The sequence below is a fragment of the Lotus japonicus genome, chromosome 6, assembly GCF_012489685.1.
Source record: "Lotus japonicus ecotype B-129 chromosome 6, LjGifu_v1.2".
Classification (NCBI taxonomy): Eukaryota; Viridiplantae; Streptophyta; class Magnoliopsida; order Fabales; family Fabaceae; genus Lotus; species Lotus japonicus.
Window position 1 is genome coordinate 17,394,142 of NC_080046.1, and position 72,089 is coordinate 17,466,230.

General features: G+C 40.9%; 4 protein-coding genes and 1 pseudogene across 4 annotated transcripts; 3 read left to right on the forward strand and 2 right to left on the reverse strand.

Annotated features, from left to right (window-relative positions):
* Positions 1–35,725: 35,725 nt before the first annotated feature.
* On the forward strand, positions 35,726–37,472 carry LOC130725027 (uncharacterized). Its single transcript, XM_057576291.1, has 5 exons — positions 35,726–35,901; positions 35,976–36,075; positions 37,026–37,336; positions 37,410–37,428; positions 37,461–37,472. Exons 1-5 carry the CDS (start codon positions 35,726–35,728, stop codon positions 37,470–37,472), a joined length of 618 nt encoding a protein of 205 aa, XP_057432274.1.
* LOC130724594 (uncharacterized) lies at positions 37,460–38,855 on the forward strand. The gene is made up of 4 exons (XM_057575864.1): positions 37,460–37,536; positions 37,621–37,908; positions 37,991–38,092; positions 38,419–38,855. The coding sequence occupies exons 1-4, from the start codon at positions 37,516–37,518 to the stop codon at positions 38,782–38,784; spliced, it is 777 nt and encodes a 258-aa protein (XP_057431847.1). The 5' UTR covers positions 37,460–37,515; the 3' UTR covers positions 38,785–38,855.
* Positions 38,856–45,017: 6,162 nt separating this feature from the next.
* LOC130724558 (PLAT domain-containing protein 3-like) lies at positions 45,018–46,108 on the forward strand. Its single transcript, XM_057575823.1, has 2 exons — positions 45,018–45,273; positions 45,373–46,108. The coding sequence occupies exons 1-2, from the start codon at positions 45,202–45,204 to the stop codon at positions 45,901–45,903; spliced, it is 603 nt and encodes a 200-aa protein (XP_057431806.1). The 5' UTR covers positions 45,018–45,201; the 3' UTR covers positions 45,904–46,108.
* A 14,694-nt stretch (positions 46,109–60,802) lies between these two features.
* Positions 60,803–64,503, reverse strand: LOC130726471 (inactive TPR repeat-containing thioredoxin TTL3). The gene is made up of 5 exons (XM_057577752.1): positions 63,081–64,503; positions 62,764–62,959; positions 62,444–62,616; positions 61,720–62,053; positions 60,803–61,457 (listed from the first exon to the last, which is right to left on the reverse strand). Exons 1-5 carry the CDS (start codon positions 64,034–64,036, stop codon positions 61,335–61,337), a joined length of 1,782 nt encoding a protein of 593 aa, XP_057433735.1. The 5' UTR covers positions 64,037–64,503; the 3' UTR covers positions 60,803–61,334.
* Positions 64,504–66,419: 1,916 nt separating this feature from the next.
* LOC130725029 (uncharacterized) lies at positions 66,420–67,686 on the reverse strand (annotated as a pseudogene).
* Between the last annotated feature and the right edge of the window lie 4,403 nt (positions 67,687–72,089).

The window sequence follows — 72,089 nt, forward strand, 5'->3', positions numbered from 1 at the left end:
AAACCCAAGACGAAGGATGAGACCAACAAGGCCCTGTACACCAATTACAAACCGGGCAAGACTAATTACAAAGTGATGGACCTTCATCCCAAGCTCAGGATCTGGCACAAGATTTTGCTCCACTGCATAAACCAGAGACCAAAGGGCAGTTCCCCAGACTACATCAACTTCAACCAGAAGGCGATGTTGTTCTTCATCCAAGACAAGAAGAAGATCTGCCTTCCCTACTTCCTGTTCTCCTACTTGAAGGAGTGTATCCGGAAGTCTCGTACCACTGCCTCCATCAAGTCAGCAATCAAGTATATTCCCTTTGGGAGACTGTTGTCTGATCTCTTCATTGAGAGTGGCCTCATTCAAGATCTGGTAAATGCTGGATGCACAGAGGATCTGACCACCATTGTCAGTGATGTCTTCACTGCAAATTCTCTAAAGAAAATGGGCCTAGTCAAGAAGAAGATTGCTCCTGCCCATGAAGACACATCTTCTGAAATCGGAAGTAGAAGGGTGCCTCTGAATGACTACCCTCTGTGGACACAGGCAGACAATCCTGAAGCCATTAGGTGCTATGTTGAAGACCTAAGGGCTCAAGGCTTTGAAATTGATCTCGATGAATTTTTCAGCAGACTGCCGCCAGCTCCAGAGTTTCCTTCTCCTATCAAGAAGAAAGTTCAGAGGAAGATGATCCTAGAAGAATCTTCTGAGGAATCAGATGTCCCTCTGACCAAAAAGAAGAAGACTGGTCAATCTAAGAGAAAACATGATGAAACCAGCACGCCCGATGATGGTGATGATGGTGATAATGAGGATGGTCCTCCTTCTCCTAAGAAGAAGAAGAAGCAGGTCAGAATTGTGGTGAAGCCTACTCGGGTGGAACCAGCTGCTGAAGTGATAAGAAGGATTGAAACTCCTGCCAGAGTGACAAGATCATCAGCACATTCAAGTAAGTCTGCAGTTGCTTCTGATGATGATTTGAATTTATTTGATGCACTCCCCATATCAGTCATGCTCAAACAATCTTCAAATCCCCTCACTCCTATTCCTGAGTCCCAACCAGCTGCACAAACCACCTCTCCACCACATTCCCCAAGGTCTTCATTTTTTCAACCTTCTCCTACTGAAGCACCTCTCTGGAATTTGCTCCAGAACCAACCCTCTTGGCCAGATGAACCAACCTCTCCCATTACCATCCCGTACAACCCATTAACTTCTGAACTCATCATTCATGAGCAACCAGAGCCTACCCAAACAGAACCTGGACCCAGAACCTCTGATCACTCTGTTCCAAGAGCATCAGAACGTCTGGCTCCCAGAACCACGGATACAGACTCTTCCACAGCCCTTACACCCGTATCCTTCCCAACAAATGTTGCTGATTCTTCTCCTTCCAACAACTCTGAATCCCTTCAAAAATTCATGGAAGTTAGAAAAGAAAAGGTGTCTACCTTAGAAGAATATTATCTCACTTGTCCAAGCCCTAGGAGATATCCTGGCCCTAGACCTGAACGTCTAGTTGACCCAGATGAACCTATCTTGGCCAATCCTTTACATGAGGCAGACCATTTGGCTCAACAAGCTCACCCTGCCCCTGACCAACAAGAGCCTATTCAACCAGAACCTGAACCAGAACAATCTGTGTCTAACCAATCCTCAGTTAGATCACCCCATCCTCTGGTTGAAACTTCAGAACCTCACCTTGGAACCTCTGAACCAAATGCTCAAATGTTTAACATTGGCTCTCCACAAGGTGCCTCTGAAGCTCACAGCAGCAATCACCCAGCCTCTCCTGAAACCAATCTCTCTATAATTCCTTACATTCACCTCCGACCCACATCTCTCTCTGAGTGCATCAATATTTTCTATCATGAAGCCTCTTTGATGCTACGCAATGTGCAAGGTCAGACTGACCTAAGCGAGAATGCTGAACATGTGGCTGAAGAGTGGAACAATCTGAGCACTTGGCTAGTGGCTCAAGTTCCAGTTATGATGCAGCTCCTGCATGCAGAGGGAAGTCAGAGGATCGAGGCTGCAAAGCAAAGTTTGCTAGAAGGGTGGCTCTTCATGAACAAGAACAGAGACATAAGCTACTTGAAGCTATTGAAGAAGCCAAAAGAAAGAAAGAACAAGCAGAAGAAGCTGCACGTCAAGCAGCAGCTCAAGCTGAACAAGCCAGATTAGAGACAGAACGACTTGAAGCTGAGGCTGAAGCTCTTAGATGCCAAGCACTTGCACCCGTAGTTTTTACTCCTGCTGCTTCTGCTTCCACTCCAGATCCTCACGCTGCTCAGAATGTTCCTTCTAGTTCTGCTCAGCTAAACTCGTCCAGACTCGACATTGTGGAACAACGTCTTGACACTCATGAGTCTCTGCTGATTGAAATGAAGTAAATGATGATGGAACTTCTGCGTCGATCTGATAAACCCTAGCTTTAGGATCTCTTCGCTTTGATTTCTTTTCCTTTATCTATGTTTTATTTCGTTAACCTCTAGCTCTTTCTTATTAATCTTTACTTTGTTCGTTTGTGATCATCTATGCATATATATATATATTTCTGACATTTTGTTTGCAAATTAATTTTTTATTAGTATTCATCATAAACGCTTTTACATCATACATTCTCTTTCTTTTTCCTAAAATCCTAGAATGGAGGATCCCTCCTCATTCTTCTGCACTCCTGGCGCTGCTCTGACCTCTCCTTCTCCAGACGCTCCAGTGCATACTGGATGTTGTTGAGCCTGTCTTTTAGCTCATCCCTCTCCAGAATCTCTTCTGCAGTCTTGAGCCTCTCTTCAAAAATCTCTTTTTCTTCCAGCAGCTTGAGTTCAAGCTGGCTGAGTTCTTTGTAACACCCCGATTTCGGTAGCGTCACTTTAGTAACCAAAAGTAAACTTAATGCGGAAAACGTGAATGTTTTTTTTTTCGATAATAACTAAGACAAGACTGAAATAAATAAAACCCAAAAGCGAAAAGCAATAGAACTAATATACAATATATATAAACAGCCCCCGCTGTAAGTAATAACCTCGTCACGAGTAAACCTCCAGTGACGGAAAGAAAAGTGTAACGCCCGAAGGCAATATATACAAACCAAAAGAAAAGGGTGAAGTGCCCGCAACACCATCCCTCAAAACTGAGAATCAGCTGACCCAATGGCCTGAAAATAAGACCTCCTAAGTCCAACCAACTCTCTGTGATTCCCGTAAGGAAACCACACAAAAAGCTATAGGCGGATCTACCCTGTCCCCTAAGTAACAAATGAAGCAAGACTGTCAGAGCTAAAACTCTACTCCTACACTAATTCTAACTCGAGGAGCTCATACCAACACTCAAAACTATGTGCTAGCATGATCGTCGTCTGAATCAGAATCCAGAACGACCAAGTCTATCAACCCTATCCGTCCTCCCCTCGCTCCTGCAACACTCTCCGATGCTGGACTCACGGGCTTAGGGCCCGAACCCTGATCATCAATGATCGCAATGGAGGGTGCACTAGACCCTGCCGAGGGCACTCCCACTGGAATCTCCTCTGAGGGATCCTCCTCCTCTGAAGATGACGGTGGCGGCGGTGCTCCTCCAAGACCTGGTCCACAGTGAACGCCCGGTGGCAAGTTGAAGCTGATAGAGCATCGCCTCAACACTCCTGACCTCAAGAGTCCTCCACTGTCCACGTGATCCTCCATGATACGCCCCGAATACGTCGCTCGGTGGCTCGCGGGGTCAACCACCCACGACCCGGGGTCGTCCTGATCGATCATCTCATACCTAATCCCCCCCGAAGGGTGGACCATGGTGTACCAGTCCGCAATATTCATCTGACAAAAGGCGTTGTCCGCCAAAACACACACAGAAGACGCGAGGGTCAACTCTAAAGAACTATGTAGATAATAAACCCAATAGGTACAAATAATAGATAGCCACTTAGGCTTATAACTAGAGATATCATTCCTAGGGTTGCATGTTCCACAGAATCATAATGACAATAATAACAATTAGCATGTTCCAAGTAAGTTTATCAAATAGCAACCACACTCATCAACTAAGTCAGTATGCATGTTGCGTGATATGTATGCAGGTTAACCCAGTCAACCAATATGCAATCCGGAAACGGATGGACATCATCGGATCAGCCCTTCACCAGCCACGGTGGTGCCATTTCGGCCCGTGATGTCTCTTACTCCCACTGGGTAGTCAGATCAGCAGTAAACCCGTAGGTCTGCCATTTCGGTCTGCTACAAGAGACGTCTACAAACGCTCTTTCACGGCATTCCGGGTCTTATGACCATTTTGGAAACCGACGAGGTCCAGAGTACGTCCTGTGTTAATACCTCATTAATGTTGCATGTATGCAAAATGATTAGTCAAACAACGTCTCCGACCTCACTCGACACGTCGCCACGTGTTCTAGGGAAGTTAAAGTCTCTAAAAGCTTACCCTAAGGTAAAGTCGATTCTGCGACCAAAAGACACACTTCATAACGACACATAGCTGCTCCAACAGCACCACCACACACGCTGCTCCAACAGCACAATAACACACGCTGCTCCAACAGCACAACAATAAACGCTGCTCCAACAGCACAACATCAAACGCTGCTCCAACAGCACAACGACAACATACTCAACACTTGGATCCGACGACGCTCCTCGTTTTCCAAAATTAAGATTTTACTTCCCATGCCTTCCTTCGAGGTTGTTATCATTACTTAAAGATTTAGAGGTTATTTAAGGTCTTATGAGTTTTCTTTATAAAATAGATTCCATTTTGCCTTATCGCAAGTCTTATACATTTGCAGGATCTCCCAATCCCAAGTCGCTTCCAGAGGAGGTCTCGATCCACTAAACAAAATTAAGGCTCGAACCTCGTTCGTCCTATCAAACTTTCTCAAAACTCTCAAAATAAAATCGGCATGACCTGCCCGCTATTCTCACCATTCAGAAACTCAGTTTTCCAGTGTAAAGCATATTTAAGTCATCACAATCAACAACATGTCATATATCAATAAATCGCATCATAAACACTTAGCACTTAGCATATAAAGCATGCACCACACATCCTAGATTACCCACATAGCACATAGCATGTAAGACAATCTCAAAAACATTCAGTAGATGAATCATCTACATTGTCAGCCGAAGCCTCAGAAAACATTTTCAATCACACACAATCTCAGTGCATAAACAGTAAACAATGTCGAAACATCGACCCTAAGCATTAACTAGAAATTCAGTGAGAAGCCCTCACCTGAAGGTTCTCCAGTATGATCGTCAAGCGCTTCCTCGTACTCAAAGTGTTGTTCCGCAGGAAATTCCTCGAAAGTTCCTTTAAAACAAAATCACAGAAATACTATCAGAATCTATCGGAAACTAAGCTATCGATACATACTAAGGTTACTCGAAGTAATCTATACTCTAAGGTACGATAAACTAGCGCGAAAGGACAAGTTTTCGGAAAAGGAAATTTCCTCCTCCCCCCTTATAGCTCTCGGCCACTATAGGTAATTGTAGGGTTCGATTTTTCTTCGATCAAACTTGGTTCCTATGCTTTCATAAGCCGTAACTAAGGGTATTCTGAACTCGGAAAAATTATCGGATCAAAAACTGTCGCAGGGGTATTTTGGTCATGATTTTTAACTTAGGATTTTCAAAACTGAAATCCCAAAAATAAAATTTTGCAGGGACGTCACCAACGACGTTTATGACAACTAATCCTACTAGCACTAAGCTAAGGCGATAGTTTACAGCCTAAAGATTGGAACTTTACTCAAAAACTACATAAATGGGTATTTTAGGCTCAAATTGATTCCGGCGGAATTCCGGCGACATAACGGAAAATCTAATCCGGCAAAAGTGATCTTGGGCATACATAGAAGAGGTTTAGAATCAGAAATGAAAGATTCAGGATAGTTTTGCAAAAACCCATAAACTATCCGCTCAGAAAACTCTACAGAAAAGCTATGGAAAAAGCGATCAGAGGTAAGGATTAGCGACTATACCTCGAAGCCTTGAAGTAGCAACTAACGGATCAACGATCAAGCAAACGATGAAGAAAAACTCTTCTTCCTTCTTCCTTGTTCTTGGCCGCGGTTTAGAGGAGAGAAAATGGAGGAAAATTGTGTTTTTTCTTCCTTTATTTGCTATATATAGAAGATGGAATTTCGCGGGAAAATGAAAGTTTCGCGAATCTGATTTTTCCGGCGTCATTCTCCATGAATTCTAAGATAGGTTTTGGCAAAGGAATTCCTAAGCTAAGAAGATGTCTCCTTGTATTTTTGGCAACTAATGCAAAGTCGGTGCAAAGTCGGTGTAAAACTATTTTACCCGATAAGTTGCTCTTTGCCTCGAATGTCGGAATAGAAAACTTCCTTCGGAAGAAAGATTGAAATCATCAAGAGAAATGGGTGTACGCGTGTGGAATATTCATTTGAAGCTCTGAATAGATAAAGTCCTCAAAGTCGGGAAATTCTAGGGTTTTGAAATACCAGGGTTTCGATTTCGGCAAACTTCCGATGATTGGAATCGGACGTTCGTAGATCCTAGAGTTTCGCCTCGAAAAGATTGTGATATATGGAAAAAGAGAAGTTCTAACATTTCTCTGAAGATTTTTGGAATTAACTGCCATCGTGCCTAAAAGTGAAAAATAGCTATATACTAGGGTTTCTGACCTAGGTTTAAGCGTAAAACGTTCGTGCTATAACTTTTATCGATCATAATGAAATCCTTGAACTTTTCCTGAACTTTCTCCTTCATAAATATATTTCATTTAATAAACTTTCGTTCAGGTTTCCCTTCACATTACATCGACCCTAATTGTGAATAAAAAGTTTATTCACTTAACATAAGCCTAAAAACTCGGGCCTTACATTACTACCCTCCAAAAAGAAAGTTTCGACCTCGAAACTTAAGGGTTAGTAAATAGTTCTGGATATTGTTCTTGAATCTTTTCCTTCAGCTCCCATGTCGCATCACCAGTGTCTTTGTTCCAAATGACCTTCACTAACTCGATCTTTTTCCCTCTCAGCTGTTTTATCCTGGTGTCACCAATGCTAATTGGCGGTGTCTCGAAAGACAGATCATCCTTCAACTCAATGTCATCCAGCTCGATAACATGTGTCGGATCCGCAATATATTTCCTCAGTTGTGACACGTGGAATACATCATGAATATTTGATAGAAATGGAGGTAGTGCAATCTGATATGCGACTGGTCCAATTCGACGAGTGATCTGGTACGGTCCAATGAACTTGGGCGTAAGCTTCTTTGACTTGATTGCTCGACCAACACCCGTCGTCTGAGTAACTCTCAGAAATACATGATCTCCTTCTTCGAACTCCAGAGTCCTGCGCCTCTGATCTGCATAACTCTTCTGTCTACTCTGAGAAGTCCTCATCTTCTCTCTGATCTGCTTGATCTTCTCAGTGGTCTGTTGCAGAAGTTCCGGTCCTACCAACAGATTTTCTCCGTTTTGGTACCAACACAAAGGTGTTCTACACTTGCGGCCATACAAAGCCTCATACGGTGCCATACCAATGCTCGTATGAAAACTGTTGTTGTATGTGAACTCAATCAATGGCAATAAGGTATCCCAACTGCCCTTGTTGTCTAATACGCAAGCGCGTAGCAAATCCTCCAACGACTGGATTGTCCTCTCAGTCTGTCCATCAGTCTGCGGATGATAAGCAGAACTTAGTCTCAGCCTCGTTCCCAAAGCTTCTTGAAGAGCTCCCCAAAAATGTGATGTAAACTTCGGGTCTCGATCGGATACAATACTTGTCGGTACTCCGTGAAGTCGTACAATCTCCGCTATATATAACTCTGATAGTTTCTCCACGTTGTACGTAGTCCTCACCGGTACGAAATGAGCCGACTTAGTCAGTCGATCCACGATTACCCAAATAGAATCGTATCCCTTCTGAGTTCTTGGCAAAGCCACGACGAAATCCATCGATATGCTATCCCATTTCCATTCTGGCACATCCAAGCTTTGTAGCATACCTGAAGACTTCTGATGCTCCACCTTCGCCTTCTGACATGTCAGACATGCAGCTACATACTCAGCCACTTGTCTTTTCATTCCTGGCCACCAAAAATTCACCTTCAAGTCCTGGTACATCTTCTTCATTCCAGGATGAATGCTTAATTTGCTCTTGTGACCTTCATCCATAATCAATCTTCTCAAGTCAGGGTTGTTAGGTACACAAACCCTATCCTTGCACCGTAGGATATTGTCACTTCCTACCTTGAATTCTGGGTCTTTACCTTGACTTACCAAATTCCTTTTCCCGAGCAGAAACTCATCTTGTAACTGTTGGTCTCGGATTTCTTCCATCAATCCATTGGTAATTCTGATCATCCCAAACTTCAGTTCTCCCTCGGACAATTTCACATCCAAGCTCATATCTCGAAATTGTTCCAGCAGTTGCAGCTCCTTCACCATCATCGACGAGATGTGCATCTTCCTGCTCGAGGCATCAGCAACAACATTCGCCTTTCCAGGATGATATTGCAGAGTGAACTCGTAATCTTTGAGAAATTCCATCCACCGACGCTGTCTCATGTTCAGCTCCTTCTGCTCAAACAAGTACTTCAAGCTCTTATGATCACTGAATATGGTGGAATTGCATCCATATAAGTGATGTCTCCAAATCTTCAGCGCAAATACGATTGCAGCTAGTTCCAAGTCATGAGTCGGATAATTCTTCTCATGCACCTTCAGTTGTCTTGAAGCATAAGCAACCACCTTCCGATGTTGCATCAGCACACATCCCAAACCTTGATGCGAAGCATCACAGTATACCTCATAAGGTTCCTCCGGTTGCGGTAAGACGAGTACAGGTGACGTCGTCAACCGTTCCTTCATCGTCTGAAAGCTAGTCTCGCACGCTTCAGTCCATGCAAAGGGTTGGTCCTTCCTCATCAATTGAGTCAACGGTCCAACAATCTTCGCGAAATTCTCGATGAAACGACGATAGTATCCCGCCAAACCGACAAAACTTCTGATCTCAGTCACTGTCTTTGGCCGTTCCCATGACAATACGGTCTCTACCTTTGCTGGGTCCACAGCTATACCCTCCTTAGAGATCACATGGCCTAAGAATTTTACCTCTTCGAGCCAAAATTCGCACTTGGCAGGATTGGCATACAACTCCTTCTCCCTCAGCACTTGTAAAACCTGTCGCAAGTGCTCCTCATGTTCCTCAGCATTCTTTGAATAGATCAGAATGTCGTCGATAAACACCACAACGAATCGATCCAGGAATGTATGGAAAGTCATATTCATGTAAGCCATGAATATTGCCGGCGCATTTGTCACCCCAAATGGCATCACTAAGTACTCATAGTGTCCATAACGGGTTCTGAATGCCGTCTTCTGGATATCCTCGGTCTTGACCCTGATTTGATGATAACCCGACTTCAGGTCGATCTTCGAGAATATTGTAGCTCCTCGTAGTTGATCCATCAAATCATCAATCCTAGGTAACGGATACCTATTCTTGACGGTTACCTTGTTCAATTGTCGGTAGTCGACACATAATCTCGACTTCCCGTCCTTCTTCTTCACCAATAAGACTGGCGCTCCCCAAGGTGAAACGCTTGGTCGTATGAATCCCTTCGACAGAAGATCTTCGAGTTGGGACTTCAATTCCACTAGCTCCGCAGGTGCCATACGATATGGTGCAATCGAAATCGGCCCTGTTCCCGGTACGATGTCTATAGCAAACTCAATGTCGCGCACAGGCGGCAATCCAGGTACATCGCCAGGAAAAACATCCGCGAATTCATTCACCACTGGAATACTGCCAACTTCTGGGTTCCCTTTGCTCTCCAAGCTTAGCAAAACAGAATACTCCTGAGATCCCTCGTTCAAAGCGACGCTGATGTGATTGGCAGATAGATACTCGGAAAGATCCGAATCAGGGAATACCACTCTCTTTCGGTTGCAGTCCAAAAGACAATGATAGCGGGACAACCAATCCATTCCTAGGATAACATCTAGGTTCTTAAGAGTTAGGCATACTAGGTTAGCATGGTAAATCCTATTGTTGTAGATTATCGGACAATACATGCATGCTGAATTAGCAAGTAGAGTCTTGGCAGGAGTAGCAACTATCAGATCGAAGCTCAAAGCAGTAATAGGAAGTCTTAATCTGATTGCACAATCTCTAGAGATAAAAGAATGCGTTGCTCCGGAATCAAAAAGTACGGATAGAAGATTACCGTCGATCCCGCAGTCGCCTCTAATCAGTCCATCTACCCCCTCAGCATCTTCACCATCCATGGTGTAGACTCTCGCCTTTGCAGCAGGACGCTTTCCTTGAGCAGTGTTGACGGTTGGCTCCGCCTTTGGTAGCCTGCACTGTGCAGCAGTGTGCCCCAACTTGTTGCAATTGAAGCATTGAGGCCTCGTGTCGGAACAAGCACGAGCAAAGTGCCCCGGCTTCCCACACTTGAAGCACGTCAGTTCCCTGTTCTGAGTCTGACCTCCAGAACCTCCAGCAGCACCCACCATGGGCCGGTAAGATCCTGATGCAAACCCTCTACCAGCAGGACGCTGATACGGCCTCCTGTTCTGAAACCTTCCCCTGTTTTGATTATTCTGAGAGCCCGACCTCATCGGCCCTCCAGTTCCAGCCCGGTTCAACCTCCGGTTCTTCATCAGCTCCACTTCAGTGGCTTTCTCCACCACTGATTGGAATCGCATGATTCCCAGTGGCCTCACTGAGTCCTCAATATCCGGCCTCAGTCCATTCACGAAGCGCTTGCACATGTAGCGCTCGTCAACATGATCATTAAAGAATTGGAAATGCTTCGCCAAAGACTCCAGCTTCGAAGCAAATTCCGGTACAGACATACCTCCCTGACGGAGTGTCAAAAACTGCGCCTCCCTCTCATCCCGGGCACTTGTCGGAAAATACTTTTCCAAGAATGCGGTCCGGAACGAGTTCCAGTGGATCTCTTCATGGTTGGCTTCCATGATTCCCCTGGTGCCCTTCCACCAGTATTCAGCATCTCCTAGCAAAAGATAAGTCGCCATGCCCACCTTGGCACCCTCAACAGTTTGCAGAACGCCGAATATCTTCTCTATCTCTTGAATCCAGAGATCTGCTTTGTCTGGATTAGTACCACCAGAGAACTTAGGTGGGTTTTGCCTCCTGAAGTCATTGAGGCCCTTGTTCTGGTCCAGAGTTATCTCTCTCTGACGTTGATGCTGTTCACGTGCTTCTTCAGTAGCACGCCTCATGGCATTATCATTTGCCTGTGCTGTTACCGCTTGGGCCTGCGCTGTTACCGCTTGGGCCATAGTGGCCATCATCTCAGCTAGCTGGTTAGTATTCACCATATTCTGTTAAAGGAAGCAAACAGTCAGTACTTATCATAAGATAGCATCTAGCATCACTATACAATATGAGTAAGCAATAACTTCAATCAATTTTTAAGCGAAAAATCGCTTGCAGACAATCAATTTTCACTCTTTGCAGAGTCACACAACCTAGCACAGAAGACCTATTCCCCAACAACTCCCGAAAGACTCGACCGTGCTCTGATACCACAATGTAACACCCCGATTTCGGTAGCGTCACTTTAGTAACCAAAAGTAAACTTAATGCGGAAAACGTGAATGTTTTTTTTTTCGATAATAACTAAGACAAGACTGAAATAAATAAAACACAAAAGCGAAAAGCAATAGAACTAATATACAATATATATAAACAGCCCCCGCTGTAAGTAATAACCTCGTCACGAGTAAACCTCCAGTGACGGAAAGAAAAGTGTAACGCCCGAAGGCAATATATACAAACCAAAAGAAAAGGGTGAAGTGCCCGCAACACCATCCCTCAAAACTGAGAATCAGCTGACCCAATGGCCTGAAAATAAGACCTCCTAAGTCCAACCAACTCTCTGTGATTCCCGTAAGGAAACCACACAAAAAGCTATAGGCGGATCTACCCTGTCCCCTAAGTAACAAATGAAGCAAGACTGTCAGAGCTAAAACTCTACTCCTACACTAATTCTAACTCGAGGAGCTCATACCAACACTCAAAACTATGTGCTAGCATGATCGTCGTCTGAATCAGAATCCAGAACGACCAAGTCTATCAACCCTATCCGTCCTCCCCTCGCTCCTGCAACACTCTCCGATGCTGGACTCACGGGCTTAGGGCCCGAACCCTGATCATCAATGATCGCAATGGAGGGTGCACTAGACCCTGCCGAGGGCACTCCCACTGGAATCTCCTCTGAGGGATCCTCCTCCTCTGAAGATGACGGTGGCGGCGGTGCTCCTCCAAGACCTGGTCCACAGTGAACGCCCGGTGGCAAGTTGAAGCTGATAGAGCATCGCCTCAACACTCCTGACCTCAAGAGTCCTCCACTGTCCACGTGATCCTCCATGATACGCCCCGAATACGTCGCTCGGTGGCTCGCGGGGTCAACCACCCACGACCCGGGGTCGTCCTGATCGATCATCTCATACCTAATCCCCCCCGAAGGGTGGACCATGGTGTACCAGTCCGCAATATTCATCTGACAAAAGGCGTTGTCCGCCAAAACACACACAGAAGACGCGAGGGTCAACTCTAAAGAACTATGTAGATAATAAACCCAATAGGTACAAATAATAGATAGCCACTTAGGCTTATAACTAGAGATATCATTCCTAGGGTTGCATGTTCCACAGAATCATAATGACAATAATAACAATTAGCATGTTCCAAGTAAGTTTATCAAATAGCAACCACACTCATCAACTAAGTCAGTATGCATGTTGCGTGATATGTATGCAGGTTAACCCAGTCAACCAATATGCAATCTGGAAACGGATGGACATCATCGGATCAGCCCTTCACCAGCCACGGTGGTGCCATTTCGGCCCGTGATGTCTCTTACTCCCACTGGGTAGTCAGATCAGCAGTAAACCCGTAGGTCTGCCATTTCGGTCTGCTACAAGAGACGTCTACAAACGCTCTTTCACGGCATTCCGGGTCTTATGACCATTTTGGAAACCGACGAGGTCCAGAGTATGTCCTGTGTTAATACCTCATTAATGTTGCATGTATGCAAAATGATTAGTCAAACAACGTCTCCGACCTCACTCGACACGTCGCCACGTGTTCTAGGGAAGTTAAAGTCTCTAAAAGCTTACCCTAAGGTAAAGTCGATTCTGCGACCAAAAGACACACTTCATAACGACACATAGCTGCTCCAACAGCACCACCACACACGCTGCTCCAACAGCACAATAACACACGCTGCTCCAACAGCACAACAATAAACGCTGCTCCAACAGCACAACATCAAACGCTGCTCCAACAGCACAACGACAACATACTCAACACTTGGATCCGACGACGCTCCTCGTTTTCCAAAATTAAGATTTTACTTCCCATGCCTTCCTTCGAGGTTGTTATCATTACTTAAAGATTTAGAGGTTATTTAAGGTCTTATGAGTTTTCTTTATAAAATAGATTCCATTTTGCCTTATCGCAAGTCTTATACATTTGCAGGATCTCCCAATCCCAAGTCGCTTCCAGAGGAGGTCTCGATCCACTAAACAAAATTAAGGCTCGAACCTCGTTCGTCCTATCAAACTTTCTCAAAACTCTCAAAATAAAATCGGCATGACCTGCCCGCTATTCTCACCATTCAGAAACTCAGTTTTCCAGTGTAAAGCATATTTAAGTCATCACAATCAACAACATGTCATATATCAATAAATCGCATCATAAACACTTAGCACTTAGCATATAAAGCATGCACCACACATCCTAGATTACCCACATAGCACATAGCATGTAAGACAATCTCAAAAACATTCAGTAGATGAATCATCTACATTGTCAGCCGAAGCCTCAGAAAACATTTTCAATCACACACAATCTCAGTGCATAAACAGTAAACAATGTCGAAACATCGACCCTAAGCATTAACTAGAGATTCAGTGAGAAGCCCTCACCTGAAGGTTCTCCAGTATGATCGTCAAGCGCTTCCTCGTACTCAAAGTGTTGTTCCTCAGGAAATTCCTCGAAAGTTCCTTTAAAACAAAATCACAGAAATACTATCAGAATCTATCGGAAACTAAGCTATCGATACATACTAAGGTTACTCGAAGTAATCTATACTCTAAGGTACGATAAACTAGCGCGAAAGGACAAGTTTTCGGAAAAGGAAATTTCCTCCTCCCCCCTTATAGCTCTCGGCCACTATAGGTAATTGTAGGGTTCGATTTTTCTTCGATCAAACTTGGTTCCTCTGCTTTCATAAGCCGTAACTAAGGGTATTCTGAACTCGGAAAAATTATCGGATCAAAAACTGTCGCAGGGGTATTTTGGTCATGATTTTTAACTTAGGATTTTCAAAACTGAAATCCCAAAAATAAAATTTTGCAGGGACGTCACCAACGACGTTTATGACAACTAATCCTACTAGCACTAAGCTAAGGCGATAGTTTACAGCCTAAAGATTGGAACTTTACTCAAAAACTACATAAATGGGTATTTTAGGCTCAAATTGATTCCGGCGGAATTCCGGCGACATAACGGAAAATCTAATCCGGCAAAAGTGATCTTGGGCATACATAGAAGAGGTTTAGAATCAGAAATGAAAGATTCAGGATAGTTTTGCAAAAACCCATAAACTATCCGCTCAGAAAACTCTACAGAAAAGCTATGGAAAAAGCGATCAGAGGTAAGGATTAGCGACTATACCTCGAAGCCTTGAAGTAGCAACTAACGGATCAACGATCAAGCAAACGATGAAGAAAAACTCTTCTTCCTTCTTCCTTGTTCTTGGCCGCGGTTTAGAGGAGAGAAAATGGAGGAAAATTGTGTTTTTTCTTCCTTTATTTGCTATATATAGAAGATGGAATTTCGCGGGAAAATGAAAGTTTCGCGAATCTGATTTTTCCGGCGTCATTCTCTATGAATTCTAAGATAGGTTTTGGCAAAGGAATTCCTAAGCTAAGAAGATGTCTCCTTGTATTTTTGGCAACTAATGCAAAGTCGGTGCAAAGTCGGTGTAAAACTATTTTACCCGATAAGTTGCTTTTTGCCTCGAATGTCGGAATAGAAAACTTCCTTCGGAAGAAAGATTGAAATCATCAAGAGAAATGGGTGCACGCGTGTGGAATATTCATTTGAAGCTCTGAATAGATAAAGTCCTCAAAGTCGGGAAATTCTAGGGTTTTGAAATACCAGGGTTTCGGTTTCGGCAAACTTCCGATGATTGGAATCGGACGTTCGTAGATCCTAGAGTTTCGCCTCGAAACGATTGTGATATATGGAAAAAGAGAAGTTCTAACATTTCTCTGAAGATTTTTTGAATTAACTGCCATCGTGCCTAAAAGTGAAAAATAGCTATATACTAGGGTTTCTGACCTAGGTTTAAGCGTAAAACGTTCGTGCTATAACTTTTATCGATCATAATGAAATCCTTGAACTTTTCCTGAACTTTCTCCTTCATAAATATATTTCATTTAATAAACTTTCGTTCAGGTTTCCCTTCACATTACATCGACCCTAATTGTGAATAAAAAGTTTATTCACTTAACATAAGCCTAAAAACTCGGGCCTTACATTCTTGCACCTCCTCCACGAAGGCAAGAAAGTCCCTCTAGTCTCTCTTCAACTCTGGACGTAGGTCCTCCTCCAGCAGTGTCCGTGTTAGCTCTGAGATGGTCTGTGTACCCTCTGGATGCCTAATGTTCAGGAACAAGTCCTCCTCAAAGGCCTTCTTTCTCAGCTCTGGATGCCTAATGTTCAGGAACAAGTCCTCCTCAAAGACTCTGATACCTTGTCCGTGACTCTGATTACTTATGCGCTCTGATTACTCTATTTTCATCTATGTCATAAGTTTTTCACTCTGAACTCTTATATCATTTAGCTCAGAATCTAGACTTTACTAATGTTTTCATCAAGTATTAGATTCAGGGGGAGCTAAGCTCAGAATCAAGCAGTGATTTGAATTCAGAATGAGCAAGATAAACTATTCACATCAGGATAAGTCTTATTCTATATCTCTAAACACTGAGTGAATTTAGTTTAATGTTTAAGAATTGTTCATCAAAAATCTTAGTTTTGTCATCATCAAAAAGGGGGAGATTGTAAGATCAAGTTTTGATCTAGTAGTACAACTCTATGTTTTGATGATTACAAGTTAACCTTTTGATATGAACAATTGTGGTACTCTAAGGTGTTTTTCTGAGTGTGCTATTTACAGGCTCTGACCTCAACTCAATCTCACACAAATCAGAAGCACTGTGTTAAAGAGCGACCCAAGCAACGCTTTCGCATTCACCATGTTCAATATGAACAGTGGAAAAGCTTCAGAAGTTCTGAAGTTATACAAACTCTGATGTGGACTCAGTCACTAGAAGTTCTGAAGATCCAGAAAGTCTGATAACCAAGAAACACTAAAGGCTCAGATATTCTGATGGTGTAGAAGACTCTGAAGATCCAGAAGCTGATTAGTGAAATTCTGATGTCGAGAAGCAAGATACTCTGAAGACCATGTACTTCCCTCTGAGTTCAGAATCAGAAGAAACAATGGTCAGAGGATCTGGGCTTTCTCTCTGACTCTGATCAACCGGCTTCACAAGTTCCAATATGAAGCATTCCCCTGATCAGAAGTCTCCTAGGTTTAAAGGTCAAGTCGCTATCCAAGTACAAAAGCAACTGTACCTCCCTGACGACCTACCTAACAGTCTCAGACATAGCAGAAGCTGGATTTTCCAGAACTGCCCTCCAACGGTAGCATTTTCCATGCAACGCTCAACCCTAATCCTTGGAGTATATAAAGAGGCTGAAGACTGAAAGAAGCGGCTAGAAGCATTCACATACGCGCAAGACAAATTCAAATTCTTCTAAGCTTTCTTTCATCTGAAATTCATTGAGTTTACTATTAACTTTTTAGAAGCAAATCTCTTGTAAACAATTCTTTGATAAACAGTTTGTTTAGTTCCTTTAGGAGATCAAGGTTGATCGGATCCTAGAGAAGACTAAGAGAGTGAATCTTAGTGTGAGCTAAGTCAGTGTAATTGTTAGTCACTTGTAGGTTTCAAGTGCAGTTGTAACTCTTACCTGATTAGTGGATTGCCTTCATTCTAGGAAGGAAAAAATCACCTTAACGGGTGGATTGGAGTAGCTTGAGTGATTTATCAAGTGAACCAAGATAAAATCCTTGTGTGTTTTTCTATCTCTTATCTTTAGCACTTAAGTTCTCGAAAGATTTGTCAAAATCTTTAAGGTGGAAACTTTATACTGAAAACGTTATTCAAACCCCCCCTTTCTACCGTTTTTCATACCTTCAGAGGCTATTGATCAAGCGTCAGAACTTACCACCAACGATTTAGTCGCCGACCTTGCCCGCAGGGTCGGAGGGTTTTGTTATGCGAAACCCCTAGAAGACCTTCGTCGTACCTCCGGTTGCAAAGGCCAGGATCGCTCGTGGCAGCATCGTGTAGTTAATGATTTCAAACTTTCACATTTTTTCTTTGCGTACGACTACTTGTTTTTGGTGCTTGGGATAAAGTTTCCACCATCGCCATTCTTCTGCCGGGTGCTGAGTGAAATCAGCGTCGCCCCTTTCCAATTGCATCCCAACGCTTGGACCTTTATGAGGTGTTTCGAGATCCTCTGTGACGCCATTAGGGTCGAGCCCTCGGCTTCCTTTTTCTTCTTCTTTTACGAAGTGGACCCCAAATCCTTGCAGACCCATGGTTGGGTTTCCCTGAAGTCTCGCCCGGGGCGCAAACGGCTTCACCCCTACTGGAGCGACTCCGAACTCGGTTTTGCTCGCCGGTATTTCCAGGTAGTCGTCCATCCGGCCTACCCCGAGACGTTCACTCAGAGAGACGGGACCGCCCTCTTTCCGTGTTACTGGACTGAGAGCCCTTGTTACGTAGTTGACCCTCCTAAGTCATCTTTGACCGCCAAAGAGAAATATTCTCTCAACTTCCTCGCCCAATTTCCTGTCCTTGACTGCACCACATTACTTAACGCCAACAAAGACTCCATGGTTTCCCAGCATCTAGGTTATCACTGGCTTTCATTTCTTATTCTCACGACATTTCTCGTTTCTAACTCCTCTTGTGTTTTGATTTTCAAGAAACCTGAAATTTTCCTCTGCCGAACTCCTGAACGCCTTTACCTCCGGGAACATTGAAGGAGGCAAAAGGAAACGTTCCTCGGCGAGCGCCACTCGCGAGAGCCGCTTAAGAAAAAGACCTCTCCAAATGCTTCAAGCACCGTGGTCGCTCCCAAACCAGTTTTGGGGGGCGAGACTGTCGCATCCGCGGTTGGTGTCGCCTATCAGCCCTCCCACGAGAGCTTGGGCCTTCTTCTCAACAAGGTGAGGCGAGCGCCCCGCCAACTTCCGCTGCTCATTCTGCTGGACCCCGTTGAGGGGGAAAACCCGTCGGTTCCCCCCAGTCACTCACCGCTTCTTACTCAGTCCAACAATCAAACTTCCGGCGATCCTTCAGCCTCCAACCTTCTCGGAGCCGGCGGCGAAAAAGAAGGTTCCTCAGCGGACCGTCCCAAGAGCACCTCCGCTGGCTCCCCCAGCGACCCCTTCGCCTTCCCCCTGTCTCATCCCTTCTTTGAGAGACTAACGGAAACTTAGAACAAGGAATACAGCTGTGTGGCCCAGGAGGCCGTATCGAGTCTGCTTCACGCTGGATGTCTGTTCGCCCAGGTCGTCCAACGTACTTATCACATTGCGAGGGTCGAGGAGCTTTGTCGAGAAGTAGAAAAGCTCTGCTCCGACATTCACACTGCTAATAAAATTTGTGCCAATCTGACCACTCAAGCAGCGGCCCAAGAAGTCAAGATGAAGAAGATAAAGGAAGAGGCTCGCAAGGTGAAGGCGGATTTGAGCGCGGCTAGTGAGAGGGAGAAAAAACTTGAGGATCGACAGCAAGAGATGCAGCGGGATCTTGATGCTAAAGCGGAAATTCTCGCCTCCAAGGATGAGGCCCTTGCTGCTAAAGATAAAGAACTTGCGTCCCTACGCAACGAGCTGGCGGAGAAGGACAAAACTCTCGCCCAGGCGAGATCCGACTTGGCGGCCAAGGGCAAGGTCGTTGATGTAAGACCCAGGTAAATTAAGTGTTTAATTGACTAGTTATTTATCGGCTTAAAGGAGATAAGCGCTATTAAGTTTAAGTTGATGTGTTTATTATGCCTTGTATATTTATATAATTCTATTAGGATTATTATTTTCTTACTTGAATGAAAAGAAAAGAAAATTAAAAAGAAAAGTAGAAAAGATAAGAAAAAAAAGAGTCACGTAAACCAAATCTGTTTTTGTGAGAAGAATAGAAAATGATATGCTAGAAGGAAGTTTCAGAACATATATATATAGTTTGTTAATACTTTTGTTAATACTTCTACACTTAATCACTTAAACTTGCTCATAGTGATCTTAAATTATACTATAGAGTCCCTAATAATTTTTAGGATAATGATTCATCTTCCTAATATTTTTTCTACAACTTTATGAGTTAAATCCTACACTATTCAAATTAATTTGTACCAACTTTCACCTCCTTGAGTAATGTGGCAGACCCACATTTGCCAAGTATCCTACGTGCCTATCTCTCATTCTTCTAAGGATGAGTAATCACTTCATCGACTCTTTTTCTCATTCTTCTTTATCCTTGAATTTTTCCACGTTATGGTAACTTGCTGCATGATCTACACCTCCTACATGATTGCATGCTTCAATTCCTCATCATATTCCAGCTCCTCCTTGATGCATGGTGTACGTGTCACTTGCTGCCTACCTTCCTTCACAATTAAGCTTTGAAATGGAGAATATAAATATGGTGCTACGTGAATGGCAGTAACATTGCAACACACAAAGTTATATACTCAAATAATGCCCACAATAGCATTAGTTATTTGAGTTAGTGGTTTTTTGTGAAAATTCTTGAGTTTTTGCATTAAGTATGAAGAGATTCTTGTGCTTGGGAGCGGAAGCTAGAATCTTGAAGCTTAGCATTTTCGAAAGTGATTAGTTTTCTAAGGTAAGGGCACTCGGTCTAGACTTGTCTCCATGTGATTGTGCTATATGATTCTTGTTTATATGATGTTTGTTGGTTAAAACTTGATGATGCAAGTATTGCTATATGATCTGTTGAACTTGAAATCATGTATTATGCTTTGACGAATTGATAATTGTGATTTATGATAAGTTTGAGATGCGAGCGTTGGCAAAAGATGCCTTTGCTAGTGGGCAATCAGATACTCAATAATGAGTTATTTTCTTTAGATCGGACTGTGAGGAGACAGTTCCGATGTTGTGTTGACTAACCGCATGGCATTATGCATGTTTTGTTGTGGTTCGGAACCGGTTAGGTTGAACCATGATATGAAATTCTGTCAGGGCATAACGACATATCCGAAGTAGTGGCAAAATGAAAGTGACAATGCGTTATTAAGATTAACCCCAATTGTGGAGTCGTGCGAGGGATTCGACGACGGTGCGTTAGTCTAGACTAACCCCAATTGTGGAGTCGTATTTTGTCTCGCCTTCCTATAAGTCGTTGCTGGCGTTAAAATTAGCATATGCATGAGCATGTAGTCTAACTGGACTCTAGGTGGACTTGTTTATGTTTTTGGGTATATTGCTCTATATTTGTTTACCTATATAACATGAGCCTGGGATTGCAAATGATGTATTAGAATTGATGCCCTTATTACTGTGATGCTATGTCAATCTTGTTACATGTTATATGTGTTGTTTGGGAGTTGACCCTTACTTATTTGACTGTGTGCTGCATGGGCGCCTAACGCCAGAGAATGATAGACCGCGTCAAGAAAATACTATATGATTGAGGATGTGTTCAAGGGTCAGGCGGATGTCAGGCGTAGAACTATGTATGTGTCTTAGTGGTATTATGGCTTTTGGTTAGTACTTGAGGGTGAGCCGAGTTTTCTTGTAGGGTTCGAACCTAACCTAGAGACCTTCTTTTGGTGTTGGCTCAGGAGCGGTTGAGCATTAGTTTACCCTTATGTTTTTCAAATTGAAGGAAATATTTGTAATCAAAATTTTATTAATAGAATGGCATTATTCAGTCCATTTACTCCTTCAGTTGTCAAGTTTTTTTTTAATTTCAAAAAATTCACCCACATTTTTAGGAAAGGTTACTAAAGTGACCCTCGTGAAAATCAGGGCGTTACAGTTGATGATCTGGAGTCCCAGGCTAAGTCTGCCCCCGAGGCCCTTGAGAAAAGATTGAGGGCTAAACCTATTGCGGCCGCGGCCAAGGAGCGTGTGCGCAACTTCTTCCTTGCGAAGGCTCAAGTGAAGTTCCTTCACCCCACCGCCGACTTGGGACCCACGGGGGATTTTAAGGCAATCACCCCTGCTGGTCTTGCTGGTCCGGAGGATCCACCAGGGCTCGCGGAAGGGGAAGAAAGAGAAGAAGAAGAGAATGTCAATTAGTTATAAACAATTGTAACCCCAATTGTAACTTTCTGTATTGTTTTTTCCCGCCGAGCATGAATTCAAGTTTTCCGAGTTTAAATTTTACCTCAACAATTTTTGATGTTATTTTCTTAATTCTACTTTATGTTCGAATGTTGCCGCGCTATTTTTATACGCTTTCCACTTAGATATGAATTACGTTTGGCGATTCTGGTTGTGTGTGGGAATAACTAGGACTTTTGCTCTTTTTCCTTTCATCGAGGCTTCTAATCATACGTTTTTCCCGTAAGAAAAGGCATGGCCTCGCCAACTCTACTCAACGAGGACTTACGGGGGCTCGAGTCCCAATGACTATGTGGGTTGCCCAAGGCTTTGCCTAGTTAAAAAATGCTCACCTATGTTTCGGGGAGATTTTGCGGATAAGAAGCTTATCCCACACATCGCCAACGGATGACGGTGACTTGCGTCGGTTTTTCCGGAGCAACCCTCAAACATGAAGGTCGTGTTGAGATCACCACCATCAGGGAATTTTTCCCACTTAGCACTTGCCGCAATTCATTTTTGATTGAAATTGTTCAATACGAATTTTGTATATTTTCAATCAGACGTTTAGTCAACAAACTCCCGAGATGGAGAGCAAGAACGTGTCTTTGTTTTTACAATTGGACGTTTTAGTCAACAAACTCCCGAGATGGAGAACAAGAACATGTCTTTGTTTTTAATCCTAGGGTCACCATGACTCCTGCTCACCGAACCGCCAACTCCAGAAGCCGCTCTTCCCTTCGATTTCCTAATTGTAGTAGTATCGCAGGTTCGATGCGTTCCAAGACCGTGGCACTCGCCTTCCTTCCAAACTTTCAAGGTGGTAAGCCCCTTTTCCCAATACCTTTAAAATTCTGCACGGACCTTCCCAGCTTGGGCTCAGTTTATTCCCTGTATTTCCAGTCTGTCTTTAGAGGACTAAGTCACCCTCTTGCATTGCCCCGGGACGGACCTTGGTATCATACTTTGTCGCAGCCCGGGACGGACCTCGGGACGCGAGCCTCTTCATGAGTTTCAGACAACAGATCCAACCCCACCGCCATGTTGGAAGAATGCTCGCCCTCAAATTGTGGCTATGTTCGCCATGAACCGTTTTCTATTTCTACCGGTAACATGGCATCAGCCCCATAAGTCACCCTAAATGGAGTTTCCTTCGTGGACGAGTGTGGCGTTGTGTTGTAGGACCAGATCACAACTGGGAGCTCATCCAGCCAGGCCCCTTTCGCGTCATCAAGCCGGCGCTTCAGCCCGCGCAGGATCACCTTGTTTGCTGACTCTGCTTGTCCATTGGTTTGAGGATGCTCAACTAAAGAGAACCTCATATGAATACCCATTTCCCTGCAGAATTTCTGCGTCTATTTACTCGTGAATTGCGTCCCGTTGTCCGAAACGATCCCTCTAGGGACCCTAAACCTACACATGATTCTCTTCCAATAGAAATTCACGATCTTTGCTGTAGTTATACTGGCGAGGGGTTCCACTTCGTGAAGTAGTCTACTGCTACGAGAATAAACTTCATTTGTGATCTGGCGGTTGGAAAAGGTCTAACCAAATCGACCCCCCACATGGCGAAGGGCCAAGGTGCACTGATCGTGGCTAGCTGCTCCGACGGCGCTCTTGGTAAATCCGCGAAAACTTGGCATTTCTCACACCTTTTTACAAATTCTGAACAATCCTTCCTCATTGTGGGCCAGTAGAAACCCTCCCTAGGAACCTTACACGCCAAAGACCTTCCTCCGATGTGAGTAGTGCATACTCCCTCATGGACCTCCGACATGACTGCCTCGTATTTTTCTGGCGGTAGACACTTTTAGAGGGGCGAGCTGAATCCTCGGAGAAACAACGCTCCATCAAGCAGAGTGAAATGTCCGGCCTCTCGCCTCTGTTCCTTTGTGTATTTCGCCACCTCACTTGGTTCCCCTGCTAAGATGTCCACAATAGGGCCCATCCAAGTTTCCTGCCGGTTGACGCAGGCCACTAGTTCTCCTTCGATGCTCGAGCTCTCTTGAATCACACTTCGATTGTTCCCAGGCTTCCGGGTGCTCGCCAGCTTAGCCAGTGCGTCCGCCCTCTAATTCTTCGTTATCAGAACAAACTCGATTGTTACATCTTGCAGCTGGCTCATCAAGAGACGTACGCGCTCTAAATACTTGACCAGAATAGGTTCCTTTATATGAAAAACTTCATTTACCTGATTCACCACGAGAAGAGAGTTTGTCCTGACGAGCAAACTGTCAATCTGGACTTCAATCGCCAACTTCAAACCTATAATCAGCGCCTCGTACTCTGCCTGATTATTACTTGCTTTAAATTGAAATCTCAAAGACTGCTCCAACATCCATTCTCCTGGCCCTTGCAACGTCACCACAGCTCCGCTTCTGTTTTCGTTTGATGATCAGTGTCCACGAAAATTGTCCACTGTGAAGGTATGAAAAACGATATAAAGGGGGGGTTTGAATAGCGTTTTTAAATCTAAAACTCGACCCACTAGAGTTTTAAACAAATCTCTTCAAACACCAAAGATAAAAGTCCTAAGATAAGAGTCAAGGAAAGGACACAAATGATTTTATCCTGGTTCACTTGATAAATCCCTCAAGTTAATCCAGTCCACCCGTTAAGGTGATTTCTTCCTTCTTAGAATGAAGGCAATTCACTAATCAGAGTTTGTTACAACTGCACTTGCTACCTGCAAATGACTAACAATAAACTAACTTAGCTATCACTAAGATTCACTCTCTTAGTCTTCTCAAGGATCCGACCAACCTTGGTCTCCTTAAGGAGAATCAAACAAATGTTTGAAGGTTTGGGTTTGCACATAAATGCTTCTTAGAAAGCTAATAGTAAACACAATTAGTACAATGTGAAGAAAGATTGCTTTTAGAGAATATTTGATTTTCGCGTGAGCTTTTACAAAGTTTCTTCAAACGGCATCTTTCATCTTCAGCCTCTTTATATACTCCAAGGAATTATGTTTGGAAGTTTGCATGGAATGTACAGTTGGAAGGCAGATCTGGGTTTTCCAGGTTCTGCTGTGGCTGAATAAGTTAGGTAAGGTCGTCAGGAATGGTACAATTGCTTTTGTACTTTGGATAGTGACATGACATTTATCCTAGTTGACTTCTTATCAGAGTGATGCTTCATATTGGAACTTGTGAAGCTTGGTGATCAGAGTCAGAAGGAAGCTTGGATCCAGCTTACTCTTGGGCTTCAGAATCTTCACTACTCAGCTTCTGGACCTTCAGAGCTTCTGGACCTTCGGAGCTTCTGATCCTTCAGAGCTTTTAGTGAGCTGAATCCATATCAGAGCTTTATAATCTTCAGATCCTCTGAAGCTTAATCTACTGTTTAGATTGAACATAGTAAGTGCGAAAGCGTTGCGGAGGTTACTCTTTGAGCATTGTGCTTCTGAATTATGTAAAATAAGACCAGAGTCATGGCCTGTCATTAGAACACTCAGAAAACAACGTTAGAGTACCATAATTGTTCATACATAATTGTTAACATGTAATCATCAAAACATAGAGTTGTACTAATTGATCAAAACTTGATCTTACACACTGTGTATTCATCCTTTCGCCAAATTCTGCTGTCAACTCTACCATAAAATTTGCCAAGGCTTGCGCTCCAACCTTCCCCCTTTTGTCATACTGCGAACCATACTCCGACAGTTCTACCGACCATGCAACTAGTCTCCCTGATAGATCCGGCTTCTGTAACACCTGTCTCAAGGACAGATCAGTCCTTACTTTTACCTGGAAACTTTGGAAATACGGCCTCAGGCGTCTGACGGTCGTGAGGACGGCTAGAGTCGCCTTATCTATCTTCTAATACCTAGTCTCTGCCCCTTGCAACGTGTGACTCACAAATTAGACAAGTTTCTGCTCGCCGTATACTTCTTGAAGGATTACCGAGCTAATCGCATGGTCGCCTACTGAGAAGTACAATTGCAGAGGATGACCTTGAGCGGGTTTTAATAAGAAGGGTGGTGCAGATAAGAGCTCCTTCAGGCGATTGAAAGCCTCTTCACATTCTGAAGTCCACTAGTCGCCCAGGTGAGGAAGGAATCTTGAAAGGGTTGCGATCATTCCCGTCAAGCGTTGGACTTATTTTGCGTTGCTAGGGCTCTTCATTTGTTGTATCGCACTACACTTGTCCGAGTTGATCTCGATCCCTCTTGATGTAATCATGAAACCTAAAAATTTTCCTTCTTGTATTCCGAAGGAACACTTCTCCGGGTTAAACCGCATGTTGTGTTTCCGGAGCTTGCCAAAAGCTTCTGACAGGTCTTTATAATGGCTCACCCCTCGGAACGACTTCACAGTCATATCGTCCACATAGACCTCCATGTTTCTCCCCACCTGGTTGGTGAAAACTCTATCCATTAATCTTTGATATGTTGCCCCCGCATTTTTCAATCCAAACGGCATCGTCTGGAAGCAGTAATTCATCTTGGCGGTTTTGTCTTCATCAGAAGGGTGCATTCTGATTTGATGGTAAACTGAGTAAGCGTCTGTTAAGCTTAACAACTCGTTGTCGGATGCTCCATCCACAAATTTGTCTATACTCGGCAACAGGTAAGAATCCTTTGGGCATGTCTTGTTTAGGCCTGTGTAATCTACGCACATGCGCCACTTCTCGTTGGCCTTCTTTACCATCACCACATTTGCCAACCACGTGGGATACTTAATCTCTCGGATAAACTCTGTCGCCAGCAGTTTATTCACTTCTTGTTGTATGGCCTTTTCCTTTTCATCACCCATCCGCCGACGCATTTGAGATATTGGCTTGATGCCTGGGTTCAAGGCCAGCCTGTGGCAGATGAAGTTCGGATCTATCCCCGGCATGTCCTTATGGCTCCAAGCGAAGAGATCCAGATTATACCCTAACAATCTTCCCAGTCGTTTCTCCTGCTCCTCAGTGAGCCTCGTTCCAATTCTTAGAATTCTATCGCCAAACTTTAACTCTTTAGTTTCCTCAATTGGCGTAGGTCTGTTGAGACGCCGCTCGCCCCTTGGGTCGAGGTTCTCCTTCGGTACGTATCTCGTGGCACCTATGCCCTGTTGGGGCGTTCTTCCTTCCATACTGGTTCACTGAGCTGTTGTAGCACTCCCTTGCGCTCTTTTGGTCCACTCTGGTCCTCCCGCACGTACGCCAGGCAATGGGTATTTGATCGCCAAATGAGCAGTCGAAATCACAGCACATAATTGATTTAAGGTGTTTTGCCTGATAATCATGTTGTAAGATCCCACCACCTGCAGAACGAAGTACCTTACTTTTAGCACTTTGGCGTTCTCTCGCTCGCCAAAGGTCGTGTCGAGATCAAGAAATCCTCGCACCCAGACCTGCTCTCTCGTGAACCCTACGAGAGTCCCCGTGTAGGGGGTTAAGTCACTGTCGTTTAGGCTAAGTTGGTCAAACGCATTGCGGTAAATGATTTCTGCTGAGCTTCCCTAATCCAAAAGCACGCATTGAATGTTGAAACCATGGATACGGAGCAAAACTAAGATTGGATCATCGAGGTGAGGTCTGACCCCGGCAAATTCGGCTGTCGAAATTATAATGTATGGGTTCTTGAAACCGAAAGGGACCTCTAGAACTGTGTTCACCGCTCTGGCATGTCGCTTCCTCGCCGCGTTAGTCTCGCCGCCTCTGCCGAACCCTCCAGCTATCGTGTTGATTAGTTCGGCCGGCGGCCTTCTGTTCACGACAGATGCACCCTCAGCCCCTCGCCATCGAACCAAGAAGCCTTCGGGCCTCAACCGCCTCGCCGCCATCAACTTCTCAATTTCTCTTTGTAGCGCATGGCAGTCGCTAGTATCTTGACATGTTGCGCGGTGGTACTCGCACTGTTTATCTGCGCCACCATCCTGTGGTGGGCGCTTAGGTGACTTGGGCCCGCCAATCATACGTGTATCCTTCATCACCTGGAAAATCTGTTTGGCTCGGGCTTTGCACCAACGCCGCCTCTGTTCGCCAACTGGGGCCTCGCTGCCCCAGACAGGCATTGCTGATCGAAACTCCCTTGCCACCAAAACGGCACCTGTTGCTCCTTTGTAGGCTTGGTTACAGGCTTTCTTCTCACCCTGTGTCTGCTACTCCCGCCTTTCTCTTGTGTCGCACGCTTGTGCTTAAGTGCATCGTCTTCTTCGTCCAAGATATACGAGCTCGCCAGGGCGCGCACCAGCGCAATTGAGCGAACATGTTTCCTACTTTGCTTACAGTTCAGCTTCCCAGGCAACAGTCCATTCTTGAAGGCTCTCGCGCAAGCGTGCGGATCTAATTCCTCGATCTTGACAGACACTGCGCTGTATCTCGCCAAATACTGCTTCAAAGTTTCTCCGTCTAACTAGCGAACGTTGTACAGGTCATCAATTGTGATTTTCTTAAGTTTGCTTGCGGAAAACGGAACAAGAAACTTTGAGGAGAAATCACGAAAATTCGTGATGGATCCACGAGGCAAAGTCGTAAACCACGCTATCAATGTGCCTTTGAACGTCGACAGGAACATTCTGCACTTCACTGCATCCGAAGTTGCGCTTATCACCATCTTCGTGTTGAAATATAGAAGTTGATCCGTCTTTCCGTTGTAAGATTCCAGGACGAGGTTCTTCATGTGGTCCGGAATTGCAACCTCCCTCACCATCGCTGAGAAAGGCCCGAACTCTGCCACAGCCTCCGCCTCTCGCACTCCTTCGTCCTGTCGCTCATGGCGGAAGTAGTCAAGCTGCTCTTGCAAATAGTCATTCTGTTGTCGAATGTTGTTGACGTTGCGCATCAAACACCGCCAATCACTGTGAGTAATTGGCCTCTGACGCTGCGAGGATTGGAGAGTTCTCCGGAGTTCCTTGCTGCGAAGGTGAGGATGGCGGAGTAGGCAACGAAGGCGTTGGAGAAGGAGGTGGAGGAGGTGGTGGAGGTGGAGGAGGAGTCAGTTGCTCAGATTGTCCACGACGAATCTCCTGACGACGTGGTCTCGCCCTCACATGACGCGGTGGTGAACCGCGCCTCTGTTCCTGCATCTCGCTGCGTCGACGACGATGAGTTTCCTTCGTAAATCAGCCGTAAACTAGAAAATCAAACCGAAAGCAACTAGAAACCAAGAAATTCCACTGAATTCTGAACTTCTCTCGATCGTACAAGCAACCCACGTAGTCCGAGAATCGAAATTCACCGATCCCCACAGACGGCGCCAAATGTTTCATTTAAGAACATAGAGATAGGGTATAGTACCTAGAGTGAAGGGATTGCACAAGAGAGAGAATATAGAGAGATGAATGTGTAACTGCCCAGAGAGAGAATGTAACTGCTTAGATAGAGAAAGTAACTTAATTGAGAGTTTGTTATTAAGCAAATGAGCTCAGAGTCCCTTATATGTGGTAATCGCTCCATATTTATAGGCTAGGGGTTGGGCCTCGCTAGTCTAACAACTCCTATTGGGTCGGTTGGGCCTCGCTAGGGAGGCGCAACTCTGAGCTTGAGTGACCGCCACAAGGCGGGCAGCCTCGCCCAGTCCATATACGATTATAGACCATTAATTAATTTTTTATAAACTACTAGGATTAATCCAAATTAAAATTAACTTACCACTCAAATCAAATTACACACAATTAAAAATAACACAAAATTTATGTAAAGAATGGATATTTCAAGAATCAAATATAAAAATTGTAGTGATTTGCTAATTAGCTGCAAATACAGGAGAGAATATGAATTAGTTACACAAGAGGATAAAATGATCTTACTTAGCTACTTTAGCTTAAGCCAGTTTGAATATGACACACCGACTGAAAAGTGAGTTTAAGAATTATAAAATATTAAGTTATTTATTTGTCAATAATACAAATAACACTTAAAATATATGGTCCCTAAATTTTAAATATCTTTTTTTGAAGTGCTTGTGTCCATTGCTTCTCCTAATTACGTGTTTTGAGTAGCTACTATGAGTCCTTGCTTCTCATAATTATAATTTTGTATCAAAAAAACATCATATTCCTTTTTACTTGATGGCATGCCACATTGAAGTTGGGTATCGATCCACGTATATGATGGGCCTATGATGTACTAGTCTGCCTACTCGATCTACTTATGTTATGGGCCTGAAAATTACTTATATGAAAAAGCAAAATATGTATTTTCTTGGAAAAGACATAAAGCTCTTCTTAGGATGTGTTTTGTATGGTATATCGTATAAGGTCTGATAGAAATTTAATGTTATACAATGTTTGGTCATACACCGTATAACTTATCATTTCGCTTAAACTAATATGGAACTATATACTGTGAAATATTACTCCCTCTGTTTCAATATAAGTATCACTTAAAGAAGATGCACACATATTAAGAAATGCAATTAATTTTGTTAACTTTTTCAAATATACTCCCTCCATTCCTATATAATTGACACGTTAAAGTTACTTTCAAGAATAAAAAACTGACACTTTAAGGTTGTTGCACAAGTATTAAGAAATAGCAATTAATGTTCTTGTTTTATTAAAATTACAATCTAACTTCCTATTGTACCCTTTATCTCTCTCATTAATTCTAACTTTTCAATTTTTCTACCACCAATAAATGAAGGGTATTATTGGTAAAATATAATTAATGTTCTCTTGAACTTTGTAAAGTGGCAAATAATTAGGAACAAAATTCAGCTAGAAATAGTGTAAGTTAATTAGGAACGGAAGGACTATCATTTGTTTCCCTATTTTACATTTTACAATGTACTTTTATCTCTCCTCATTTATTCTTCTCAGAGGGGCATTATATGTAAAAATATCAATTAATGCTCAATTGGAATTATAAGTTGACAGTTATTGTGAAACAAACTTTTTCTCTCGAAGTGGAAAGTTATTATGGAACGTAGGGAGTATAAAAATGAGGACGGTGTTAGTGGGTGGTAAGGATGGCGGTCGCGACCGAGGTGGCTGCATAAATAGCGGTGACGAAGGGTAGTGGTTGTGGTGGTGGTTGTAGAGGTTACAATGGTAATGCTGAGTTATGGCGACGGCGGCGGTGGTGGAGGTGGGTCGTGGCGGTAAGTAGTGGTGGTGGTGATTGAAGTTGAAATCAGAGTAGCACAAGAAAGGAGGTTTGAATTGTGCCATCCAAAACTTGGATTTCCAAACGATAAAATGATATATTAACTTGGTCGATATCGTTTAGTGCAGCGAAAATGAAAGACCAGACAAGTAGACGATGCACACTAACAAATTTATACTGGTTCACCCCATAACGATAGGGCTACATCCAGTCTACTGCAGCACAGGGGTTTCACTATGCAAGTATCAAGGACTTCTCCTTACAAGTATTAGCCAAGACTTCTCCCAATGAGTATTCGACAGGACTCCTCCAAGTATTATTTCACTACCTCTTCAGGCATTGGGTATTGTCCAGGACTCCTCCAAGTATTATTTCACTGCCTCTTCAGGCATTGAATATTACCCATGACTCCTCCAAGTATTATTTCACTGCCTCTTCAGGCATTAAGTATTTCACTGCCTCTTCAGGAATTTACAAATGGTAACTGCTCCCTATTTATAGTAGGGGAGCTGGGCCTAACATGCATAATTGCCTCTGTTGGACCGGTTGGGCCTCGCTAAAGGAGGCCCAATTCCCAGGCTGGGCGACCGCCCCTTGGCGGGTAACCCCTGGCGTAGGCACCCTGGGAGCTCGCCCAGTCCACCTCTTTTTCTTCTTTCTCTGACAATCTCTCTTTGGTGTTGGTGTGGTGGTGGTATGAAAGGGAAGAAAATGGTTGCTGGGTTGTTGAGGTTGCAGGTGGTGGGGGTGGGTTTCAGGGTGGTGGTGGCGACTGGCGAGTCTAGCTGGGTTAGTGGTGGTTTCTCGGTTGCTGGGTAAGAGATGAAAGGAGAGGAGAAGAAGTAGATCTCAGTCAGGAAGCCTAAATTGGTAAGGATGCTTGGGAAATTTGGGGGTAATTTCATGAATTGGGAATTTTTTTGGGTTAGGATTAGGATTAGGATTAGTTAGTTAATTAGGGTTTCATTTTGTTAATTACATTAATAAAACTGACATGTAATTAAATTTTTATTTTTATTATTTTTCCTTGCCACGTCAGATAAGTAAACCCAGTCAGCAAGCCAAATCACCCCTCGCTGGAGCTCCGGGTTCCATCGAGGACCTGCTCCACACAAATTGAAAACGAGAGGATCCAAATTTGCAAATTTTCCGGGGAGGGACTTACTTCATACGGCGAGACAAAGACCCATGATGATTAACCCTAAAAAGTCTTACAGTTTTTTTTAAGCACAAGAAGAAATAACAAGAACACACCTTTGGTAAGCACTCCTGCTACATATCTCTTGATTGAGGGATGTGTACTTCTCACTACCAGTGTAATGGGTCTGAGCGCAATTACTAAAGTAAACAGAGCAAATCGTGGGAGAGCTGGTAACGAAGGTGATGAACCACTTCATCTTGTATCATGTGCGTAAAGTTGGTTGAAAAAATTCAAATAAACAAGTAAATGGGTCACTTGTCATGAGACCAACATTCAGGCCAGTTTAGATTGCAAACAATAAAAATTAATTGTATAGTGAAAGACAGGGCATGCTGAACTTAGTTTTAAGATATAGCAAACAAATACCATATGTTTTCATTTAGGAATTATTTTTTGCGTGTCTATATCTTACTATATATATGACGATACAATTTACAAGTCAAAAAAATAGGTCTTTTAATTCACGGTTCGATTCACAATTCAACAACTATGGGAGAAAATAATTATTTGATAGTAAGTCTCAATAGAGGGTTCAAGTTAGCTGGTAGTTTCATGGCAAGGCAATATAGGTAATTGCCTTATCCCCGAAAAAACTTAGAACCTATAGTATATACTTGAGAAAGGTAATGAAAAAGTCACATCATTGCAATGTGGGAAATGCAACAGAGAAGAAGGAAGTGCAACTTCGCCAGTTATTAATAGTAGTGTTTTGTATCAAAAATTTACATTTTTTTAAAAAATAATAAATAAAATATCGTTATTTTTACATTACCAAAATTAAAAAAATTTAATTTGTGTTTACTACTAACATATAGCTTTTTATGACTTATATATCTATATCATTTTGCAAGTTTGTTCTTCAATCACTAAAAATTTAATTTTATGACTTATATATCTAACCGTTAATTTTATTTCTACGATAAAGTGAATTATCAAAAGAGATACTTGATATCAAAGTGTTGCAAAATTTCACACTGTTTCACTCCTTGCGTTTTAAGTTCTTTTGTCCATCATATTTTACTTCTATTTATTTATTTATTATTTTATGTATATTTTTTATTCTTATTTTTTCTAAGGGAAAATGTCAAATAGAAAGTATAAAATCAGGTTTTGAAAAATTGAAGAAAAAAAAAAGAATAAGTGGAAAAGTTATTTGAATTTCGACCTGTAGCTATTGATAAATTTATTACTATTCATAAAATTGAGGTAGAAGCAAGTTTAATATGTGAAAACTTGATAGAACAACCACTTATAGATAATACAAATAAGTGAAATAACACAAATAGTCATAATTTATATGATATATTAAGTTTATTTCAGATTCTTGTAAAAAGAACGTCACTTTAACACTTTCTCCTTATGCCCCAAATGTCTATACATTGCCCTATATACATTCACACTATCACCTCATTTTCTTTCTATATTTAATCAATTATATTATGTATCAAATCTCTTACATTTTCTCTCTTTTGTTACTGTTCGGGGAAGAGATCATCGGTCGGTCATTGGCGCGGTGATCGGTCGCATACCCAAAGATCCACCCCATGTCTGGTGATCGACCAGGGATGTCCCTCGATTACTCCTCCGCTCGCCTTGCTCAGCAATTCCCCACTCCAGCTCAAGATTGACAATCCTTGTGGACCAATGTTCTGGGAGATTCTCCAGTCGATCACCTACCAGGTCGGTCGAGCGCTCCTCCTTTTGGAACCCAAACCCTTAGTTGTAGCTCCACAATCCTTGTGGACCAGAGCTAGGGGACTACTGTTCTGAGAGGCTCCCTTACCGATCATCGTCTAGGCCAATCAAGCTGCATATAGTCGATCATCTCCAACCAGCCAAGCTCAGGGATGACCCAACTAGACCAATCGGTCGTCCACTAGGGAAAGATCCTTATCACCTCAACAATCTCATAACTGACTCTATGACCTAGCAACATGCGGGCAAGCGTGAGGCTCAAAATCTAGTCCTCGCGAACAAGGAAACCTTGGTTGTAGGATCATTGTGAATAGTTGATGGGTTAGAGAGATCCAACACTCTATGCTAAGTCAAATTCTAGGCACTCATCGTGCCCCTTAGGCTACCCCTACCCTTCGAGCGGCTATATAAGCCTCTTGGTACGTTATCTATTCTCCATGTCTTAAAAATTTAAAAGCTCTCCAACCACTAACATAGGAATCAGAGTGTGCAGGGACCCCTCCCGAGCTCTGTGACGATGCTCGAATCCAGCTGGAAGTAGTTTCCTCCTCAAATAACACCTCCCCTAGATTTGATTGGCTTAGTCCGATCAGTTGCTATCTCCATTTATGAAGTTACGTGTTAATTCAATACATAAATTACATTTCACATCTTTGATTTCTAACTCTTTGTTAAATATATTAAAACCCTTCTAAAATATCTTATACTCTATACTATTTTTGAAACTAAAAAGTCACAACTCCGATAAGTGTCACCCCCTCATTCTATGTGTTTATTCATACATTTTCTCTCTCATACTATAATTAGTAAGTAGATGATGTCATATTTATATTTTCTGATTTTTTATTAATTTAAATATTAAATAACTTCAACTTTTGAAAATAATTTATTTATTAATATTTGATTTAGTAGTTATTAATGACATTAGAATAATTAAAAAAAGTCAATTGTGACAATTTAAAAAAATAACTGTTGTATTAATTTGACATTTAATGTTTTTAATAACATTAGAATAATTAATGAAACTCAATTGTGATTTTTCTACCATTATGATTTGGTTATCTTTTATATTACAAAATAAATAAAAATGAATGTAATATCTTACGTTTAAAATGATAGTAAATATGTCCTCGTAGGATAGCTCAAGTGGTAGGAAATGGGAGATATATGGGTTGGGTATGGGCGGTCCATGATCGATTCCTGGCGGGTTCAATTTATCTTTCTGATATATCAAAAAAAAACTAAATATGCAATAAAAAAATTGATATCAAATAATTTTAAATGAATGATTTGAAAATTAACAAAAAAAATTCATATTTTTATTTTCCTATATACATCTGGAAGATTAAAATGATTTTTGTATATTGATTCAAGACATAACAAATTAGAAAAAGATGAAATTAGAATGTAACTAGGATTAAAAAAAATCTTAAATAAATGATATATATATATATATTTAAAAAAGAAAAAAAAATAAAAATGTCTAATACATGTCGATAAAGTACTTTTTTTCGATCCGCAAGATCAATACAATAGCCAATAGTAGATATGTAAAATAGAACCTTTTTGCATTGACCACCATATGCTCTATCGGGTCGGCTCCAATTCAAGAAATGACTATCGTTTTATTATAAGCTTTGAGTTGATTTTTCTTTGTTAGATCGAAATAAAACGAGACAATGACAATAATTGTTATGATGACAAATGAGTGAATGACAATGGAGGTCCATTTGACATTCTCAAGAGAGAGGCCACCCAATCCAAGTGGAACGCGTTGCCTGGAGTGAATGAGTATATCTACGTACAAACAACAAATCATAGCTCTTGTTCTTCGAATTACCAACCACCATTCCCATGTGGGGATTCCGTACCATTTCAGCTTTAATTATTTGTGTAACTGTGTATTCATTTTTTTCCATTTTTTTTATAAGCTGAATAAAAATATATTAAATGAAGTACAAGGGGTAATTCAACTTAATACAAGTAGAAGTCAAGGGAAAAGAAAAATAAATGTATCAACTTTACAATGGTGGTTGGTAATTCGAAGTATAAGTATTTTTTTTTGAAAGATCCAGAAGCATAAGTGGCTTAAAAAAGTATTTACCGATCGTGCACCAATCAACCCTCCTATCGGTAACAAAATTCAAATATATAATTTTTCTAACACAACCCTCATGATGTGTTGACAAATATTTTTCAACAAATTAAAATATAAGAGCATTCAAATAGATAATAAATAGAATTGTTTAACTAGATACAAATCTGACTTATCGGTAGCAAACTACAGAATAAAATAATATAATTATTCAGTCATCAGTAAAATGACTAAATGAACTATGATGCTGGAGGTCATGATGATGATGTAGATCCACAAAATTTATCAATCTTCAGTCATCCTGGTCGAACAGCTGGAACTTCTAAGAGTCGATATTTAACTGATATGGAATCAGCTGCTGCTCATTTGCATATCCTACTTAATTGTGACGAAGTTAAACCATTCATTGAGTACGTTCGTTTATTGTAGTTTGAGTATTCTTTTAATTCAATAATATATTTACTAATATAGTTATTAATGTCAGACGCTTTGAGCAACATTTGGAGGCATCCTTTCCTAATATCTCTCAAGCTGATATTGATGGTAGGATTGCATCTGAGTTTCCAACTTGGTTTCGATCTTATGTGAGTGTTTTTAGTTTTTAACATTAATATTACATGAGTTAAAGTTATACTTGTGAAATATAAACTCTAATAGGTTTATACTTGATAATGATAGGTTCATGATAGAAATAACATGGTAGATGATCAATTATTGCATCACTTAGCATGGGGTCCTAAGAGAAAGGTGGAGACTTGGCCTATTTACTTTGTCAATGGCTTTAAGTTTCATACAAAAGAGTGGAGTGTCAACAAGAAAACCATCAATTCTGGAGTTTGTATTGAAGGAGATGATGAAGAGCATGAACATTATTATTATGGTACTTTTAAAGAGATTATGCAACTACAATACCCAAGTGAACCAATAAAAAAGATAGTTTTATTTAACTGTGAATGATTTGATGTTGTCATCAATCGTGGTATGAAGGTTAACAAAGAATATGACATTGTGGAGGTGCACCGTTCTAGAAGGTATTCAAAATATGACCCTTTCATATTTGCAACAAATGCAATTCAAGTGTACTACATGCCTTACCCAGAAAAAATAAAAGAAAAGGTTGATTGGTGGGTTGTTGTTAAAACCAAACCAAGGGGTACAGTTGATGATCGATATGCATTAGAGGTTGCATATCAAGATACAACAGCTCACGTTGATCTGGTCTCAAATGAGGAGCTAGATGGTCACTTGAGAGATGATGATGGTGTATATGAGGAAGTGGAAATCCATGATACTAATGATGGAGAAAACAACGAGGTAGAAGAGAATGAAGATGAGGATGATTTTGAGGATGAGGATGAGGATGATTCTGAGAATGATTGTGAATTGTTTGACCAATATATATCTTCTGGTGATTATTAAAATGTAATATTGTGTTTTCTTTATAAAAGGTAACAAATTGTACTTATATTTATGTTGTTGTTAATTTTAATTTTTATAAATATATTTAAGAAATTTATTTATGTGTGTATTGCAGATGTCAGATCGTGGTCGGGGAAAATCCAAAACTCTTAGAGGACGTCCAAGACCGTTATCACACACTCACAATGATATGTCATCACATGTGGCACATCATGCCACTCCACCTTTAGCACAAGAGGATTCCACCAATGTCCCACCAACTCAATCACCGCCAAATGTTGTTGTTGTCACTCCATCACCTAGGACATCTCATTCAACCCCTTCACCCCGTAGTTCTGAAACGGGTGATGAGCCTATAATTGGATCAAGTGAATCTCAAACTGTATCAGATGATGACAAAACTACTCTCATCCTTGCGGGTCAAGGGTATGCATTATTTATTAGAAGTTATTTTAGTGCATTTAATAAGTCTCTAATTGTTTACATGTATTGTTTGTAGGTTCTTACCTTCGCACCATGCGGCTAATATCATTACTGATATATTCAGAAGTCACTATACTGATCGATGGGCATCATGGAAGAAGATACCCAAGGACACAAGAAATATGTTGTTTGGAGAGTTCATGGTAGATTCATATGTTAATTTTCATGTTTGATTTATTATTTTTATATATTGCAATTTCATCTAACTTTACTTGTATTTATTATAGAGTAAATGTTCTATTTGTCCACCCGACTATATATGGGCTAAAAAGAACTTTGAAGCACGAGGTGCATATTTGATGAAAAGTACTTTAAGTAGGGTTCGTACCTTGAAAACAAGACCAGATTGGCTGGGAGATCATGTATGGAATGGGTTACGTGAGCATTGGGATAGTGTAAGCTTCAACATCAAAAGTGTCAAAGCAAAAGCAAACCGGGCATCCGATTGTGATGGATTTGGACAGTCCCTTCATATTGGTGGCTCTATTACCACTTCTCAGCATAAAGCAAATATGGTGATGATCTTTCTCTTGTAGTCTATTCTTCTCTTAATTTAGATATAGATAATATGGTCATAATTTTATTGTACTTTATTAGATTAAAAAGACCGGAACCACTCCTACTCAGCTAGAATTGTTTCGCCAGACACACCAACGCAAGGATGCTACATGGGTGGATAAGAAATCAGAACACGTAAATGTATGTCATTCTGAATTTTATGCTATACTCTTGTCGTATGTCATATAAGGTTGCCTACTGATTGTTTTGCATGCTTTTTAAAATTCAGGTATATCTTTTTCCTTCACGCTTTTAAGTGGTACAAGTACTATGTTTCATTAATATTGTATAGTGCTCTTGTCTTTATTGCTCTTAAATATAAGGTAGTAAGCATTATAGAGTTTGTATGGACAATATGTGCCGGTCATTTGAAGTACTGAAAATTTTCTAAGTGTCTTGAAAAAGAGTAGTATGTTACTTTATGTATAATTATGATTAATGTTATTGTAACTAATTGTTGCTAATAGGCTACATTTGAAAGTACATGGGAAGATAGGACGCAAAAAGCATCTGAGCAAAATGCTCCTCCACCTAATGAGCTAGATGTGTGGCTTGAGGTAGCTGGTGTGAAAAAAGGTAGAATTTATGGATTAGGAATGGAGTCTACTGTGATGCATAACAAATATTGTGGCTCAAGCTCTTCATCATCTGAGTGGGTACGAAGAGAAGAGTTTGATCAATTGAGGGACACATTAGACATCACTCAAAAAATGGTACGTCAGATGATGGAAATGATGCAAACAACAGCACCAACCAATGTGCATACAGATCACGGTGATAATTCAGATGATTTAGAGGAGTCAGAGGATGCAGATGATCTAGGTGGTTCTTGAGGGATTATTTGAACTTTATCAAACTTTGTTTTTAAGTGTAATGTAATAGACTAGTTTATGAATGTTGACTTGATGATGTTGGTAGAGTATTGTATGAGACTAACATAGTTTATGATGATTGTAGGTGGAGTATTGAAGTTGAATTAGTGACTGTTTTATTGTTCCTATATTGATTGATAGATATGGTTATTACAAGGTTAAATCAGATTGGTTAGAAAAATATTTTTTTTTGAATCTGTCACTAATTCAGTCACTAATTTGTGGTCATAATCGTCACTGAATTCATCACTAAATCAGTCACTAAATCGGTTGCTAATTCGGTCACTAAATCGGTCACAAATTCAGTTGCAAAATCAATCACTAAATCCATCACAAATTCCGTTGCTAATTCGGTCACTAAATCGGTTGCAAAAGCGGTTAATAAATCAGTCACCAAATTAGTTGCAAAATCAGTCACTAAATTCGTCACTAAATCGGTTGCAAAATCGATCACTAAATTCGGTCACTAATTCAGTCACTATTTTTGTCACTAACCGTAGCGACCAACGTTTTAACCACTGATATATTTCGGTCACTAACTGTTTTAGTGACCGATTTTACCCATTTGGTGACTGATTTGGCGGTCACTACTGGACTGTTTTCTTGTAGTGGATGTGGTCGGTTGGTAAGGAGTTGAGACTTCACTACACCAAAAAAGGTCTTTAACAGCGGTTGAAAATAGCCTTTTACAGCGGTTTGCAGTGGTCCAGAACCGCTGTAGATCTCGCCGCTGTAAAAGCCTTAACAGCGGTTCTAACCGCTGTAAAAGACGCATTATTTACAGCGGTTGATTTAATAAAACCGCTGTAAATACAGACCTACAACAGCTGTTCTCTCGAATAACTGTTGTACGTGAGTCTTCTTTTACAGCGGTTTCAGCCAGTAACCGCTGTAATTGATAATATATATTACAGCGGTTCCTCCACGTAACCGCTGTAATTTTTTTTTTTTTGGTTGAATTAATTACCACACTTGTTCAGCCAAAAGATCAACATTTCTTTTTTTTTTTTCTTCTGAAAAGAAGATATATTGATCATAATTTAACCGAAAGGGTACACATTTCAAAAGCTATGAAAGCTGTAAAATCAATACACATCACCAAACTAAAACAAGGTATAGCACAGTAACATAAGCTAAAACAAGGTATAGCATATAAGCACAGTAACATCTCATGTAAACAGAACCTCTGTTCTTGTAGCAAGCATATGGACAGTAATTCCATGACAGCAAAAAAAAACTCCCATAAATGAGTTTCTGCAATAGAAATGTGCCTTGAGTTTCCAAATTATAAGGACCCTCTCCCCATTTGAGTCTTCCAAACAAAAAAGATCAACATTTTCTAAACACAGGATATCAACTCAGCCATAAAATAAACATTTTCTGAACTTCAGCATATCAAAACCAATATATCTAAATATCAAAAGCTTCATAAATTCGAAGCAATTTCTAAAGAAGAGAACCTTCACATACCATTCATGGAATCAAATGTACAGAGGAGGAATAGAAGAACCAGTTGTACATGTGAGGACAAACAAGAAGAGAAGGAAAATATGATAAGAGGAATAAAACTCAACACTTCCCTTTTTTTTTTCAATTTCAGGGTAAGCAAAAAAGAAGGGCACTGAAAATCATAAGTTGAAAAACACTTGGGTTTAAGTCTCAAGAAATGCTTAAGATCATTTTGCAGAAAGTAGACCCATATAACAATTTGAAACTATGGCCTATCGTGTGCAGATGCTGAGCTACTTGTTCAGAGTTTGTACCACTGAAAGACTATGGTTGAGAATTACGAAACTTGAAGAGATAGGAGAAAGAGAATATATACTTGTCTCTTACATAACCATAAAAGTTCAACGACAAAGATAGACTAGACAGATAAAAATCTTTATAAGACTCCCATCAAGAGAAATGTGCAAAATATTTGAACATGACATCAGTGAAGACTAAAGACTAGTTAATTGCATACCGGAGACACTCCTAATAGCCACTTTGTAACAACTGCAATATCTTGCCGCCACTCATGCTCACGCTGCCAACAGCTAGCATCACGAACAAGATTAGGTGGCCCCTGAATGGACAAACTATCAGAGGAAAAAACATACAGTAGAAGAAAATATATGGAATAGAGAGGTCGTGAAAATGTAAAGGTGGCCAGTGGACCAGTCAACTATACTATATTGAAAGATGTGCTAGAATATGTCACAGTACAACCCAATTTTATAGCCCTGCAGATGAGATTGATAGTTAACACTTACTTGAGAAGGTTGAGTCCAAATAGTCACCCTCCCATGGAAATTTGCAATCAATCGGGCACAGGGACCGGAGGTCGGGGACCATTCTATAAACTGGACAGAATCACGAGGAGAATCTGCAGAAGATATAAATATAACATTAAATTTCCAACAACAAAAAAAAGTTCGCTTGGGAAATAATGTTACTTAGATGGTGGGCAATCCATCAAATAATGCTAATGAAAACATTACAAATTCAAATTCATAGAATGAAGCAATGGCATCAAAATACCTGCTATGACATTGAACACTGCACATTCAGTTGACCTCTCTGGGATCACAATATGTATAGGGATCCAAAATGGTGGATTAGCATTTGAACTATGAAAAAACAAAAATGCTGATAAGCATTACAATTATCAAGTTGCCACCAAAAACAAATAATGCCAGCAAAGCAGAAAAATGAGCAATAGATACATGATTGAGCAGGAAGAGACCACATGCATCATGTATGCCTATTTCAAAAAGATATAGCAGTACCTGAACAAATATAAAAGAAACATTTAATAAATGATCCAGGCTTCAGACAACTACGCTCAGCTTATTTAGCAACTGAAAAGCCCCGTTTGCATTTTCCAATATACTTAGGTCATTAGAATTAAAAGCTTGGTTGTTGTTTTGATGTGCTTAGCAAGTACAGAAAGGCCTTTAGAACTTCATGTATTAAGGCTGGGTGTCATTAGGTTAAACGTCAATTAGGAGATGAAATGTTTATTTAATTGACTTTTGTTGACTCTTTCCAAACACATGTAAAACCATGGGTCAGTTTTTGATACAGACAACATAAAAAGGGTCATTTAGAACACAGTGCATGTTATAGCTATTAATGTAGATATCAACTATATTTCACAATGCCAAAATTCGACCAAAGCTTAAAACATAAAAAGTTCCATTGCCAAATTCATCAGGCAGCAAATAATGAAACTGGCTAAGACAAGAAAATATATTACATAGTTAATGAAATAAATTCAAAGACATTGGTAAACATATGACAATATATATCCACAATATAAGAAAATATAGCAAAAAAATAAATTAGAAACCCTAAAATGTTTAAGCTAACTACACTTGTGGAGTCTTGACTTTATGCATTGAAATTTGAGAGGAAAGAAGCGTAATCAGAATCTGAGTTCTGTTGATTTAATACAAGAGAAAGTGAAACAGTATGTACAGATAGCTGGATCAGTTACTGATCCCAAAAGAACTACTAACTCTAACTGATTATAGCTTACACTTGATTCCATGAATGGTATGTGAAGCATCATGCAGATTATTGTGGCTGAAGCAAAAGAAATATGCCCATATGCTTGGATGAAAGAAGCTTTAGATGAGTTGGTTAATAGACAAAGTACTAAAGTTCAGCCCAAAAAGATGGAGATTTAATTAAGTAGAGGTTGTTAATTGTAGGGTGTTCCCTTACTTTTGGAATATACAAAGTGGTAGTACAGAAGCATTCATTTGATTCTTTAACAGTCTATTATGGAAGGTTTTGCCATTCAAGATCATTTATACAGATCAACTTTGTTGATAACATGCTCAAAAAATTAGAGAGCCTCCTACACTTGAATAAGATCACTCAAGTTAGGAGCATAGATTTCAAATGATAAATTACTACAGAATGATTAGTTTTCTTTATAATAAAGCCAACCATTATGAAATTTCTATACCAAATTAGAGAGCCTCCTACACTTGAATATTTATGTATGATCTCCATTATGAAATTTCTATACCAAATTTCTCAATGACTGGCCATATCCTGAGAACCAACACCAGAGATAGCTAATGCAACAGACTATTCTATTATAGGTGAAAAGAGCAATTGCAACATCTTTTCAGTTGTAGATTTCACTAAAATCTTAAATTTATAACATTCCACTTCAGAAACAACATTGCAAGAGAACCTATTTCCATAGTAACTCTTATTCAAGTTTCATTCCAGAGTTTTAACAACAATACAACCACTTAATAGGCTTATATGCTCCTGTGCTCTCACATTTGAATCTCTATTGTTAGTTGCTACCCATTGAAGTATGTTGGTAGTTTGTTATCAACTTAGTCTTATCAACAATGGTCTAATACACACATAATCTACAGATCATTTATACATGAGTTTGATAACTGTATATTGTCTCTTCAATTAAAAGTTTGTGTGACATATTTACTTGTCATAGCATCCCATTCAACTAAGCAATTTATTTTAAATTGCCAACAACAATTCATATATAGCTATATACAATCATCTGTATCAAAATCAAAACTAAAGCATTACTATTCAACTCAGGGTGCACAAGAATAAGGAACAGAAATCAAGTTGTACATATTTCCAGTTCTGCAGAGCTTACTAGACCAGATTCTAAAACAATGTTTAAAGAATCAACATTCAAGCAATAGTTATAGTGAGTGAACCGGCGATCATAAAACACACTCAAACCCTAGGTTGCATTTACAAAATTGAAGAAAATCATACCTTATGAGGAAGAAGAAAATTGCTTGATCGAGGAGAGGAACAATGGAGCGCTTTTGAACTCTGAGGACAGGGCAATGAACCGTGCACGAAGGGACACAACACAAGAGCGGCAACGGCGCAGCAGGGACGGAGGCTGCGGCAAGGACGGCTCCGGTGGCGGCAAGGACGGTGGAGGCACAAGGTGCAGCAAGCTTTTGAGAGATGGAACAGAGGTTAAGATGGCAAGAACCGTGAACAAAGGAACACAAAACAAGAGCGGGAAGGACAGCGGTGGCAAGGACGGCTCCGACGCCGGCTAGGACGGCTCCGCTGGCGGCAAGGACGGTGGAGGCAGAGGTAAAACGCGTTTGAGAGAAGGAGAAGAGGTTAAGAGTCGAGAGAGTGAAAGTGTGGTAAAGAATAGGGTTTACAGTTACTGGGTTTTGTTAGTGGGGTACGAATCAATATAATATACTTATATATAAAAACCAACATATTTAATTAAAGCTCACTCGAGCCCAGTGGTAAGAATTCATACAAATTTTTGATGTACCCGGGTTCGAATCCCCAATGAAACACTTTTTTAATTTTCAGGATATATTATTTACAGCGGTTAGTAGATACACGCTGTAAATAGTGGAACCCAATTATTTACAGCGGTTTAGAACATAACCGCTATAAAAGCCTATTATCCGCTCCGCGTTTTTGTGTTTACAGCGGCTGCAAAATTAACCGCAGTTAATAAGTAATGATTTTACAGCGATTTATTCTTTAACCGCTATAAAATCCTATTATCCGCTCCGTGTTGTTGTTTTTACAGCGCCTGCTAGGTGAAGCGCTGTAATAGGGGCGCTGTAAAAGCCCTTTTCTGGTGTAGTGCTTGTTTGGGAAAGTTCTTATGAGGAGGTCATTGAGGGATGTATGCAGCATCTCAAGCGTACTCACCCAAATAATGACTACCTCATATGAAATGATCAATACTACACCCATTCTTATCTAATTGTCCGAAGAGATAAGAAGAACACATGTTAAGTAGTGCAATTAATTTTGTTAATTTTCATAAAAGTATTATTTCTTTTCCAATTTTACTGTTTAGAATGTGTTTTATCTTTCGTCATTTATTGCTCATACAAGTAAACTATTAGAAAAAATATCATTTAATACTCGTTTAAAATGCTAAATTGACAAATATATAGAAACAAAACAATTTATTTAAAGTAGACAGTTAATAAGGAACAGATGTAGATGCAATATAAATGTATAGTTAACTCAATTGATAATAATTATCTTATATGAAAAAAAAGTAAATATAATTAACTCAATCAATCAATAATGTGATGTGATGATTTGCTTTATCTTATCTTCTAGAGTTAGCGGATTTGCAAACTCTTATGTTGAAGGTAACTGAAATGATTCTTAAGTAGCTAGAAATTAAAGAAATTGACAATAACATTTTTCCAAAACTAAGAATAAAAAGGAAAATAATTATATACCCAAACATCACCAATTCATAATTCCCCATCCACCCTGCACCTGTGCACCACATGGCCCTCCTTTATTTATGAACAAAGAGACCTGTAACACTGTATCCATCACTGAACAACAAATTAAACTCACTTTCTTCACCAAATACTCCATCTCATGGCAATCAAACTGAGGTTCCTCGCTCTCCTCCTTCTCCTCTCGCTATTCTCCCTCGGAACCGTCACATCGGTAATTTCGTAATCTCACTCTTAATCATCATCTCTATGTTGTTTGTTTGTTTGTTCCAGCTGAAAAACAACAAAATGAAAATTGTACTTTTTTCACTAGGACGAAGAAGATTGCGTGTACACAGTGTACGTTCGAACCGGGTCGATCATCAAGGGGGGAACAGACTCAATAATCGGGCTCAAACTATACGACAAATACGGCTACTACATATACATAACAAACTTGGAAGCATGGGGCGGGTTAATGGAACCGGGTCACAACTACTACGAGCGTGGCAACCTGGATATATTCAGTGGAAGAGGGCCTTGTCTTGAAGGATCCGTTTGTGCTGTCAACTTGACTTCAGACGGGTCGGGTCCTCATCATGGGTGGTACTGTAACTACGTGGAGGTTACCACCACCGGGGTGCACTTACCGTGTGCTCAGCAGCAGTTCACGGTGGAGCAGTGGCTGGCTACCGACACTTCACCTTATCGCCTATGGGCTGTCAATAATTACTGTAATAATGACTTGGGCCAGGCCCGGCCCAAGCCCATGTATAAGCCCATGTCCACATCTATGATTACGTCGAGGACTGGTTCTGGTTTCTCTATTTTGGACTCTACTGTCCTTGTAGGGACAGATAAGTAATTTACTAGGTTCTCATGAGTCATATGATAGTGTTGCTGGGGATTATTTTGGTGTGTTGTGTGTTTAGTTATTTACTATGCAGGGATAGTGTCTGTCCTCCATGGTATTGTTCGATATCGCCTAAGCTGAATTGAATACCGGGTTCCTATCAAGAACCCTGTTTGTATTATTATAAGTATGGAATAAAATTTGGGCATTTGGCACCTATTGTGTGGTGTTTTGGACGTTTGGGTAGGTGTTGTGAAAATGATACCTGCGGTGTGTGTCCACACCCTGGCCTTAAAAAATATTGCTTCATTTAATAATTCCTAATTTTGATTTTTCTTTTGTCTTAGCCAAAGTATAATACAACTCGCTAGTTGTGAGACTAATCTTTTACCTCACGGTTTGTGCGCTAAGCGATAGGGTACTTACTGATTAGAAATTTTGATCATTTAATAAAAAATATTTGATTGAAACAAGTCCTGTAGATCATTTAATAAAAGAATTCCGCCAATTTGATTTCTTAGTTTAAATTATTATGATGAGTTTATTTATCACTTTTATTTTACTTAGAATTCCTAATTTATTATTTTAAAATAAATTTTTAATGAATTTAAAAAATTAAAAAAAGTTAAGTTATTTTTTATGCAAACTCATAATCATCAAAATGATTCAAAATAAGGAAAAACTAACTCAATAAGAGCGATTGCAGTGGTTAAAACTTAAAAGTGATTGTTTAAACCCATAAAGTCGAGAATTCAATTCTAATGACCCTACTTTGCCTCAATAGCATATACTTGTGGTTAAAGTGAATAGGAAAAATTCAAAATTTCTTCATCTTCAAATTCTAATTTAATTTCTGACATAGAATTTCAAATATCATGAAATATTTCGCTAATTTTCTTATTTTAAGTTCATTAAAAATATTTAAATAATTAGATAGAACATGAGAATTTGAGAAAGTAAAAAATAAATGGCCTCAATTATTTCAAAATGGTTTTAAATTGCATATTATTAAAATTAAAAGAGAAAAAAATATAAATAATAAAAATGAGCGGCTATGAGCTCATTAGTGTAAGGCCCAAGTTTTAACGCTTTGGATAAGTGAATAAAATAAATAAGTTATTTGATTAAGATAAATCTGGGAAGGAAAGAGGTTCAGGAAAAGTCCAAGAATGTATCGAAAAACCGAAAGAGTTATAGCACGACTAACATACGCTTAATCCTAGGTCGAAGGTATTAGTGAATAGTTAATTTACGCTTTAGGACACGATGGAAACTAATTCCAAAAATCCTCAGAGAAATGTTAGAACTTCTCTTTTCCGTCCTTAAACAACCATTTCGATGCGAAATCCTGGAATGTACGAACGTCAAATTCCAATTCTCGGAAGTTTGCCGAAACGGAATCCCTGATAGTTCGGAAAACCTAAGATCGACAGACGATGAAGACTTTTTCTATCCGGAAACTCAAACGAAGATTCCACCCGCGTTCTCCTACATCTCTCATCATTCCTAATCTTTCTTCAGAAGGAAGTTTTCTCATCCGACGATCACTGCAAAAAGTAGTTTTTCGGGATAAACCGACTTACACCGACTTATGCCGATTTTGGATCTTTTGGTTTAATTCCAAGAATTCTATTTTGAGTTCTGGAATTCTGTCGCCAGAACCTATCTTAGAATGCGCAAAGGAACGCGCAGGAAAAATCGGAATCGCAAAAAAATCATTTTTCCGTTTTTTTCCAAAACCTATAAATAGTTGAAAAATTAGATTTTTTTCACAAAACCCATTTTCCCCACCCCCCAAAGCCGCGAGTTTCTAGAGAGAGAGAGAGATCCGGATCTTCGTCGATTCTTGCCCGTTTGCTTCACCGTTCGTCACTAATCGAAGACCTCGAGGTAGGTAATCTATACTCTCCTTCGAATCGTCGTTTCTGTCCATTTCTCCTGCGACTTTCTGAGTTCAAAATTTTGAGGTTTTTGAAAAACTGTTCAAATCAGTTGATTTCAGCGTCTAAACTTCTTCCCTGCATGCTCCTGAGCGTGTTCTGCGGATTAGATTTTGTCAAATGTCGACGAAATGCCGCCGGGATCAATTTCTACCCTAAATACCCATTTTTCGCCAAAGTCGCAACCTTTACGCTCTAATCTATCGACTTGGCTTAGTGCTAGTAGGATTTGTCGTCATAAACGTCGTTGTGGACGTCCCCATCCAATTTGTTTTTCAAAAATCCAATTTTGAAATTCTGAGCTAAAAATAATGACCAAACTACCCCTATATCAGTTTTCGATCCGAAAATTTTTCCGAGCCTAGAACCGTCTTAGTTACGGCTTATGTTAACCTAGGAACCAAGTTTGATCGAAGAAAAATCGACCCTCCCAATTAAGGAAAGTGGCCGAGAGCTATATCAAGGGGGGAGGAGAATCCGATTTTTCGAAAACTTGTCTTAACGCGTTAGATTGTCGTACCACGGAGGTAGTAGTGTACTGTGTAACCCTAGGACTCTTTGATTGCTGAGTTTCTGACTCTTGGTGTTGATTTCTGTGATTTTTGCTTAAGGTTCGTTTGAGGAGATTCCAAGAAACCAAGGAGAAGAGCTTGAAGAACATTTGGAGGAGGAAGCTGGAAGACCCACCGGTGAGGGCTACTCTCTGAATTACTAGATAATGCTTTAGGTGTCGATGAAATTCGACTTGATTTATGTGTTATGCACCTAATTGCTAAATGTCTGAAATGATTTCTGAGGCTTCGGCCGAACTTGTTGAGTACTTGATGCCATGATATTGTGTGCTAAATGATTCACATGCTATGTGCTACATGGTTAACTTAGGATGTGTTGGAATATGCTGTTTATGTCTTTTGGTTGAGCTGTTTCAATGATGCTATTCCACTTGTACCTGAGATTCTGAAAAGTGAGGATTACGGGCAGGTCATGCCGAATTTTTATGAGATTTTGAGAGAGTTTTAAAAGGACGAACGGAGTTCGGACCTTGTCATGCTCCAATGGATCGAGACCTTCTCAGGGAATTACTTGGGTTTATGGGAACTTTGAACTCATAGGGAATACGATAAGACTAAAAAGAGCTATTTTTATAAAGAAATTCATAAGATATTAAACAACCTCTAAACCTTTAAATAAAGATAACAATCTCGGATGCAAGCTTTGGATTGAAGTTTAGTTTTGGAAAATGAGAAGTGTCGTCGGATCCAAGTGTTGGGAAGATTTCGAGTTTTGGGTATGTTGATACTCATTCGCTCTGGGAGCAGTTTGTTTAGCCATCCAAGGGATGAGCCGAGAAGCTTCACGGAGGTGTGAGACCTTGTGAATGCGTGATACTCCACTGAGGCGTGAGACCTTGTGGAAAGCATGGATCTTCACTGAGGCGTGAGACCTCGTGAACAGCATGATACTTCATTGAAGCGTGAGACTTCGTGCAAGTGTGTAAATTCACTGAGGCGTGAGACCTTGTGAAAGCATAAAACTTCACTGAAGCGTGAGACTTTGTGAATGTGTGAGACTCCACAGAAGCGTGAGACTTCGTGAGAGCATTGATGACTCGAAGAGTTGTCGTGAGTGGTTGCACTCTTTTGTTTATGATTAATTGTATTTTGTCGCAGAATCGACATTTACCTTAGGGTATTCTTTTAGAGACTTTAAGTTAATCTAGAACACGTGGCGACGTGTCGGGTGAGGTCGGAGACGTTGTTTGGCTAATCACTTGCATTCATGCACTCATTTTGAGGTTAATACACGGCGTGATACCGGACCTCGGTGGATTCCAAAATGGTCATAAGACCCGGATTTCCATATTTAGGACACTACGGTGGTCCTCAGTAGCAGACGGAATGGCAGACCTACGGGTTCACTGCTGATCTGACTACTTTTGTGTGGTGTAAGAGACACGCGAGCAGGAAGGTACCCACCGTGGCTGGTGTTAGGGCCGTCTCGTTGATGTCCATCCTTCTTCCGGAATGCATTTTGTTACCCAGCATTGCATTTCATGCAACATACATGCTAACTTAGTTGCTGAGTGTGATTGGTAACTGTTTATCCTATTTTTGAGGCATGCTACTTGTTTTTATGGCTCTTTATATTTATTGTGATACATGCAACCCTAGGAAGCTATCCCAAAACTTATAAGCCTGAGAGGCTAGTATTTATTATCCTATAATTATATCTGGTTTTATTAATTATATAATTCTTTGGAGTTGACCCTCGCGTCTGCTGTGTGTGTTTGGGCGGACTACGCCATTTGTCAGATGAGTATGGGGGATTGGTTTACCATGGTCAGCCCGTCAGGGGGGACCAGGTACGAGATGCTTGACCAAGACGACCCAGGTGCATGGGTGGTCGATCCCGAGGGCCACCGTGCGACCTACACCGGTCGGATCATGGAGGACCGTGTCGATCGATTCGGACGCTTGACGGAGGGAGTGATGAGGAGGCACATAGTGAGCTTCAACCTGCCTCCAGGAGTACACTGTGGACCCGGCTTGGGAGTACCTCCACCGCCACCATCTCCTTCAGATGATGAGGACCCTTCTGAGGAGTTGCCAGTAGGTGGGGCTTCGACGGAGTCTAGTCCGTCTACTGCTGCTGCTGTCGTTGCGGATCTCGTTCCGGGCCCCGAGCCCGAGAGTCCAGTGCGGGAGCGCATTAGGGTGGACAGAGAGGGCAGTGTTGAGTACGTCGACCTAGTCGTCCTGGATGCAGATTCGGATGACGACCGCGCTAGCATGTAGGATCGAGTGCTAGTGTGGGCTCCTCGGGTAGGGATAGTGTAGGAGTTGTGTCGATGCTCTGACCGTCATGCTTCCGTTTTGGGGACAGGGTAGTTTTCCTACCGGTAGCTTTTGTGTGGTTTCCTATGGAGATCACAGAGAGCTGGTTGGATTTAGGGGGTCTTTTCTTAGGCCGCTGGGCCAACTTGCTCTCAGTTTTTGTAGGTTAGTGTTGCGGACACAGTATCTTCATCTTGGACTGTACATATTGCCTTCGGGCGTTACTCTTTTCTGTCACCCGACACGAGGCATGTATATATAGTTGTATAGTAGTTCCTTTTATCTTTTGTTGGGGAGTTTTATTGCTTTTTGTCTTTAGTTATGTTGTCGAAAAAAAATAATTCACGTTTTTCCGCTTAAAGTATTTTCTTTTGGTTACTAAAGTGACGCCACCGAAATCGGGGTGTTACATTTGTGGTATCAGAGCTTAGTCGAGTCTTTCGGGAGTCTTTGGGGAATAGGTCTTCTGTGCTAGGTTGTGTGACTCTGCAAAGAGTAAAAATTGATTGTCTGCCAAGCGATTTTTCGCTTAGAATTGTTTGAAGTTATTGCTTAATCATATTGTATAGTGATTTTGGATGCTATCTTATGATGAGCACTAACTGTTTGTTAATTTAGCAGAACATGGTGAACGCTAACCAACTAGCTGAGATGATGGCCACTATGGCCCAAGCTGTGACTGCACAGGCAAACGATAATGCTATGAGGCGTGCTGCTGAGGAGGCACGTGATCAGCACCAACGCCAGAGGGAAGTGACAATGGATCAGAACAGAGGCCTGAATGATTTTAGGAGACAGGATCCACCTAAGTTCTCGGGGGGTACGGACCCGGACAAAGCGGATCTCTGGATCCAGGAGATTGAAAAGATCTTCGGTGTATTGCAGACTGCTGAGGGGGCCAAGGTGGGAATGGCAACCTTTCTACTGTTGGGTGATGCTGAGTACTGGTGGAGAGGCGCCAGAGGAATGATGGAAGCAAACAACCTGGAAGTGAACTGGACTTCGTTTCGTGCTGCTTTTCTGGAAAAGTATTTTCCAGATAGTGCGCGGGACGAGCGTGAGTCGCAATTCCTGACACTTCGTCAGGGTAGCATGTCCATCCCGGAATATGCTGCCAAGCTGGAATCGTTGGCCAAGCACTTTCGATTCTTCCGCAATGGGGTCGATGAACCCTACATGTGCAAGCGCTTTGTGAATGGGCTGAGGCCCGATATTGAAGACTCGGTGAAACCGTTGGGGATCACTCGTTTTCAGACTTTGGTTGAGAAAGCCACTGAGGTGGAGATAATGAAGAACAGGAGACTGAACCGTGTTGGGACAGGAGGGCCGATGAGGTCGGGCTCTCAAAATTTTCAAGGCAGAGGGAGATTTCAGAGTAGGAAGCCGTATCAACGTCCTGCAGGTAGAGGAATTGCTTCAGGATCTTATAGGCCCATGGTGGGTACTGCTGGAGGTTCTGGAGGTCAGACTGTGAACAGGGAGATGACCTGTTACAGATGTGGGCAGCCTGGGCACTATGCCAATGCTTGTACTGACATGAGGCCCAAATGCTTTAACTGTAACAAGTTGGGGCATACTGCTGCTCAATGCAGAGCACCTAAGACAGAACCAGCTGTAAACACTGCTCGTGGGAAGCGTCCTGCTGCCAAGGCAAGAGTCTACACCATGGATGGTGAAGAAGCTGAAGATGTTGATGGTCTGATCAGGGGAGATTGCGAGATTGACGGTAATCTCCTAACTGTACTTTTTGATTCCGGAGCAACGCACTCTTTTATCTCTAGGGAATGTGCTACTAGATTAAAACTTCCCGTTACTGCTTTGAGTTTCGATCTTATAGTTACCACACCTGCCAAAACTCTGCTTGCCAATACTGCATGCATGTATTGCCCAGTAACCTATAGGGATAAAGTTTACCATGCTAACCTAGTGTGCCTAACTCTCAAGAACCTAGATGTTATCCTAGGGATGGACTGGTTGTCTCACTACCATTGTCTTCTGGACTGTAGCCGAAAGAGAGTGGTATTTCCTGACTCGGACCTTTCCGAGTATCTATCCGCCAATCATATTAATGTCTCTCTGAATGAAGGATCTCAAGAGTATTCAGTTTTGTTGAGCTTGGAGAGTAAAGGAAATTCGGAAGTGAGTAATATTCCAGTTGTGAGGGACTTCGCGGATGTTTTTCCTGTCGATGTACCTGGTTTGCCGCCTGTACGCGACATTGAGTTTGCTATTGACATCGTACCGGGAACAGGACCGATTTCGATTGCACCATATCGGATGGCACCTGCGGAATTGGTGGAGTTGAAGTCTCAACTTGAGGATCTTCTGTCGAAAGGATTCATCCGACCAAGCGTTTCACCTTGGGGAGCACCCGTCTTATTGGTGAAGAAGAAGGATGGGAAATCTAGACTTTGTGTCGACTATCGACAACTGAACAAAGTAACCGTCAAGAATAGGTATCCGCTACCCAGAATTGATGATTTGATGGATCAACTACGAGGAGCTGCGATATTCTCAAAGATAGACCTGAAGTCGGGTTACCATCAAATTAGAGTAAAGACTGAGGATATCCAGAAGACGGCATTCCGGACTCGTTATGGACACTATGAGTATCTAGTGATGCCATTTGGGGTGACAAACGCACCTGCTATCTTCATGGATTACATGAACAGGACATTCCATCCGTTCTTGGATCGATTCGTCGTGGTGTTTATCGACGACATTCTGATCTACTCAAAGAACGCTGAAGATCATGAAGGGCACTTGCGTCAGGTTTTACAAGTGTTGAGAGAGACAAAGTTGTACGCCAACCCTTCTAAGTGTGAATTTTGGCTCGAAGAGGTAAAATTCTTGGGCCATGTGATTTCTAAAGAAGGTATAGCTGTGGATCCAGCAAAGGTAGAGACGGTGTTGTCATGGGAACGGCCAAAGACCGTGACTGAGATCAGGAGTTTTGTCGGTTTGGCGGGATACTATCGTCGCTTCATTGAGAATTTCGCCAAGATCGTTGGACCCTTGACTCAACTCACGAGAAAGGATCAACCTTTTGCATGGACCGAAGCGTGCGAAACTAGTTTTCAGACAATGAAGGAACGTTTGACGACGTCACCTGTACTCGTCTTACCGCAACCAGAGGAACCGTATGAAGTGTACTGTGATGCTTCGCATCAAGGTTTGGGATGTGTGCTGATGCAGCATCGGAAAGTGGTGGCTTATGCTTCACGACAACTGAAGACTCATGAGAAGAACTATCCGACTCATGACTTAGAACTTGCTGCCATTGTGTTTTCGTTGAAGATCTGGAGACATCACTTATATGGATGCAATTTCACCATATTTAGCGATCACAAGAGCTTGAAGTACTTGTTTGACCAGAAGGAGTTGAACATGAGACAACGACGTTGGATGGAGTTTCTCAAGGATTACGATTTTACCTTACAATACCATCCTGGAAAAGCTAATGTTGTTGCTGATGCATTGAGCAGGAAAATGCATATCTCGTCAATGATGGTGAAGGAGCTACAACTGCTGGAACAATTCCGAGATTTGAGTTTGGACGTAAGATTATCCGAGGGAGAACTGAGGTTCGGGATGATCAGGATTACCAATGGATTGATGGAAGAAATCCGAGACCAACAGTTACAAGATGAATTTTTACTCGGAAAAAGGAATTTGGTAATTCAGGGTAAGGACCCGGAATTCAAGGTAGGAAGTGACAATATCCTACGGTGTAAGGGTAGAGTTTGCGTACCCAACAACCCTGACCTAAGGAGGTTGATACTGGACGAAGGTCATAAAAGTAAGCTGAGCATTCACCCTGGAATGAAAAAGATGCACCAGGACTTGAAGGTGAATTTTTGGTGGCCAGGAATGAAAAGACAAGTGGCAGAATATGTAGCTGCATGTTTGACCTGTCAAAAGGCGAAGGTGGAACATCAGAAATCTGCGGGTATGCTACAAAGCTTGGATGTACCTCAATGGAAATGGGATAGCATATCGATGGATTTTGTCGTGGCATTACCAAGAACTCAAAGAGGATATGACTCGATTTGGGTAATCGTGGATCGACTGACTAAGTCGGCTCATTTCATACCGGTGAGAACTACGTACAACGTGGATAAGCTATCAGAGATTTATATAGCTGAGATTGTGCGACTTCATGGAGTGCCAACAAGTATCGTTTCCGATAGAGACCCGAAGTTTACTTCACATCTGTGGGGAGCTCTTCATGAGGCTTTGGGAACGAGGCTGAGATTAAGCTCTGCTTATCATCCACAGACTGATGGGCAAACTGAGAGAACTATCCAATCATTGGAGGATTTGCTACGAGCTTGCGTGTTAGACAATAAGGGCAGTTGGGACACCCTATTGCCACTGATTGAATTCACATATAACAACAGTTTTCATACGACCATAGGTATGGCACCGTATGAGGCATTGTATGGCCGCAAGTGTAGAACACCTTTATGTTGGTATCAAGATGGAGAGAATTTGTTAGTAGGACCGGAACTTCTGCAACAGACAACTGAGAAGATTAAACAGATCAGGGAAAAGATGAAGGCTTCTCAGAGTAGACAGAAGAGCTATGCAGATCAAAGGCGCAGAACCCTGGAATTTGAAGAAGGGGATCATGTGTTTTTGCGAGTTACCCAGACTACAGGAGTTGGTCGAGCAATCAAGTCAAGAAAGCTGACGCCAAAGTTCATTGGACCTTATCAGATTACTCGTCGTGTAGGACCGGTAGCTTATCAGATCGCACTACCGCCTTTTCTATCAAACGTTCACGATGTATTCCATGTGTCACAACTGCGGAAGTATATTGCTGATCCGATGCACGTCATCGAGCTGGATGACATTGAGTTGAAGGATAACTTGTCTTTCGAGACACCGCCAATCAGCATTGGTGACACAAGGGTAAAGCAGTTGAGGGGTAAAGAGATCGAGTTAGTGAAGGTTATTTGGAACAAGGACACCGGTGATGCAACGTGGGAGCTGAAGGAAAAGATCAAGGAACAGTATCCAGAACTTTTTACTGACCCTTAAGTTTCGAGGTCGAAACTTTCTTTTTGGAGGGTAGTAATGTAAGGCCCAAGTTTTAACGCTTTGGATAAGTGAATAAAATAAATAAGTTATTTGATTAAGATAAATTTGGGAAGGAAAGAGGTTCAGGAAAAGTCCAAGAATGTATCGAAAAACCGAAAGAGTTATAGCACGACTAACATACGCTTAATCCTAGGTCGAAGGTATTAGTGAATAGTTAATTTACGCTTTAGGACACGATGGAAACTAATTCCAAAAATCCTCAGAGAAATGTTAGAACTTCTCTTTTCCGTCCTTAAACAACCATTTCGATGCGAAATCCTGGAATGTACGAACGTCAAATTCCAATTCTCGGAAGTTTGCCGCAACGGAATCCCTGATAGTTCGGAAAACCTAAGATCGACAGACGATGAAGACTTTTTCTATCCGGAAACTCAAACGAAGATTCCACCCGCGTTCTCCTACATCTCTCATCATTCCTAATCTTTCTTCAGAAGGAAGTTTTCTCATCCGACGATCACTGCAAAAAGTAGTTTTTCGGGATAAACCGACTTACACCGACTTATGCCGATTTTGGATCTTTTGGTTTAATTCCAAGAATTCTATTTTGAGTTCTGGAATTCTGTCGCCAGAACCTATCTTAGAATGCGCAAAGGAACGCGCAGGAAAAATCGGAATCGCAAAAAAATCATTTTTCCGTTTTTTTCCAAAACCTATAAATAGTTGAAAAATTAGATTTTTTTCACAAAACCCATTTTCCCCACCCCCCAAAGCCGCGAGTTTCTAGAGAGAGAGAGAGATCCGGATCTTCGTCGATTCTTGCCCGTTTGCTTCACCGTTCGTCACTAATCGAAGACCTCGAGGTAGGTAATCTATACTCTCCTTCGAATCGTCGTTTCTGTCCATTTCTCCTGCGACTTTCTGAGTTCAAAATTTTGAGGTTTTTGAAAAACTGTTCAAATCAGTTGATTTCAGCGTCTAAACTTCTTCCCTGCATGCTCCTGAGCGTGTTCTGCGGATTAGATTTTGTCAAATGTCGACGAAATGCCGCCGGGATCAATTTCTACCCTAAATACCCATTTTTCGCCAAAGTCGCAACCTTTACGCTCTAATCTATCGACTTGGCTTAGTGCTAGTAGGATTTGTCGTCATAAACGTCGTTGTGGACGTCCCCATCCAATTTGTTTTTCAAAAATCCAATTTTGAAATTCTGAGCTAAAAATAATGACCAAACTACCCCTATATCAGTTTTCGATCCGAAAATTTTTCCGAGCCTAGAACCGTCTTAGTTACGGCTTATGTTAACCTAGGAACCAAGTTTGATCGAAGAAAAATCGACCCTCCCAATTAAGGAAAGTGGCCGAGAGCTATATCAAGGGGGGAGGAGAATCCGATTTTTCGAAAACTTGTCTTAACGCGTTAGATTGTCGTACCACGGAGGTAGTAGTGTACTGTGTAACCCTAGGACTCTTTGATTGCTGAGTTTCTGACTCTTGGTGTTGATTTCTGTGATTTTTGCTTAAGGTTCGTTTGAGGAGATTCCAAGAAACCAAGGAGAAGAGCTTGAAGAACATTTGGAGGAGGAAGCTGGAAGACCCACCGGTGAGGGCTACTCTCTGAATTACTAGATAATGCTTTAGGTGTCGATGAAATTCGACTTGATTTATGTGTTATGCACCTAATTGCTAAATGTCTGAAATGATTTCTGAGGCTTCGGCCGAACTTGTTGAGTACTTGATGCCATGATATTGTGTGCTAAATGATTCACATGCTATGTGCTACATGGTTAACTTAGGATGTGTTGGAATATGCTGTTTATGTCTTTTGGTTGAGCTGTTTCAATGATGCTATTCCACTTGTACCTGAGATTCTGAAAAGTGAGGATTACGGGCAGGTCATGCCGAATTTTTATGAGATTTTGAGAGAGTTTTAAAAGGACGAACGGAGTTCGGACCTTGTCATGCTCCAATGGATCGAGACCTTCTCAGGGAATTACTTGGGTTTATGGGAACTTTGAACTCATAGGGAATACGATAAGACTAAAAAGAGCTATTTTTATAAAGAAATTCATAAGATATTAAACAACCTCTAAACCTTTAAATAAAGATAACAATCTCGGATGCAAGCTTTGGATTGAAGTTTAGTTTTGGAAAATGAGAAGTGTCGTCGGATCCAAGTGTTGGGAAGATTTCGAGTTTTGGGTATGTTGATACTCATTCGCTCTGGGAGCAGTTTGTTTAGCCATCCAAGGGATGAGCCGAGAAGCTTCACGGAGGTGTGAGACCTTGTGAATGCGTGATACTCCACTGAGGCGTGAGACCTTGTGGAAAGCATGGATCTTCACTGAGGCGTGAGACCTCGTGAACAGCATGATACTTCATTGAAGCGTGAGACTTCGTGCAAGTGTGTAAATTCACTGAGGCGTGAGACCTTGTGAAAGCATAAAACTTCACTGAAGCGTGAGACTTTGTGAATGTGTGAGACTCCACAGAAGCGTGAGACTTCGTGAGAGCATTGATGACTCGAAGAGTTGTCGTGAGTGGTTGCACTCTTTTGTTTATGATTAATTGTATTTTGTCGCAGAATCGACATTTACCTTAGGGTATTCTTTTAGAGACTTTAAGTTAATCTAGAACACGTGGCGACGTGTCGGGTGAGGTCGGAGACGTTGTTTGGCTAATCACTTGCATTCATGCACTCATTTTGAGGTTAATACACGGCGTGATACCGGACCTCGGTGGATTCCAAAATGGTCATAAGACCCGGATTTCCATATTTAGGACACTACGGTGGTCCTCAGTAGCAGACGGAATGGCAGACCTACGGGTTCACTGCTGATCTGACTACTTTTGTGTGGTGTAAGAGACACGCGAGCAGGAAGGTACCCACCGTGGCTGGTGTTAGGGCCGTCTCGTTGATGTCCATCCTTCTTCCGGAATGCATTTTGTTACCCAGCATTGCATTTCATGCAACATACATGCTAACTTAGTTGCTGAGTGTGATTGGTAACTGTTTATCCTATTTTTGAGGCATGCTACTTGTTTTTATGGCTCTTTATATTTATTGTGATACATGCAACCCTAGGAAGCTATCCCAAAACTTATAAGCCTGAGAGGCTAGTATTTATTATCCTATAATTATATCTGGTTTTATTAATTATATAATTCTTTGGAGTTGACCCTCGCGTCTGCTGTGTGTGTTTGGGCGGACTACGCCATTTGTCAGATGAGTATGGGGGATTGGTTTACCATGGTCAGCCCGTCAGGGGGGACCAGGTACGAGATGCTTGACCAAGACGACCCAGGTGCATGGGTGGTCGATCCCGAGGGCCACCGTGCGACCTACACCGGTCGGATCATGGAGGACCGTGTCGATCGATTCGGACGCTTGACGGAGGGAGTGATGAGGAGGCACATAGTGAGCTTCAACCTGCCTCCAGGAGTACACTGTGGACCCGGCTTGGGAGTACCTCCACCGCCACCATCTCCTTCAGATGATGAGGACCCTTCTGAGGAGTTGCCAGTAGGTGGGGCTTCGACGGAGTCTAGTCCGTCTACTGCTGCTGCTGTCGTTGCGGATCTCGTTCCGGGCCCCGAGCCCGAGAGTCCAGTGCGGGAGCGCATTAGGGTGGACAGAGAGGGCAGTGTTGAGTACGTCGACCTAGTCGTCCTGGATGCAGATTCGGATGACGACCGCGCTAGCATGTAGGATCGAGTGCTAGTGTGGGCTCCTCGGGTAGGGATAGTGTAGGAGTTGTGTCGATGCTCTGACCGTCATGCTTCCGTTTTGGGGACAGGGTAGTTTTCCTACCGGTAGCTTTTGTGTGGTTTCCTATGGAGATCACAGAGAGCTGGTTGGATTTAGGGGGTCTTTTCTTAGGCCGCTGGGCCAACTTGCTCTCAGTTTTTGTAGGTTAGTGTTGCGGACACAGTATCTTCATCTTGGACTGTACATATTGCCTTCGGGCGTTACTCTTTTCTGTCACCCGACACGAGGCATGTATATATAGTTGTATAGTAGTTCCTTTTATCTTTTGTTGGGGAGTTTTATTGCTTTTTGTCTTTAGTTATGTTGTCGAAAAAAAATAATTCACGTTTTTCCGCTTAAAGTATTTTCTTTTGGTTACTAAAGTGACGCCACCGAAATCGGGGTGTTACAATTAGGATGCTTATCAGTATTTTCCATTTATTTACACGTCTGCAAATTTAATATGCAATGATGTAGTTATGGGCTAACTTCGATCAACACAACCGGTTACAGTTTCACGTTTAACTCTTCCCATAACATTAGATCGAGCATGTCTATAGAAGTGTTTTCTCTCTCTTTTTAACCATTTTTTATTAAAAAAAGACTATCCAGGTGTATTTTAAAAATATGTCATATCATTCAAATTTATAAATTATTTTAGTTAGGTTAAATAAATAATTCTTTTCTCATGAAGGGTACATGCTAATTGTTTTATGTCATATCATTTAAATTTATAAATTATTTTAATTATTTCCATTCCACGCTCTCCCTCATACCAACCCCAACCCAATCCATTTTTCTTTCTAGAAATTAAAAACCATCAACTAAAAATCACAAAATTTAGAAACAACCTTAACCAAGAACACCCCAAAACCCATAAAACATGCTACACCACCTTTCATATCCCAGCCAAGAATCATCACCCAAATCCATTCTGCACTGCAACCCCCACCCCCATTCCCCATATCCCAACCATAACCTCATCCCTACCGCCATAGCAACTCCAATCCCTAACTCAGAAAGTCCAAAAATCTCAAAATCCAGCAAAAGGGACGAAGAAATGGAAAAACAAAAATTCCACATAGGCTTACCATGACTTGTGGCCATGGTGTTTAGCACCGCCCCTCCAAAAGATGTTATTTTTCTTATGTTTAGGGGTCGATCTCGGCTTCTACTCCAACGAGGGGTGAAAACCAAATCTCGTTAAAAGTTCAGGAATGAAATCCACTCATACCTAAAGAAGAAAAATGGAGGGGGGGGAGAGGAGATATGATATGTGATGTGATAAGAAAAGAAAAGATAGGCAGAAAAATAAAAGAGTTGGAGATAGAATAGAAGATAAAATGAATGTATTAAAAGCCTTATGCAACTTAATTTAGTGGAGTGCATTCTTCTCACTTCTTGTTCTCAATTAAGGAACAGAAAGAAGGGGTGAGAAAAAGAAAATAAGAGAACTAGCTAAAACATCAAATGACAATGAACAAATATAATGTACACGATTGAAAATCCTTCAAAAAAAAAAAGTATTATAAAGTTTCTCCCCGAAAAAAGAAAAGGTAAAAGACACATAGCACGGTCTCACTATACAATAACTTGGTGAGTTTGCTTTAGCCAGTTAACAAATTGGGCCTTGTGTTTCCATCTCTAAAGTGGATTTGATTTTCTTCCCTTAACAGTATTCTTCTTTTTGTTTTTTCAAGGGATAATTGATCATGATCATCTTGATCTGTGTGTGTGTTAGTCTTTCCTAGCGCAGATAAAGGCTCTTTTCTCCACCCGAGCTTTAGTCACACTTCCAATGTTTGTTCCTTTTATCATCATCTTCTTCTAGCTGAGTAATTCTCTCCCCTTCAATCTATGAACCACACTTCCAATGTTAGTCTTAACCTTGCTGTTTCTTGAGCTGTGCTCTAGCTTCCAACAATGCCCGGTTAACTTCCTCATCATCTGGTGTCTCTTTTAGCAAGATTTCGTAGTCTTCTACTGAAGCTTGCCATCTTTCCAACTATGATTTCACAATAAACATCACAAATCACATAACTACAAAGCCAAAGTTAACAATGTTTGTTTTGAAACTTTCACAAAGTTGAAATGTAAGTTGGCATTCTTATAAGCATTTTATCACGTGTGTCATGGTAAAGTAAAAAACATGGTGAATAGAAGAAACTTCCATTAGCTTTTTCTTCTGTCCACTATGATTTTGGTTTCATCGTGGTTGTGAATCCAAACATGCACTAAGTAAACAGAAAAAGGTTTAGGTGTGTTACCTTGGCATAACAATCGGCTCTTCTCAACCTGGCTTTGCTGTAAGATGGGCGTAAGTTAAGGGCAGCATTGCAATCTTCAACAGCTTTCTCAAATTGGCCTAGTTTCGATCTACAAGCAGCTCGGTTGCACAATAAAAGGGAGTTATACGAGTCGTGCTCAAGGCCTTCTCCATAGGCAATGCAAGCCTCTGAGAATTTTGAAGCCTTGAAAAGTTCATTTCCCCTAGCTCTAGCAGCCGTGACACCTCGAACCTTTCTCAACACCTTGTTTGCATCCCTGTTATTGGAGTCCAACCTAGCTGCTTTCTGTGCTGCTTCCATAGCATCTTCAAATCTGTCAACATGATGAGTGGATATAGATTGTATGTGAGTAATCAATGCTTGTCAAGCTTGAATTCTCAATCTGAAACTAATTACTTCACACTGATATTGAGTATGAACAAATTGTTGTGAAAGGGGGAGTACAAAAAGTGAGACTGCATAACAACAATACATAGTGCATATTTGGATACAAGTTGAAAAATCATGATAGACCAAAATCACAGTGGACAAAAACAACTTTTCTTAACTTTTGTGGCTGTTTACCGCGATTTTGACTTCACCGTGGTTTTCCACTGTGTATCCAACATGCAAATAGTATAGTCAAGTAAGAGTAACTTTTGAAGATTGAGCAAATTGCAAGAAAAATTAAAGGAACCAAACAACATTTCCCCCTAATAGTTACCTGCCAGAAGCCATATAAACTTGTGCACGAGTCACCAACAAATTTGCATTACCAATAGGTCCAAAGAACTTGGTACACTCGTCAACACCAAAATTGGGGCACTTTGACATTACATTGTCTGCATCTTGATGCCTACGGAGCTTTAACAGCGCTTCAGCTTGCAGACCAAAAATCTGGAAGCCAGAACCAGAGTCATATAACTGATATAAGCATGATTGGCACATGTTGTATGAATGCATGAGTGAGTGATAGAGAGAAAGAATGAACTAATTAAACAGCACATGGTGAGATTACAGCATTACAGGCTAATAATGACTCACCTGTGGAGCAGAATCTGCCCCGGATGATATAGCATTGCTGGTTTCGGTAATCAATTTGTTCCAATCTCCTTGCCGGCGAGCCTCAGTGCACTTGTTTAGATGGACCTGAAGAGCCTTCGCTTTCGCAACCTCGTCCGGATCGGCCTCCGATCCTGCTTGTTTATAATGATAAAGGGCCTTATCTGTTTCTCCTAATCTGTAGTAACACACACTTTGAGTCACAGCAAGTATCAAAACAAATTAAAAGAAACCTTTTCACAAACAGCTCAACTGCATGGTTACATTACACCTTTCCAATTGAAATCGAACTGACCTACCTAAGGTGCAAATTTCCCAACCGGTGATGCGCTCTTTGGTAATGAGGCTCAATCTGAATAGCTTCTCTGCATTCAAACACAGCCTCAAGAATCCTACCAAGTGCAGTTAATGCAGCACTTCTATTGCTTCTATAGGAAGCTTTATTTGGATCCATGGCAATAGCAGCATCATACAAAGCCAAAGCCTCTTCAAATCTTCCATTTTTATAATCCTCATTCCCCATTATCTTCAATTGCTCAGGATCCATTCTAGTAGACAAAGCCCTGCAAAATGAACCCGGGTTTTGTTGTTGTTGTTGTTGCTGTTGTTGTTGTTGTTTAGTCTCATTGTTCCTATTGTATCCTCCTGATCCATTGGCAACATTGTAATCCATTGTGTTTTGGTAGCTATTATCTTGGCTTGTTCCCTGCCTAATGTTACCTAAATTACCAAACAACATCACGTTGCTTGAAGAGGCTCGAACAAGGTTACCGGTTCCCCGGTTCTTTTGGTGATCATTGATCATGCTTTCGAGCTCCCCGAAAATTCCAATAGCTTCTCTGGGCACTGTTCTTCCCTGGCTAACGTAGCCTTGAGCTGGTGACACCCTTGCAGCCGCAACACGTGGCATTTCGCTGTGTTGTTGTTGTTTCCTTTGGGGATTTTGGTGTGTTGTTAATGGCTTCTGTGGATTGGAATTGGATGGAGGAGAAGGAGCATTGGAGACAGAGCGAGATGAAGCGCTTGTGGCGGCGTTGGATGAAGCAGCTGCAGCAGCACCAGCTAAAACGGCGTCGTTGTTTGAGCCACTACGACGCCGTTTTGTATCGCTGGTATTGTTGTGGTTGGTTACAGGAGAAGAACCTGCAGAGGAGGATGAGGATGGTTTTCGTGACCAACCATTTCGTCCGAACACTGCTGTTATCAACCCACAACCTGCAGGTTTCTTCTCTTGTGTTGAATTGTTTTCTCCCATTTTTACTTTTCTATTCCTTTTCTTGTGTAACAAGAAATAAAAAATTTAGAAAAAAGAGATCAAATTTCTGGCTAAGCTAGCAAAGATAAAAGTGAGTTCTAAATTTGAACATCCTAAAGTTGAAACACTTGGGCACCTTACAATACAAAAAGTGTAGAGAGATTGAATTGAGTTGGGTGAGTATAGGATTTTGAATCCAGGAGATTTTCTACAAAGCCTCCTCCTGGAGAGGCTGCAAGGAAACAAAATTTCTTTCTGTTTGTCTCTCTAGGAAAATGGAGAGAGGGAAACTCCAATGTATGATCCAGAGAGTTGGTTGCAGGAAAAAAAAAAAAGAGTAATGAAAGGGAAACTCAGCTTTTTTATTGAAGATCAAACACTGCAATCAATAGCTGGCTTTCAATTTTTCTACTTCTGTGAATTCTTTGTTTAATTTCGTTTTTTGATGCATTTTTTTATGAAATTGTTTTATTGGTTTTTGTTTGATTGTGACAGGAAAACCAACAAGACCCGGTCGTAGGCTTAAGGAGGATCTCAGCAAATTTAGAAATGACAACAATTTATTTAGAAAAAAATAGCGAGGAAACATGAACAGAAAGGCATGATGCTTCACACGTTCCCAGCTGTAACATGACAAAAATTAGTATAGAAGTTGCAAATTAAACGAAAATGTATTCACCTTATTTTTATAATCTAATTTTAAAGAGTCATTTCACAATTAATGTACTCAATTGATTTTTTTAATTAACTATATTCGTGTTTTTTTAAAAGCGGAATATATTATATATATTATTATAATGAGGAAAATGTTAAGATATACAACATTCTCAAAATGTATCAAAAACTCACACAATCAAGGTTGACCACCTTAAAAAGAGAAAAAAAAAGAACTCATAATAGCGTCAAATCAAAGACATAAGCCTCTAAAACCAAAAGCCTCGCGCCCAAAGCACAACAATGAAGCTCTCAGAGAGCCCGAAATCGGTGGCTTGTCCCGATCTTTCGTCGTCTCTGGATGAGATATTCACAACCCTCCCATGCTCATATATTCCTAAGTATGTTTCTAGGTGAATTCAAAAAACTTTTCTCTTCCTTTTTCCTCTACAAACTCACGGCCATAGGCCTCTTTTCATGCACAATTTTTTCTTTCAACTCTTTTCAAGTTATAACTCCCTTTCATGCTTATATAAAGCTAATCTTACAACTTACACTTAAATTTTTCTTCAATTACTCAAAATGCAAGAAACATGTAACAACTAGCAACTTTATCAACAATTTCAAACTCAAACTTCCCCATTTAGCAACCCAAGTATCATGCACCAATTCTAGGCTTCAAAAATGATAATTTCACCCCAAAACTATGGCATGCTCTCAGCCCCATAGGATTCATGCGCCTCCAACATTTTCTTCCAAAACTAATTAGTTCCTAGGCATTTTACGTCAACCAAACAGCCTTAAATCATTTTATGCTATACTAACTTTTTTTCTATTTTCTCTTTATTCTTTCTTTTCATTTTCTTTTCACTTACTTTTTTTAATACATACCAAACATACCTTCAACCAACGCAATTCAAATACAGAGTGTTGGATGTGTACAGTTTCACATGAAAATTTGTTCCCTCACAAACTCGGATTATTAATTATTAATAATTAAATATATTGATACAATTGTATAATAATATATGCTTAAAATAAATACGGTACAACTTTGTAAAATCAAATCAAATGGGAATGGCCTTAGAAGAATTGGTTCTTTCTGCTTACGAAAATATAAAAATAGAAATGTGTTGCTACAATTAGGTAGCAATGGACTTTCAAATGGCGATTGGTATAGCTTACTACAATTTCCAGTCACATTAGATTCTGACTTGAAAATAATGTTTGTCTATTCACGTAACTATCTTGATATCAAATCAATCGATCGACAACAAATCACGAAAATAATTGTTGTCTCTTGTGCATCATCATTAAGGTACCTCATCCACACTCCTCGGCAGAAGTTGAAGAGAGAATTTTTCAACATAAACAAAACTCACCGCATTACTTCTTTTTTAACACAATCTTTTGAAGCTGAGGTGGGTAGTGCTAGCTTGTGACCTAAGTGGGTACCGACAGTGGCGAAGTCAGAATTTTTATAAAATCTGTGCAAATTTTAAAAGTGTAAACCCACACGTGATATATAATATATATATATAAATAGTCATAAACCGAAATAAAAAAGACTTGTCATTTTACTAATAAAAGTATGACTAACCCAATTTTCATTCCAATTTCATCCACACATGACATGTCCAAGAAGACAATATTAAATAAGAAAAAAATGAATTTGTTATTCACTTAAATTAAGTGTATAGAAAGAAGAGAGATGAAACATACCAATATACTAAACAAAATCACGAGGAAATTGCCTTTTTCGAGACTTCATTGCGGTATATGTTCGAATGAATATATCTTGCTCGGTGTAACATATCATCAAGTTATTAAATCACTCATTCTTCATCTTGTTGCGCAATTTTGACTTGATAAACTTCATTGTTGAAAAGCTCTTTCAACGGATGCTATCAACACCCTCAATATCAAAGCCAACGTAACTCAATAAGTTTGTACACCAATAAAAATACCAAATGTTTCTCAGTTTCAACCATCTTCATAGCCAAACTTGCAACATCATCACAAGTAGAAAATGAAGCATGCATTTTCACTTGAAGTGCAAAAGTGTCGAGTTGCTCCTTTATTGTTCCTCGGTCAACATCAGAAAAGTCTGCACGATAAATATCAGCAAGATGAGCAAGCTTATTAACATCAAACCTGGAGAAAGAGTTCTTAAGGTCAAGACATGAGAAGCAATCAAGCACAGTGTTAGATCTTTCACTTAAGCGGTGATCCATCTTCACACATATTTGTCAATAGCAACATAATAATATGTGCACAGTAATGGTGAAGATTAGTGATAGTCCTCCCTTCTAGCCTTGAATGATCCTGAACCGGTATTTCTTCATCCATACTTGGCACCGGAAAAATTCTTGGACAACACCAAATAAATTATCCCAACCACTCACTCTCAATGTGTTCAACCGAGTTTTGACATCGTCAACTAATTCCATGGCAATCACAGTATTAAGATCTTTTCGTTGCAAGACTTTTGAAAACTCGTTTGTGATACCGAACAACTTTAACATAATTAAGCTTCAAAATGAAAGCAAATTTAAAGCTCTCAATTTTTTCTATCAAACCCGCTGCTTGAGATGGTTCACGTCCATCTTCATAAACCATACTAAGCACCCTTAACACGGACGACCACATCTAATCCAAACGAAGCAAGGTAATATGATGTGAATCCCATCTAGTATCTCCGAGTGTAGCGAGACTAGATGATTGGTGCAATCCCCTTCCTTTAGATATCTCACCATTCTCAAGTTTATTCAAAATATCTTGGTGTTATGCCTCTGTCAGTGCATCTCTTGTCTTGCAAGATGCACTTGGTGTGGTCACAATCAAGGAGATGTGCTTAAAGAAATCATGAATAGATGAGAAACTACTAGCAACGACACAACCACCAATTGCAAACGGTGAGCATAGCAATGGACATAGAAAGCATAAAGATTTTCATATAGAATCTTTCTTTGCAAACCATTAAATTCACTTCTCATATTTGAAGCTCATATTTGAAGCTCCATAATATCCTTGCCCTCATATCCTTGAAATAGATAACTTGTAACGATCAAGAATACCATAAAGAGTATCATTTAGTGCCTCGGATGTAGTATCTTTGACATGATGTAGAGCAAGAAATCGTTCCACAACCTTCACTTTGTCATTCAAAAACCTAGAAAAAAATATAAGGTTAGTTCGCGGCATGGAGAATAATAAATAATGGAAAGTACAACTACTAACCTCAACTGTTAAATTCAAACGCTACTTGAGTGAGATTTGATTTTTGTCCATCGCTGAAAAATCTTTCGAAATACGCCCTCAAACTTTTGAAAATAGTTAGAATTGTCCTCATCCAAAAAAATGAACTCCGGTGGCTTGCCAGGTGTATGACGGTGCTAACATGGCACGCCACGTGTTTCATTAAGGGACTAAAATCAATTTTTTTTAAAAAAAATGGGGTACTAGGAGAAAAACAGATAGTTTCCGTATGAATTTTGACTTGAAATTATGGTATTATCATCCACCGTCAATATACTATCCGATGGCCAAGATCATCATTGGGAAAACATGTGCTAGACCCCCAACTATATTGAGAATAATGGACATTAGATGGAGGGGACGGTGACCACTTACACTTAATCACATATCTTTGTATTTGATCCCGTCATTATTTTCCAATCGTCTTTCTTTGATTTACCACATACTCCCTCCGGTCCTATTTATAAGCAGCAAAAAAAAAATTCACATAGTTTAAGAAATGTAGTTAAACTAGATAAAATGCATTAAATTTGTCTTGAATCAAAATAAACTTCCAAAATTACCCTTTGTTATTAGTATTGGAAAGTGGGAAAGAGAGAATAATTAATGAGGCACATTTTACAAGTTAGAATTAATAAGGGCATCATTGGAAAAAAATAATTAATATAGCTCAAACTTTCATTTGGTTCTTATAAAAAGGACCAAGATTTTTCTTCTCTTTCATGCTTATAAATAGGACCGGAGGGAGTATCTTTGTAGGTGGAGGGGACGGTGACCACTTACAGTTAACCAATACAAATTAAAGTACTTTTACATGTTCAAGTAACTTAAGTAATACATAATTATTTATAGCAATGCAAGCACGGATTGAGGAACAAACATGGTACTGGTCTCTTTCTTTGAAATATTCTTTTTTTGATTAATTGACATCCATGCTCACTACAATTTTGGCTATATTTTTCATGTCATTTCAGCTAGCTTATAGCTTATTTGACTAGCTTAAAACTTATTTGACTAACTTAAAAGCTCTATAAAAGTGTTTGGTGAATGAGCTTATTTCAGGAGCTTAAAGCTATAAGCTATAAGCTATCTAGGTAGCTTAAAGCTTATAGCTTATAGCTTATTAAATATATTCTCATTTTTATCCTTATTATTTTATTAAAATTTCACTTTTAACCTTATATCTTTTTTACTAAACTTATTTACTTATCAGTTACCACACTTGTCTCATATACACACCATTCTCGAACACAAATAATTACTACTTTGGAATAAAACAAATAATTTTATATTATAAATTACAAATTATTTGTTTTATTCTATTTAATTTAATAAAAATATAGAAGATGATAAATAACTTGAGTGAAATTAAAATATTTATAATAATTTTAATATTAATATCATATATGTATTAATGTGAAAATAAAGTAATGTTAAATATAAAATGAATTATACAAATATGTCATTTTATGTCATTTTACAATTTCAGCTTGTTCAACAGCTAGTTTTACCAAACATTTTTGTTCCAATTACATAGTTAGCTATCAGCTTTCAGCTAGCTTATCAACTTTCAACTTTCAGCTAGCTTTTCAGCTATCAGCTAGCTTTTCAGCTTTCTGCTAGCTTATCAGCTAGGCGTGCCAAACATAATCTTTGTTTTGATTAAGGCTATGTTTGGCATGTCATTTCAGCTAGCTTATAGCTTATTTGACTAGCTTAAAAGCTCTTCAAAAGTGTTTGGTGAATGAACTTATTTCAGTAGCTTAAAGCTTTAAGCTATAAGCCATCTCAGGTAGCTTATAGCATAAAGCTTATAGCTTATTAAATTTATTCTCATCTTTATCCTTATTATTTTACTAAAATTCCACCATTACTCTTATATATATATATATATTTTTTTTGATACATCGGAAGTGACCCTTATATATTTATAAAAACACTAAAACTATTTAATATTATATGATAAAAATATTTAAAGTGATAATAATTTTAATATTATATTAATAAAAATAAGTAAAAAATAATATTATATTTTTAAGATGATAAATAACTTGAGTTAATAAAAATATTTAAAGTGGTAATAATTTTAATATTAATATCATGTAGGTATTAATGTGAAAATAAAGTAATGTTAAATATAAAAATAATTATACAAGTATGTCCTTTATTGTCCTTTTACAATTTCAACTTGGTTAACAACTAGTTTTACCAAACACTTTTGTTTCAATCACGTAGCTTTTCAGCTTTCAGCTAGGGTTGAACAAGATTATCCAGCTCGACCCAAACCCGAAAAAACCGACAAAAAAAGAAGCAATGGGTCGAGTCGGGTCGGGTAGACAGTTAAGGCGAAATGGGAAGATAGTTTCAGACGGGTAATAATGGTCGGGTACGGGTTGGAAATTTAAAATCCAATTGTACCCGAACCCGACCGCTTACTGTGTGTATTTCTACTTTTATATTTCAACATTTTAGGCTTGCAGTGTTCAGTGTTAAAAAAAAAGTAGCCTTGCAGGCTGCAACATTCACGCTCTAAAAGTAGCCTTGAGAAATGAAAGCTGGAAATTCAGTTACTCTCACTCTCTCTAAGCGGTTACGCTCTAAACTCTCTCTAGATTCTCGCATCACGATCCTTTCACTCTAGGTACCATACCTCATCTCTATGTTCTTGGATAGAACATTTGGCGCCGTCTGTCAGATCGGTAGATTTTGATTCCCGAACTACGTGAATTGTGATTTCGTTGAGAGAAGTTTGACTTTCTGTAGGATTTCCTTTGATTTTCGTATTTCCGGCCAAATTCCTAGTTTGTGATCGGTATTTGATGGAGACACGTCGTCGACGACGCGACGGAGGGCTGGAGCAGCGGCGCGGTTCACCACCGCGCCGGGTAAGAGGAAGGCTGCACCGGGAAGAGGTCTGTCACGAGCAACCGCGCCTGAGCAACTGACTCCTCCTCCGCCTCCACCGCCGCCTCCTCCTCCTTCTCAGACGCCACTGTTGCCTTCTCCGCCGTCCTCGCCTGAGCGACAAGGATCCCCGGCGCACTTACCGGAGGTCTCGGGAGATACGACGCCACTGGCTCAGGCTCCGATCACTGACCGCGATTGGAGACGCCTGATCCGCAATGTTGATGACATACGGCAGCGAAACGATTACTTGCAGGAGCAGCTAGAGTACTATCGTCATGAGCAGCAAGACGAGGGAGAGCGGGAAGCAGAGGCTGTTGCGGAGTTCGAGCCGTTCTCGGCGGCGGTGAGGGAAGTGGCCATCCCCGACAACATGAAGAACCTTGTTCTAGAGACGTACAGTGGGAAGACCGATCCAAAGGATCATCTACTTTATTTCTACACGAAGATGGTCATAAGCTCAGCTTTCGACGCGGTGAAGTGCAGGATGTACCCGTCGACATTTAAAGGTACAACGATGGCTTGGTTCACGACTCTACCTCGGGGATCTATCACGAATTTTCGCGACTTCTCGTCGAAGTTCCTTGTTCAATTCTCTGCGAGTACGATCAAGCAGGTAATGATCAACGATCTGTATAACGTCCTCCAGTCAGAGGGTGAAACTTTGAAACAATATGTGAGGCGGTTCAGTGCAGCATCTGTTAAGATTGAGGTGTCGGAACCGCATGCTTGTGCGCGAGCTTTTAAGAATGGATTGCAGCCGGGGAAGCTGAACAGTAAGTTGAGACGTAAGCCCGCTCGGTCAATGGCAGAAGTACGTGCTCGAGCGAACACCTACATCTTGGATGATGAGGATGGCGCTTTCAAAAGGAAGTGCGCAAAGATGGGGAAGGACGGCGACCAGAGGGATGTCTCGCCGACGGGTAAACATAGGTGGGAAAAAGGGGAAAGAAGTAAGCGGAAGGATAAGAGGGGCAACTCAGCTGAAAAATTTGCAAAAGAACAACTCTACCCAAAGAAGGAAAGCTTTGAGCGTCGACGCCCGTGGCGTCAAGCCGATTCTCGCCGGCGGGAAGAATCGGGCAAAAGTCTGAGTGCACATCTGACGGAATTGCTCCAAGAGGTCAAGGCGACACACGCGGTCGAAGAGGGCGAGAGGGTAGCTAATCCGCCTCGGGCGGCCGTGGATAAAACCAAGTGGTGCGAATACCATCGATCGGCGGGTCATGACACCGAA

Excerpts from the sequence above, each read along its gene's own strand:
- LOC130725027 (XM_057576291.1), top strand. The coding sequence starts at position 35,726 with ATGAACTATGATGCTGGAGGTCATGATGATGATGTAGATCCACAAAAT. Across the intron at positions 35,902-35,975 it reads GAAGTTAAACCATTCATTGA|ACGCTTTGAGCAACATTTGG; the intron begins GTACGTTCGTTT and ends TATTAATGTCAG. Across the intron at positions 36,076-37,025 it reads CAACTTGGTTTCGATCTTAT|ATGTCAGATCGTGGTCGGGG; the intron begins GTGAGTGTTTTT and ends TGTGTATTGCAG.
- LOC130724594 (XM_057575864.1), top strand. The coding sequence starts at position 37,516 with ATGTTGTTTGGAGAGTTCATG. Across the intron at positions 37,909-37,990 it reads CTCAGCATAAAGCAAATATG|ATTAAAAAGACCGGAACCAC; the intron begins GTGATGATCTTT and ends GTACTTTATTAG. Across the intron at positions 38,093-38,418 it reads AGAAATCAGAACACGTAAAT|GCTACATTTGAAAGTACATG; the intron begins GTATGTCATTCT and ends TGTTGCTAATAG.
- LOC130724558 (XM_057575823.1), top strand. The coding sequence starts at position 45,202 with ATGGCAATCAAACTGAGGTTCCTCGCTCTCCTCCTTCTCCTCTCGCTA. Across the intron at positions 45,274-45,372 it reads CCCTCGGAACCGTCACATCG|GACGAAGAAGATTGCGTGTA; the intron begins GTAATTTCGTAA and ends TTTTTTCACTAG.
- LOC130726471 (XM_057577752.1), bottom strand. The coding sequence starts at position 64,036 with ATGGGAGAAAACAATTCAACACAAGAGAAGAAACCTGCAGGTTGTGGG. Across the intron at positions 62,617-62,763 it reads GGGCAGATTCTGCTCCACAG|ATTTTTGGTCTGCAAGCTGA; the intron begins GTGAGTCATTAT and ends TCTGGCTTCCAG. Across the intron at positions 62,054-62,443 it reads GTTTATATGGCTTCTGGCAG|ATTTGAAGATGCTATGGAAG; the intron begins GTAACTATTAGG and ends TCATGTTGACAG.